Source organism: Diuraphis noxia, unplaced genomic scaffold (assembly GCF_037042655.1).
Source record: "Diuraphis noxia isolate RWA-SAM2 unplaced genomic scaffold, SU_Dnox_SAM2 contig0002, whole genome shotgun sequence".
Taxonomy (NCBI): domain Eukaryota; kingdom Metazoa; phylum Arthropoda; class Insecta; order Hemiptera; family Aphididae; genus Diuraphis; species Diuraphis noxia.
The window spans coordinates 72,632,834-72,704,922 of record NW_028301712.1 but is presented as its reverse complement, the minus strand read 5'-3'; positions in this window follow the sequence as shown (position 1 = coordinate 72,704,922).

The window sequence follows — 72,089 nt, the reverse complement described above, 5'->3', positions numbered from 1 at the left end:
TGTTTTAATTTTTGCTGCATCAATTTCATTTTGATTCGATATAAATGAATTATGTTCATGATCAATTTGAATTAAATGTTTTTTATCTAGGGAAGTTGACGTTTTGTCATTTATTTTACGCTATGACATATAATACCAATATTTAGATTAATTTACAAATTGGGGTTATTTTTTCGGGGTCTAAAATTCCGGAGTTATTTATTAGGCAAATCATTATAATATATTATTACGACGATGTGAAATCTCCGAATATACTGATGGTGTGGTTTCGTTGAGGTTTTTGAAGACTATCATATACAGGAAATATGATGGAACTGCAGTTGTAGGTACCTATATATTACTAGAGCGCCGGAAGTAAGTTTTAATGGGTAAAATATATTATTATGTGGTCTTTGGATTTTCTCATGTGCGTTTGAGATTATACTTTGTAGCACATCTGGAAGCCATAATATAATAGAATACAACGACTATACCTATATGGCTAAATGGATATATAGTTACTACCGCTGCATACAATAGTTGTTCTCGTATGACTCGTATATTATGAGATTCCAGAAGGATCGTAAAAAAAATGATTACCTATACCAATAATTACCACGATTAATGACGCCCATATGAATATTATATTATAATATTTATATTTCACGTGGTGATGAATATAGGTGCGTTGCGATATTGACTTGAGAGAGAAAAAGTCCAAACAGGTGTATATGCGGCTAATGTGAAAATGCGGTAACGACAGGATAAGACTACATGGACGAACGATCGAGTAAGGGTTATACCTAAATGAGTACCTACTGATTAGTTATTATTAATTAAGTGATATTTAAACTGCGCAGCCGCGTGTGCGATATATGCTAGCTGCAGTACACAGTTTGTATAATAAATTTATATGTACAATAATATCATGAGGCGTATGTAAAAAGCATTTTTTATTCGGCGACAACCAAAAAATGAAAAATAGTTTTATAGTTATAACAGTCAGAGATATATTAGTGTATGACCGTTTAAACAAGTTTTCGACAAAATAAATAATATTTAATTATTACATAATATTATCATAATACATTTTAATAATATTTTGTAGGTTAATACTAGGGTTAGGTTAGTTAATACTTAGGTTAACCTATATAATCATATTATATATAATATTATAAAAGTAAAAAATATAATAGCTAAGTACGCAAATGTGGTTGAGACCCCCTCCTTTAAGTAAGACATCGATCTTTGTATTATAAAAATCATAATATTAACGTATATTATTATGCCTAATGTTATTGTTTTTAAAATTGAACACGTAAGAATATCACTGCAAATAAGTACAGCTGCAGGTTCATATAATATATTAAATAAACTGCGCGGCTGTAATAATTATAAGGGCTAAGTTTTGAGCTTTATTACCAGCGGAGTACCTATTATCATGACACAGTAATACATAGTACATCATGCACATCATTATTTACTTTCATATACCTACATTAAACTTTTTTAAGTCCCCATAATATTAATATAATTTCAATTATACGTCATAGATGTTTGCACATTTAAAAAAATTATATTTGCCTAACTAATTATTGTATTACGCAAAAATAAAATGTCGTATTTAAATAACAATATATTAGTAATAAAAATTAAATAAATAACAATCATGAGTTTCTGACTTTAGTAATTGCCCGGCGGCCTATATATGCTAATATATTATCTCGTTTATATAGTATGCAGTAATAATATAATATGTTTGTCTGTGCGGTGAGGCGCGTTGTAGGTATACCCACGCTCAACAATAATTTACAATCATTAATATAAAACACCGTTCAAACGAAATCGGACCAAAAAATGACGCGACGCTCATAATATATTATATTACGGCACGTTTGACGATTTATCAATTCGTCAATGATAATGCGATACGAACACTGTAGTAAATAAACAAATTCTTGCCAAAAAGTTTCGTCATCGTCACATACAACATTTACATTGCGATTTATCACTACTGCTAGTTTATTCGATCGCGATAGAATAATTATATTATAATATAAAATATAGGTATAGTATATTCTATTAGAGCTTATGTGTACTTCTAGGTTACCTGAAGGTTACAGTCGAGACGATCGATGACTATATTCGTCCAAACATACAAAATTAATTTTTCTGCTGGATACGCCTAGACGGCTGGTCTAACTTGAACAACGACATGTTTCTGCACGTTTTAGGTCCAAACCGAATCCACACCCACTCATGATAAACGCACAACTAATTTTGGTCACATTTATCATAATATATTAAGTAAAACGATATGACAGTGGGTGTAACGATAGGACTATAGCTGGGATCGGACAATGTTATAACTTGTAACCTTACATAATAATATCAAACCCTTGGAATGAGGGTGCAGGTGTCGGTGGGTGATGGTGACACATAGACCTGTAGGTATATCGCGACCAGTGGCCCGGAGTCGGTGTCAATTAATAGTGTTACACTCAACTAAACTTTGATCGCATATGTGTATGAAATTGACAATTTTATTATGGTGATCTGAGATCAGCTGGAAAATAGGTTATTTGTGAGTTTTTCGGGAACGCGCGACGAATATTCCCGCTGGACCGTTTCGTCGTCTATTTTCGGACGACGTCGTCGTGGCGTACACGTAATAGGTATAGTACGCCGTATGCAGCGCATATAGTATAGGTATATACACATAATATATACGTATTATTTATAATATCTATTTTAAATATATTATATTGTGTACGAGGGAAACCGCCGAAACGCTGCACACACGTGTTTCGTTCGGTTTTTTTGGTCCCCCCCGCGTTCCTTCCCCGTTCGTCTGTCCATAGCCGTCGTCGCCGCTACCGCCGACGAAGTGTACGCACACATAATATTAAGAACGCCGACAAAATTACGTAAAAAAAAAAGATACCACGTTAAAAAACCTGGAAAAAAACACTCGGGGAGGTGAAGTTCGTTTTCTCATCGTGCGCGACGGACTTTACACGAAGGTTTTCTGGTAGATTTTTTTTTCATTCCGTTCCTATATGTAGAATATAATATGCGCGCAGCTCTGTAATAATATGTATATAACATTAAACATGTACATTACATACGTGTCCGTCCGAAACGCGAGACGCGCACGGAAACGAGAGATCCACCGCCGTCACATGTGGTTCAACATGTGCGACCAACTAAAATCTATTTTTTTATGCACTTCCAACTTACACACACACACACACAGAGCTCAGAGCTCAACGTTTCAACGACTCGAACTGGTCGCTAATGATATTGTTGTTGTCATGTACGCTATAATATATTATATTGTACTAGTTCAATAATATTTGGTTGTGTGCATACCGGCGTATAAGCTACAATAATCCCTATATAGCCTATAGGTACTATATAAGTATTGTTTCTTGATGTGCCTCACAAAACGGAGTAATAATCATTAAAAATTTAACGATGTATGATACGAGCCCGTGATTTTTGTAAAATTGTAATTTTGTATCCTTTAATGTTTTACAGTTATAATATAGTATGTATTATATGTTATGAGATGGAATATGAAAATGTTGGACCAGAAGGACATAATATATGTATATATTATATATATAGGTACTGGACAAGTCACAATTATTAATAATATGGCATTCATGAATGCAGTTTCAAAGTTCAGAGAACTTAGATATCTGACTTTAATAAAAATGTCTACAATATAGCTTCAAAGTGGAATTAAACATACACATTTATAAATTAAATTAACAAAGATGATTTTCTATTTTCTATTTTAAAGGTTAATTTTTTTTTTTTAAGAGCGTTTTTACGATATATTAAGGACGACGCGTTAAAGGCATCAGATCAACTAAAAATTATTGATTTATTACTCGTACATCCGTCTTGATACTGTACCTTATTTATAATTAAATAGTTGATAGTTGATACGCGTAGTATCAATCGGTAGTACAACCTACGCGTGATTTATTAGGATACCTGTTATATTTACTTTTTTTTGCATGATTTACAATAGTTAGGTACATTAGATTACTACGTTAGATTACGTTCCAATTAATACGAGGAAAAAATTTCTCTTACGTCGATGACACCACATGTTTAATTTTCTACTCTACTTGGCCAATCAATTTGGCACAAAGTAGAAAAGATTAGAAATGCATTTATTGGATGAATAGTTTTTCTAGTAATAACATAAGAGAATTCATTAAAGTTAATAAAAATTGATAGCGTTTTCAAATGTTTTAAGAACTCAATTATAAAAAAATGAAATTACTATACATTATGGCACTTTAGCTAACTCGGTACGGTAAAATAATTTCTTAGGTATGTTATAGTAGATAGGTCTAATAAAATTAACTATTCAAATTATCATGACTACTTTATATTACTAAATAAGTGATATAAAAATAGCTTTATGTTGTACCTTAAAATCAAATTCAATTAACAATATTAATTAATATTTAACCCTAAATACAATACTTGGACATAATTGATTGAAATATCATTCATTAATAATAAATAATAATACAAACAACTTTAAACATGTACAGTGTACATCATGTGGATTTGAAATATTTTGATATTATTCCCCAATCATACATTAGGTTATGCTATAGTTGTTAATTTGTTATACTCTTATTATATTATATCAGGTAGTTAAAATTTAGTTTTACAGTAATTTTTAAGAAGACAAATTAAAGAAAAAAAGTATATTAATATATCCTAATGTTCAATTTATCAAAAAAAAATGCAATTTAAAATGTTTATCCATATATTATATTATTTTTAACCTACCCAAACAAATGTCTTATTTTTATATTTTCTTTTTAAGTTTTATTATTAATTTCTGTAATTACTATACGTTTTAGATGAGTACTCTTGCTTTCTGATGAGATGTATTTTACTTGAGTGGAGTGCAATGTAGATTTGCCTATATTTTGTATTAATATCTTACCTGGAATATGCAACATTTCAAAAAATAAATTTCAATTATTTCAGCAATAAAGAAATTAATCGTTATTATTAATTATTATTGTATTATTATGAGTATTGTGGCAGTACCTATTTATTGTGATTATTGTATAATTATTATAGTATAGTAAAATATTATATTTAATATTAATGTTAAACGGTAAAAATAATTATTTATCGTAGGGTGTATTTTGTATCATTATAATAATAAATAATATTATATTATATAATTGTAAAACCGATTGTGTTCATAATTCCATATTACCGTGTCATAATAATTTTAGTGCTGCTGATTAGTCGGCGTCATCGAAAATGTTTGTTTTATAGGAAAAATAGTATTATTTTATTATTTCCGGTTTTCACCGATAGGGACGTTTATAGTTGCATGTAGGTATTTTAAATTTACATATTGGCATATTGGCTCTATAATTGTTGTTCACAATTAATTACTCCGAACGTGTTTACGGTAACACGATTATTCGTATAACAATCGCATTGTATATATTACTGCCTTAACTTAGACATTATTCGATTGTTAATCATTCATACATAAACAATAATGGATTGAATAATATTGTGATAAGTTTAAATCGTGTTTATTGTGTAAATATAAAAAACAAAAATTGAAAATGTATAGTTGAAAATGTTATTTTTGATTTGCTTCGTATAGTCTATACTAATGTATAAAATATTTTATACTGTTATAATAATTATATTGTATTTTATATACTGTTTTCTGTGAATGGAGTTATTTTTACCAATTAAAGATTATTATTATATCATAGTTCAGTGGTTCTTAACCTGTGTGAAAGCTTAAAATCGCAAGAGAGAGAGACCGCTGGCGGCTGGTACTCAAAAGATAATTTTCAAAGGGATTCCGCATGAAAAAAAATGTTCCGTGGTATCAAAAAGGTTGAGAAACACTGTCATTGTTAATATACCTACTACTTATACTAATAGTTATTACTTTTCATAAAATATGGTTATAGGTACTATAAGATATAAAAAGACTTAACCGAAAGACTAAAAGCCAAATAACATTGTGCATACAGATAGGTGCACGAAAATTTGGCAATCATATTGATGAATGTTTGTATAAGAAAACCCACGAGCAGACTGCACGCAAAATATATTATTAGGTATGCGTCTGAACAAGACCTATAAAGGGATATATAAATATATTATATTATTAATATTATAGCACGGTTATATACACCATGTGTATAAATAAAACAACAATGTGCAATATGATGCGATTAGTTAACCGTTATTTTCCCATTATAATTTACAAAATTTACAAAATACAATATATTATAATTTCAATGCAGTCATCCCGTTATGGTGCGTATATTACGAGTTACAATCAACTCAAAGTATATTAACTCAATAATTGTACGCATATTATATACCTATTACCAGTTATACCGTGACCGTATGCTATATAGTTGGTTATACTATACGGGCATACCTGCAGCATAATTATATTATATACCTACCTGTGTATCGTGATTTTTGAACATGTGTACATTAATCCGATATAATATAATATGAGTGTTAAAAAATAATAATAATAATAAAAACGTGGGACCATGGCAGTATTTCCTGGGCAAAACAAATATTAATCAGCGACAAAGAAATGAATGGAAGGTTCGTTTATAAGAAGAATAGAGGCAAATTTCGAAAATAAAAAGTAATTTAACCTGCTCCACAGATCGGACAATGAAATCGCGATTGCTTCGGACAAATTACACCTGTTGTGGGTGTTGTGATGTATATTTCTATATCCTTTTCGTCGCTACGCGTCTTTCACCACCCCCGCACATCGTCGTCCCCGCGCTGTCCTTTCTTTTCAATTTTTCTCCAGAGCCGTTATTTTTTCCCCAACGCGAGCAATCGAATCGTCCGCCGCCGGGATAATGACGTTGACAACGTGCGGGGCGCAAAACACAAAGGATTGATCCGACACCGGCGCATTGTTCTCCGACGTCTATAATGGAAGTGAAGAAAAGAAATGGAGTGGAGGGGGAAGAGAACGAGAGAGAAACATATTTTGGTGAGCGGTTTTTTTCCCCATTTTTTTATTTCTACATGGAGAGTAAATGAATAAAAAGAAAAGAAAAAAAATCTCTCCGATGGGATGATAAAAAAAAAATAATAATAATAAAATATGAAATACAAGAAGAAGAAACGGTATACCTATCTTCTCCACCGCGTGTATATATAATATGTGTATTATTATACTTATATTTATATATAGTACTGCGCAGAAAGAAATTAATCCGCAGGTAAAGGTCTCCGTCGGCTACAGGTACCTGAGCAGTATATACACCCGTGGGGAGACTATGAGTGTGTGTGTGTGTGTGTGTGTGTGTGTGCGTGTGTGCGTGTGTAAAATACCGCGGGTCGGGGGCCAGACACGCAAGTAGACGTATAGTAGTATTATATACATACACATCACATGGGTATGGATATAAATATACACACACTGCAGGCACCGGCTATAACGCTCGACGGACGGATGACCGGTCGCGTAGGGGTTGTGCGCGAGGGGTGAAAGCGGTCGGGCCGACAGGTTTTTACAGTTATACGTCTCCTGCACGCACGCACGCAGACATCTTCTGCGGGTGTTGGGGTTGAAAATGACCTGCGCGCGCGGGGGTTATTGGGCCGGGCGAAACAACCTGTCTGCGCGGTGCGGCTGCTGGCTCGGTGCTTGGTGTGCTGCGGGTCAGTCTAGACATCACGCACTTGTGGTCTCTCCTCCTCCTCGCCAAACAACCCCTCCTCGTCCGGTCAACCACATTTTATATATGTATGTATACCTATACGGTCTTTGTGCGTGAAGGGTGCGTTTTTGACCTTGAGCATTCCAACGCCCGGCGGACCGCGTCGGACCGTCCGTCCGCTCGCAATGTCCGCCGCCGCCAGACGGTTATACGATTATTATTATTAAATATTTTGCGTTCCCCGCCGACGCCGAGACTTGCGAGACAGGTTCTACGCGCTACACGCACACCCTTATATGATCGTCTGTTGCGCTTTTTTTTTTCTCTCTTTTTTTTTTTTATGATTATTGTGTTTTTTTTCTTCTCTTATATATTATACTTTATGTATACGCGCGGCACTTTCTCCCTCTGATCTTTATAAACGTCCACAACTATATATTATTATTGTACGATGATATTATTATACATTGCCAGACCTTTTTCGGTCTATAGTCCATACACACGTATTATTATATACAATCGAAATAATATATTTTAGCCAGTTATAGAGATATCGTTGTAATATACTGTAATATTTGTATTCAATGGGGGTGGCTAAACTTTTTTTAAATTACTGAAAACATATTTTCCTCTGAGGATCAACTCTTTTTAATATCAATAATAAACATTTAAATAATACATTTAAAGGGTAATGTTATCTAAAAATGTTTCTCATTACATTTTTAAGTGATTTCAAAATAAATTAACACTATACTGTTGGCATAGAAGCGTGGCATTGCATGTCGTTGGTCTGATTATAATAACATGCTTCAGGGGAATGGTTTTTAAACGAAGACGTTCAATCTAAATGAATTCTAATAAAGGGAGGTTGACATTGAAACCTTCTAAAACCGACCGTTTGGCACCAGTTGAATTTTTTAGTATTATATTTATGGCTGATTTCGACTACTTGTTTTTATCCCTCAAAATTTCATTATAGGTACCTAACCTAACCTGTATGTAATGCTACATACGCGATAAAATAGATATATATTGTAGGTTGTCTTCACGTTTCGTTTTCCAACGTCGTTGATATTATAAAACGAGTTCATAAATATAATACAAAATATTTATGAATTAGACGACTTAATTTTTACTGCTTCAAGCATTATATCAGTAACTACGAGTGTTTTTGATTTCAACAATATCACTACATAATATATAAAATTGTTTAATTATTCAAACGATCAAACGTCACAGTTTTCAGTTATGTATATAGTAATTGAAATATTGCATATTGATTTCCAGATTGTGTGTATACCTATAAGACCTAACTCATGTGAGTATAATAATATTAAATTATCGTTATGAGATAGGTATTATACAGGAATTAGTCGCATATTGAAATAAAAAAAATATAAATTTTTAACAACAACATCAATATACCGGTACGTTTTTATTAGCGTATATGTAGGTACCTGCAACTATATAAAGGAATACGGTGAGCTATTACATTTTTACTAGTCTTGGTTAGTTCTTGAGCTAATAATAATTCATTATATTATGCATTTTATAGTACGCGTACCTAGGTACCTATACTACAACATAATATTTTAACTACTTCAATATTTACGATAATATACGCTGGCGTTTTGTGATTGCAATAATTTTATATTTTTATCACGTGGTATCGTGTGCTCAAACTCGTGGACGTCATAAATTAAATAGAAATTATTTTAATGACACACGTTCTCCCCATAATAATACGTTCGTAAAATGAAATATGTGGTTATTATGTTATTTAATTATGTTGTAATCTATATTATATTATGTTGAACGAATTGAATTTACTAGAACTATTTTTGCTAGAAAGTTTTAAAAATAAAGGTTTATAAAGGATCCGTTAAAAATTAAAATGAACTGTTAAGTTTGTATGTTAAGATCATAAGTATTATAGTACGTGCTATATTCGTATTTGGTATGTATATGTTCGTATTTAAGTACAACAATTGATTTAGTGATGTTAAACTGTGAAAAATATCACACTGTCATTATATTATTATTGTGACAAAAAAAAAAATCAAAGTAAAAAAAATAGTAGATAATGTTGTTATCATATAATTGCTAATTTTATTTTTCACTTGCTATAATATACATGTTCTATCCAAATTATCACACTATCAGAATAATCAAATAATAATTGAAAAATCCATGTATGAACTAATAATATATAATTTATTATACGTCATAAACATTTATGCTTAATTTTCTAATATATTATGAAATAGTGAAATACGAATGGAGATAATTAAAATAAATATCATAATATTTATCAGTTATTATCGGTTGTGCATCAATTATATTTTGTGTGTCCAGCTGGAGTAATGACTTCTTCTGCCACTCTCAACGTATTACCCGCAGGAGGGGTTTCGAACGAAAGAATTTCGTTGTCTGCAAATGGATAATTATATTATTAATACTATAGAATTCTGAGTTACCTCAATATTTGACAGTGACGATATGAGATATGATTTGCAGAATCGTCTTCTAACAATAAATTCCCTCGGGTGACATCAACCTGATGTGTATCTTGTACAATGAAAATATACATCTATATCACTATTATGACATTAATGTTATGGCTATAAATACATATTTTGTTGAAGACTTTGACAACGTCTTTATTTATAATTTAGATATACATATTTAGTATTTACATTAACATATTAATATTAACATGTTCAGGCCTTGATTAGAGATTATAATGCTCACTGTTAATATTCAAACAGCGACCTATCATTGATTGAATGTAGAATAATGAGGGAGTAAGCTTGTGAGTTTTTTTATTCAATAAATCGTGATTCGACATTATAGATATTTCATAATGTGTAGTCCATAATTATTGTAAGTTGTAACTACAGAGGGTGCTACAATAATTCTTATTATATATTATGTAAGTATGTGTATTGTCTGGGATACATAAACGGTAAGTATCTATTAATTACCAATTGTCTTCTGAATATTGTTAAATAGTTAAATGGTTACCGCCGTTACCGGTTAGATTCAAACTGTGCGTCGAGGCTCTTAGCTATTAGGGACGTCTCGAGAGTTGGCGAAAGGAGCCGTTTCAAAGCACCGAAGATCAACATTAATGTAGCTTTTGTAAATATTATTTATAATCACTATGGAAACGATGCGAAACACATCATGCGACCATTTGAAGTTTCATTACTTATACTTAAATCACTGTAGTTATTGTCGCACACATATTGGCCATATTGTATCGGTATATCGTTTTCGTAAATAATTTTGGGAGCCGTTCAATCATTGTGAACACTCATCGGAGCCGTTGGATGAAACATTTTGAATGTCATCTCTGCGTTGGATCCCTTAAATCACTTAAAACGTTTATCTTGTTCATTACTAGCTGTGGATTGTAGGTACATAAATATTGTATGTATTGTATGTGTGCTGTATTTTCGCTTCTGATGATATAATTTGATACACGATTCTTTGTGTAACAAATAAAGCTTTAATAATAAAGAGCTTAAGTATAAAGCGTATTATAGTATATTATATTATAACAGATAATGCTCTTATTCTATATACACTTATATTTTAAATAAAACATAAATAATTATATCGTATATCGTATCAAATATTGTATTTTTATCGAAAACATTCTCATTGAGCTGGTAGCCGCACATTGCTATTGAACCAATAAGTATCTTGCATATAATTACAAAACCTTAGAAAAATTATTATTGCTGTTATTATTCTGTTGGCATTTAACATTGCATAAAAACAAACAAATTAATAAAATCGATAGAATTGTTGTGTACATCTATAATTTTTTTTTTATTGGTACATCACAGTTAAAAATAATGCAATTCTTAACTCATGGTCTTTTTTTATTATCATTAACCTTAGTCGATTTTATCTTGATTGAATAATGAATGTTGTACTAAAATATTAATTTTTTTTAAATTAAAGCGTTCAGAAAACCAACCCAACTCTTATTCGAATTTTTACGGTGCGTTCGTGTCATCCGGTCTTGTGCTACCGTACCTACGATGAAAGTCAAACACACAATGGTAAGAAAAAAAAACTTAACATAATGCGCCTTTGGGTCGCGACCTAGCAATATTTTAATTTTTGGTAGCACATAATTTGCGTAGGAGCGTAGGAGTTTACGCTGTCTACGCCGACAGAGGCTGAACGTACATTAAATTATATTATTTAGTTTATATAGGTATACGACTCCACCCCCGTATACCACAGTAGATGCATTACGGTCGTAGGAAACACACTAAGTTCTAACGTTATTATTATTGTCGTCGAAACGGAAGACGACCGTTCGATTTCAGGCGAAACCGTGTGTCCGGTGTAGGCCCAATTATTATAAACCGAAGACCGCCCGAAAACCTCAAGTGTCACCACACACACACACACACACACACACACACACGTATGCACACGTTACACACACGTTACACACACAAAAACACACACACACACACACTGAACATGTATACGACACACGGACATCTGTTGCCTGGGCGGTGTATTTTGGCATACCGTGTGAACTGCAGTTAGGCCGTCTGCGGAGATCGTAAAACGTTTCGCGACCGAGGGCGCCGTTTACACTGCTGCTGCCGTCATCGCAGCCGTCTCGAACAGTAATAATATTATAGCATTATCCCGTCGGAGGAAACACACGGACACGGACGGACGGACAGAGACGTAAAAATTGCATATTTCGTCAATAACCATTGTAAATATTATTGAATTTAATATGTAGGTAATCCGTGAACAACTGATAAACGACAGTAGTAATGGTATTTCAATGTTTCATACCATAATGTGATGAATAACGAATTGAGATTAATACAAACAATTAATGACATTGGGGACCTGTTATTATTCGCAGGATACAAATCTATGGAGTAAATAATAGGTATTTTATTTTATTTTGAAAACATACTGTAACTGTCGGGCATTCTCTCTAAACAAATTTTAATATTAAACATTGACTCGAAAAAATATTTATTCTTTTACTAACAAAATATAACCAAATTTTTTGTCTGTCTGATGGGTATCTAAATTGTATTCATCGGTGAATGTATTATTCCGTTATTTTTACAATATGTATCCACGAATAATAATACACGCGGGTAAATGTAAAAAAAAAATAATAAAAATAAACACGATTTAGTATTGAAAAATGTCACAATAATTATTAAATCCGCTATTCCACAATACAGATATTTATTAAAATAAATTCAATAATATTTAAACAACGTTGTTATTTTTTATAAGTTACTGCGGAGTTTGTAAAAGTATATTTAGGTATATTCTAGTATAACAACGATAACAATAATAATAATATTAATAATGGTAATAACTACGAAGGATTCGTGTCGAATACACTATGCTACACTAATTAGTATAATATTATTTATTATGACACAAGAGCACACGTATGTAATACGTTATAACCACCGCTTTTAATTACAATAATAATACGTGTTTACGATTGTAATAACAATAATATATATTGTATGAATAAACAGTTCTTCGAACGGGATGTGCGCACAAGGACACAGGTGCACATCACCAATAATACATATCATATATGGTACATAATATAGGTACGATAAAATTATATAACGACTCAGGTAGCTGTACATCATATACAGCTGAAGCATTATGATAATATAGGTACCTCGATAAGTACCTGTAATGCATACGGGACGCGTCCCCCGGTTCTCGGATGGTTAGTGTAAGTGTACAATTGTTTTTGGTTTTTTGTACTTACTGATTTTTTTCTCTCACTTTTGGTCGTAATTTTTTTATCCGTTCAAAGCGCGCGTGCCAATGTGAAAATTACAATAATAAATACCGTTATTGTAACGCGTAATAATAATATTATGTATGAGCTGCGCAGTACCTACACCGCAGCCGCACGGGGTACGAATTTTTTTCTCCATTCTGCTAACCACGAGCACATATTATTATTATTATCAGATCGTCCGCGGGTGTTGTACAATATTATGAAGGTACGATAATGGTTTATTCTTTTTTTATGCCAAACTTGATACTAGGCAAATATAAACCGGGGCAGCGCCACATACTGTAAAATATATATAATGTCCTCGTACTACTAAGTATAACAGAAGGTTTTAGCCAGCGCGAGACGAGCTAATAAATGTCGTCGACGAGATTTTAGGCTCTGTAGGTACGTCATAATATTATAATTATTAACCAGTAGGTATGACATTGTACGGAAACAAAAAAAAAAATTCAACACCTACAGCGATCCTCGCGAACCGATTGCATATTATATTATGTCGTTTTTTGCGCAGTATAAATATGTAATTATTATTATTTATTAGTATCGTATTAACTATATACATATATTTAATTACTATAATAAATATACACTCATTATAATTATTATTGTTATCGTTATAATTGTCTTCACCGGACTCGTTCATAATACTATATATCATTATTATATATTGTAGTGATCATGTCTCTTGCACGCCTCTATTTTGCAATGTACATGCGTGAGCGTTAAATTGAAATATTGCACCGATGACAGGTCGTTTTTATATCAATGTATGTGTTACTTCGAAATGGAACGATACTTCCGTAATCTTACAATGGTCAAACGAAAATCTGTTCACCGAGTACAATAATTATTATGTATAGGCATCACCAATTATCCGGAAAAATTTAACGTATATGCGTAATCGTAAAAATAAAATGTTGAGATGAAATAAAAGTTATAATTAAGTTTTTAAAAATGTTATTATAAGTTATAAATTATATTTTATTTTATAGTTTAATCATATAATATAAATACCTACCTATCTACCTTAAGGTAGATAGTTCAAAATCTAAATCCACATTCATATTTATATATTATATTCGTTTTTTATTTTTACGTAATTGTTTTTGTCAAAATTTTATATTTTCGAGACCCATAATCTTTTATGATTACGCATAATAATGATAACTCGTCTGCTAAATATCAACTTTTGTACCATATTATTGTACAATTATTAAGCATTTTCTATAATAATAACATTGAGATATTATAATTGTGTAAAAATATCAATGACTATATGACACGCAATTATTTACATAAAACGTTGTACTTAATATTAGTCACTTAAATTCGGGTGGACGGAGAAGATTATAATATAGATAGTCTCGTATTGTATTTTATGATCAGAAATACTTTATAAAAGAAGGAATACAAAAAAGAAACAGCTGTGGGTCCGTGAAATAGTTTTCAAACAATCATAAAAGTGACGTGTATTATACACACATACATATATATAATACATATATGTATATACAAAATAGTGAGAACCATTGTGGAACACGTCATGTACGCCATAGACGATCTTAAAAATTTAAAAATCGAAAACCATAAATAAAGTAAGTATGTAGGTTTTATTATTATTAATAATTATAATTCGTATAAAAATGAAGTATATATATATATATATATATATATATATATATATATAAATTGTAGTGTAATATTAGTATTTAGTTATTAGTTTATTACTATGGATATAAAAAAAAAAAATTAATAAAAACTTTTAATGATATCCTATTCAATTTATTAATCTTCGATATTATTCAAAGCACGACAAATATTGAGGGTTTACAAACTTTCTAGACATGGCGTTGTAATGCTGTACAACACAGTGCGATAACGTATAATTTAAATAGTTAACTGATTCAAGAACGATTCTTTCTGCAAAGTCGAGGTTAAACAATGAAAAAAAAGTTTATTAATTGCCTTGCAGAATAAATTAATATTTTACGTCTATAGATTATAGTGCATTATCGGGTCAATTTAATAATGTAATTTTAAAAGAATGTTCGTAACAAAAACAAGCACCACGTAGGTATAATGTACGAGATAGGTTTGTGCATCGATAACCGTCGCATATGATTAATACAATTTATAATGGATATGTCTAATGTATTTTACATGATGGGGATAAGACGAAATTCTGTCCTAGAAGCATACACTTATTTCACATTTTTTCCTATTAAATAACTATTATACATGTCATAAGTAAATTATGTTTTGTTTCTATTATTACTCGAAAGTATTTCAATAAATAAATACCAACAGTTTTGTGATTGTATATAAGTACATATTTTCATTTCTGTCAGTAGTAAAAATGTGCATGGTAAAGACGCTGTAATAATAATATCGTAATAATCGTTGTCTCGATGTAAAGTTGAGTAAATTAATCGTGACTTATTAATTTTGTTTTTTTTTTTTTTTTAATGCACGTTCTTTCCGATTTGTCGTAGTAATTATGATATAAGTATTGATGATAAATGATAATACAACACGCCGTCTAAATAGAATATTATATCGCAGTGAAGATATATCTAATATTTTGAGTCGCCTAGCCATTCGTGTTTAATCACTCATCGAACATATATAGTTGCATTATATGGAGCTAGGGGGTCGGGGATTTGTGTCTGAGTCTGATATTCGTGTATATGTATGGGTTATGAGTACGTCTCATTCATTATAATGAGTGGGAATGGGAAAACGATTTTTAAGTGGACTACAAAATCGGAATTTGCGTGAACGTAAACATTAACGATGTGGCGTATAAATACTGAGGCGTATTAAATTTCGTGGGTGTGCCGACAAAAGATCTCGTTTTTTTCATTTTACCGGTTCACGGTAGCTCTTCAGAATGCCCATAAAAAAAGGGACCTTGGTGGCTTATAAAATGTATGATGTAGAGTGACCTCATTCGCCGCGAATGGGGACGATTGACGAAGGTGCCCCATAATGCACGCCGCACACATGGGAATCGAGAAACACGTAAAAGACGAAGCATAAAAAAAGAGTTGTCTGGGTCCGATTTTTCGGGCCATTATTATATATAAATCGTGCGCCGTGAGTGCAGACGGATTTTTTTCGTGTGTTTTGTGTCTTCGGGGTGATTAAAAAAAAAAAAAAAAAAATCATAATAATAATAATAATAAATAAAAGGGTAGCACAAAGGGGATGGCTGGCAGATGCCCCGGGAGAAAACCAATACCAGCCGTCGCGTCGTCTTAAAAAATATATATATCATATACGTGCGGTATATATAGGTATGTATAGGTATAATACAAAAAGATGGGTACCGCGTGGTCCTGGCGAATGCGAGTAAAATAATCGTATAGCCTGACCGACCGAGCGACAACAATATTGCTGCACACCCTTAAGGCGATTGTTGTGCGAGCAATAAAAAGAAGAAGAAACGGATTAAAAAAAAAAAAATAATAATAAAAAAATCGACCGAAATTTTTAAACGGGTAAAGGTACACCGGACTCGATTTCAATGTCTCCCATCGCACCGCACAGGATAATAATATAATATTTTATTTATTTATTTTAAATTCCATGATTTCGTTGCATTATGTAGGCCAAAGGGGTTGGTTTTGATTTCATACGTACGTTCGATCGGAATACATCATTTCCTGCTGCTCTGCAGTGTCGTAACTGCAGTAGGGTAATATAGTTGGGGAGGGGGCAATATAATTTATTCACCAAAATCTAAATCAAAACCAAAACCTAAATCTTGCTACTCATTTTATGCCCACATACATTTTATATACAACTTGATGTTGTTAAATAGTATTAAGTAGATTCATATTATTATATAAGAGTGCATTTAAAAAAAGGTTCTTCAACTCGCTTAAAAAATAATAATATGATGATAATCTTACAATCATGATTATTTATGAAATAATATTTTTGGTTATTTTTGTTACTCTGATAATGTGATTGCTTTGACAATATTATGTCAACCAAACCAAGTATACAATAGTCAATAGAATAGTAACGTAAAAAAATGTATCTATAATACCTATTTTATAAATACATGTTCATTGTTCAATCATTATTCATTTTTGAAGTTTTAAATATGACTTAAATTGTTGGCATATTTGGGAGGAAACCTCCCACCACAAAAATGTCAGAAGACATTTCTCCCCTTTTACTCCAATAATGATATGCCACAGGGATAACGTATAATTAGATTATATATATATTTTTTTTTATGTAGATTGTAACACCGTCCTTTGACGACGCATTTTAAACAGTTATTGCGTTACTGTAACAAATTACAACATAATATACTAATATTACGATATAAGGGTGCGCAAGGAATTACAGATAAACGTGAAAAACTTATTTATGCTCGCACCTTATTTATACATAAAAGTGAATGCATTTAATAATAATCATGAATTGTGACAATTTAAATTTGTGTAATGTAAAAAATAAAATATTTTTTCGGCGTAGTCCATTGGAGTTTCCCTTCGGTATTTTAAGTTAAGATGACCAGAGCAGAATGGTACCGGGACACCGCACAAATGTTAATAATGTACTACCTTGATTTAAAAAATAACATTACACAAATGAACCATTCATTCACAAAATACTCAGAAAAGTCTTCTACTTCATAAGGTATTAAAAAAAATACAAACATTTTTTTTTTATGTTGTAATTTGAACAAGTAATAAGTGAAAACAATTCTAGAAATAAAAATATATAGTGGATTATACGTAGTAGTATGGCAAAAAATAAATTAGAGCAAAAACAAAAATACTATTGAGGGTAGGTACCTAAATATTTTTAAAAAAATTAATAAAAAAAATTAATGAAATTATGTTGTAAATATCTATGAATATATTATATTAATCTGAATAATCATTAACAATTTTGTAATATATGAATATATTTTTTAATTTCATTTTTATAGTAATTTTATTTCTATTCAGTTATTTCATTATCGATTAGAATAATTGACTTATGTCGATTTATTATTATGATTGCAGATCACAAAATAACATACCGAGAAGTTGTTAATAAATCGTAAGGAAACGTAAAGATCTCACGCAGATCGCGTCATGCAGCACGTTAAAGCGACCCTATGGGCCCAATCGATTTTTGGCGTATCTGTTTTTTGAAATTTTGTTTGGAATATAGCTAGGTGTATATTATCACAATATAGGTTATATTATTTAAGCAGCATAAGCGGCGGCGGTGGCGGCACGGCGTAGTGACGATAAACGCGGAACTTCCGGTGCGTTAGTTGAACTTATGGGCCCCGCGCTGGAAAACTTATTCGAGGGTCCGGTGGTGGAGTCGTAAAACAGTTGCTGAGGCGAACGGAACTCGAGCACGAACCGATCGCCAAGACCAGATAAAAACCCTTTAAAACTTAAAATATATAATATATAAGTACATGCATATAATCGTAACCCGCGGGCGAACGGACGTTATCTCCGAGCCGTGGAAATCCGTCGTGTTCTGCTGTGGTGTGCGCACGGACGAGCAGCACGTGCTAATTGTTTTGTACATTTAACTCTCGACGAATGAAACCGAAAATCCGGAACGTGACCTCTCGTCGAAATACGTACATCTCCGAAATATATACATAATCATATATCATTATAACTACACTACCACTCCCGGAAGTTATAGCTTTAAGAAATTGCTCATAGCGCATACATATTATGGCCTTAAAATGACGATATAATATTTATACCTAGAATTAAAAATACTTAAGGATTAAAAAAATTCTCAGTAAAGATAAGAAGAAGAAAATATAGAATGAATAGAACATTTTTTTATTTTTAAATTTTTAATAATAATAGTAAAATATATTTAATTTTACTTGTGAATTACATTTTTTACTCCTTTGCCATAATATTTTTAACCTTATATGCCAATAGGCACAGAAGCTTAGAAAAAATATATTTAAAAAAAAAAAACTAAATAAACGTATTGCGAATCAAAACTTATAAAACTCATTCCGTTTAAAAAGACAGTGGAAGACGGTGACTCTTATTATCGTGTTATTTCCCGTATTTAGATTATTAAACAAGGTATAAATAAGCTACCCCTCGGTGCAACCATATGTAAATAGCAAATCCAATTCGAATTCGGACATAATATTTACGAGTTTTTTTTTTTAAATTACGATTGTTATTATATTCATCGTTCGCCGTACAAGTGGTTGGTTTTGTGTCTATATATTAATATTATTTGCGAACAGTGTTTAAAAATATTATACTGTATTATGTATAAAGACTTGTCTCCAGTGGTCGTTTAAAGATTCTCACGAGGTTTTTCGCAAACACCGTTTTTTTCTTCGTTCGCGGACGTAGTGTCGCAACGTGATTTTTTTCCTCCGTCGTTTTTTCGTTGTTCATTTTTTTTTACTTCGACGAAAGCCACACTTATACCAGTCATATGTTTCAAAATTTGGTTAATTTTTTTTTGTGATTTTTATATCCAAAAATTCCATCCCGATTCGGGCATTACGAGTGTTATTGTCTGGACAAACATTTTTTTTTGAAAATCGCAATCGTTATACTTACATCGTATTTTCTCGTTTCGTACCACTGGGGTGTGTCTTGTGACTATATTATTATTATTATTCGCGGACAGTCACTGTTTATAAACATATAAATACATATTATATTATATTTCAAAAAATTGTCCCCCGCGGTCACACAGAGATTCTCACGAGGTTTTTCGCAAACGCCGTTTTTTTCTCCATTCGCGGGCGCAGTACCGCAATGTGATTTTTCCTCCGTCGTGTTTTTTTCATCGTTCATTTCTTTTACTATACGGTGAAAGCCACCCTTACACATTGCAGACAGAACCATTATGCCGGTCAGATGTTTCGAAATTCGGAGGATTTTTTTAGTGATTTATATATTATATATATAAATGTATATATTTTTTACAGGACTACTTTTTTTTTTTAGGTTTTCGGTTGGTTTTTTTTTTTACTAGATCCCGTTGACCCACACGCTGTACGCGCACTATACACAGCTCGCGGAGTTCTCACGGTCGCCGCGGTGGTGGCGGCGGCACATGTGGGGTAAGATTACATTTTATTTTTGTTCTTTTTTTTTTTTAGTAGGTATTTTGTCTAAACAAAAATGCTCTACACACCGGTTTTTTCACGGTAGCTGCCATTATCGAAACTGTTATTATTGATGGACATTCTGAAAACATATATGATGTATACATAAAAAAAAAAAAAATTTCAAAAACGGTAAATATTTATTTATAGTATTGCAGCCTTCGTACGTCGTCTTAAATAACGGCGCGGAGGACGATGTATATTATAGTTTTCGTTTACGAAATGATTGTGTTCATCATAACGCGTATAGAAAAGCTGTAGTGTTGTACGCGTATGGTATACATTGTAAATATACGTTACATTATACACACAGTCGCAATATACTTGTTAATCATCTTCGTCGGTTTCGAGACATTTACTCGAATTTCAACAATAATTATGATTTACTCGCACCGTAAATGCCGAGAAGCGGTGATGGTTTCTCGTTTTTGGTTCCTCGAGAGGTTTATATTTTCAAGTATCCGTCGCGCTGTCGTTAAAATATAATGGTAATTAAAGTACGCGTGTCGGTGTTATTATTATTAAACGAGTATATATATATGCACGCGTATAGTATACATGGCATTTTATTTTAATTCTTTGATTTTCACGTTTTAATTTTAATACACGGTTTAAATGATACCTACGATGTATTATAGTATTATAATGATAATATTTCGAGTAAGACTATGACTTGTTTTTGTTTTTATAAAATACAAAATCTGTACCCAACATAAGTAATATATATACATATATATATATGTATAATGTGCACTACAGATGCTTGACGAAGAAGCCACTATCTCCGTTGGTGGCATGCTGTTAAAGTTTTTTTTTAAATTTTATTCCGGGCTTATAAGTCTATTATACATAACAATTGCAAGCGCTTAGGATTAAATAGTTAGAACATCTTACTAATAGACAAATTAAAAAATTGAAAACAAATCTAATAAATTAATGCTTCGTCTCTTCAATTCACATTATGTGACGTAGTACAAAACTTATTTTGTGTTTCTTAGCAATGTCAAATAATTTAAACATACCACGTACATTTAAAGGGTATCAAACGATTTATTAAAATAGCCTATACGAACGATACGATAAAATCAGAATATTAAATAGTTATACAAAAATTAACAAAATAAGTTCAAATGGTCGTTATTTTGTCAAGAAATCTTAAAAATTCTAATTTTTGTCCAACACAGGCCTCAAATTTTTTTATATTTTTGAATGCTGCAGCCTCAGAGTCCAAAAAGATTGCCGATCACTGATATAGATTATAGACTATAGTATTATCTAAAACAGTAATTTTTTTTTTAACAAGAGGTTTAATAGGATTTTAAGTTGTGGATAGCAGGGAAATGGAATAAATATTTAACAGATCAATATCAAATGCGAGGAAGGTTTTGGTATAGGATAGAACGGCTGGAATATAACATTTGATTTTGATTCGATAAATCGAGGACTTTGGGAATAAATCGAGGACTTTGGGAATAAATCGAGGCAGTATGTGTAAATATTTTCATACTTATAAAATCGTTGTTATTTTAACACCTGTTTTAAATTATTTTAGATTTATTATACAGAACAATGAGTGAAAAATCCAAAACCAATATAAATAAATATACTCGTATTTCACCCATCACGCGTTTCTATTACATGTTACAATAATTATAATTTGTAATAAACCCCGATTCGCCGTCATTGGATCAGTGTATATAATACACGAGTTACCTATATTAATAATAATATATCAGTCGGGTTTCGTCACGACCCGAACCGTCTTGATATTACATGACGGTTTATATACATTGTATATTATATATTATTATTATTTTTTTTTATTATGAATATGATATAGCAGGTATAGGTACCGTCTGCGTGAGCCGGATGATTTTTTACGCGGCGTTTCCTGTCGTTTTATACGCTGCTCGTACACTGCAGATAATGCGAGAAAATATACATAACGATAAAGGGGCGAAAAAAAATCCACCCGAACCAAAAGTTCATTGTGTTAATAATTAGACGCCCTCGTCTAGAAAACGGCCAAGGACGATGATAATAACATTATTGTAATATATTTTATACACCCACTAGCTACCTATTGGTTGTTATATTAATATAATAATATTGTTAAATTGCGTAGGTATTTTATTATTTTTTTATATTACAATAATATGTATAATATACTTTCTCTCCGTTTCACCACCATATATACGTAATATTCGACGACGTCGTTCATCTCGTAGTGATCCGAAGGGGTAGTTTCGCCACACGGCAAGTCGGTCGGGTAGACGGGTGTGCGCCTATACCTATGTGTATAATTTTATATCGTAGGTGCATTGTTTGTGCCTCGCAGATGGCTAACGCGCCGAGTGCGTGTGTGTGAGTGTGCGCTCGCGATGCTGCTGCAGACGAGCCGCGCTCAGGGTCAACCTTTTGCAATTCGAGGTCACCCTCGAAAAAATATACACTCTGCGCGCCGTCTTATTATACGTGAGATTAGTGTATATACCTATAGTGTGTGATAGAGAAAAAAATAGTTTCTCTAGGGCCGATGGGGTCTGAAAAAAAATATAAAAAAAAGCGGAAGAAGGAGGGGTTAAAATTACGTATCGTGTGCGCATAAAAAACGAAATCCCGTCTGTATATAAAAAAATACCCGAGAGAATGGCGTCCTATACTCGAGGGTCCCACGGTTGCGATTTCAGGTATATAATATATAATATGCGCGACGTTGTGGCGAGGACGACGACGACGACGACGACGACGAGGCGGTTTAATCACTCGCCACTCACCCCAAATATTTTTTTTCTCTCATTCGCTTTTTATACCTATATACCTTTACTAACGTGGGCTCTACATATGCACAACATTTATTGTGTTATTTGCCGCCTTCGAGTTGATTGCTGTAGGGACTTTCTCTCTTTTTATACACACAATAATAATATATACAATCATATTACACACACACAAATATACGGTATAAACTATCTTCTCGCAGCGGGAACGTCCAGTATAGAACATAATATAATGTACGTATAATATAATATATGTACCGATGGCCGAGCGAGGGAAAACGAACTGAACGTAATATAAATATGATGTAGTGTGTGAAAAAATAATGATGATCATAAAATATTACGAAGGTAAATACAATAGTATTATGGTGTATACACGACGTTTATGCTACACGATAATAATAATAACGGATCGTAATTTTCATCGTTGCATAACTATTATAGGGATCGATGATAACTATTACGGATCGCAAAAATCAACTAGATACTATTTGCATACGAATGAGTATAAAAGAAAAAACTGACCAAGGAAGGTATTTAAACTGTGTGAGATTACAAAATATATTGAAAATTCTATTCTATTTATGAAGATTTACTGTCGAGATACAGTAAGAAATACCTATGATGTCAGGCTGTTGAAGCAGACAACTTGGAATGTTGGAACTTGAAAAGTATGTAATAACCGTTGCACTTCGAAGGCCTATAATGCGTATTAACGACGTTAGTGTGAGAGAGCAAAAATCACCTTAGGCTGTAAAATATTTCAAATGTCAACTGAAAATAACCCCATAAATTTATTAATTTACTAGTCTACACCTATTACAGCTAAGAGAAAAAGGGCTGCAACTTGTTTGCACACATTCTACAATTTTTACCTGAAAAATCGGAACTCGTTTGCGCACACAGTTATATTAAATGTACAACTGGTTTGCGCACACGAAAATAAGGAGTACGGAGTCAATAGAATCAGTCGAACATCGCATAAACTTATGGACAAGATATAGATCTGGCGAAATAGACCAAATGAAATACATAAAAATAATGGAAAACTATTTTTACGGAAAATAATAGACACGTTTACCAATCATATTATATTAAAATTAAAATTAAAATTTACACATACAAGAATTATATTATATGCATTTTTAACCATACCTATGAATATATTCATAGACAGTCCTAAGTCTGTTAAGTGAGAAGGAAAATGTATGTAAGTACTTTAATAATTTACTTATAAACAAACAAATATTAATATGCTAGGTATTAAACTATAAAGGTCTAAAAGGATAGGCTAAAAGGTAACTGTGCCCAAGCCATGTGCTTGGTTACGGTTCAACTGTTCCCAAACGAGTGGTAGTTTTGTGCCCAAACAAGTTGTCTTTTTGATATTTGTGCGCAAACCAGTACCACCCAGAAAAATATTAGTTCAAGTACCACTACTACCTGCTGTGGTCTAATTTAAATGCAAATGACAAAAGGTTTGTTGTTTCTACTCATTAAACTTTTTACAATAGGTTGTGTAGAGAAACTATTAAACGCGTGTATGCTATTCAATATACAGAAAGAAACAAATAGAATTAAAAAAATATTTTTCATTTATGATACAGAAATGAAGCTAAAAAACGCCCACACGTATTCAAAAAATAAATCGAAAAACGAGTAGTAGGTAGTAGGTACATAAACTTTACTTATTGATCTCTATATTTTATTGCGCGAAATTCAATACGGAACTTTTTAACATTTCCAAAGTGTTAGGAGTAGGGGTGGTGTAAAGTTTCTTAGCCCCGCCCCGTGGATCCATGATGCCTGTTGCTCGTGAATACCGCGGCAGACGATTTTCTCGGCGACCACGTCATATTTTATTATAAAAATATAATAAAACGTAGGATGTAAAAAAAAGTGGCGAATAACATGCCGTCGGCGGCGACGGTTATCCAATTATTAGCGGTTAACCCCGCTGTATGCCCGACACCCTCACACCCCCGCCGACGGGACACAATCCGACACAGGAAGCAGTCGACCGAACAATATTCGTATACACGCCGTAGGTACCTATAATAATAATAGTAATAATAATATGTAATACGTCAGACTAGAACCACTATATACGGCAGCAGCAGCTGCGCGGGTGCTCGCCCGCTGCAATTTATGTTATCCGAACCGCGCGCGATACGTGTTTTTTCTCTCCGCGAAAGCTTTGCACGGTTAACTTACTTACACATCATAATAACACACACACACACATATATATATATATATATATATATATACATTTATAGGCGTATAGTATTATCGTTGTACGCGTACCATAACATTGTACATTATAGCACGCGGGCGGGAGGCCTGCGGCTATTTGCGCAACAACTGTACAAACACACTGCCTGCCAGCGCGCGACCGTTTCTTTTGTGGCCGAGAAATATTCTCCGGGCACCGGTCGGTCACGCGGCGATAAATCCAATAAAAACTGATCGGGCGAAAAAAAGAATGAAAATAATAATAATAATAACAGCACTACACATCAGCAGCAGTAGCTATACAGAATGGGTGTAGTGGTAAAAAGACGGCGGCGGAAGAGAAAAGACATCGGCAAGAGAGGCCACCAACAGACTGGAATAAAATAACGCCTTATTAAACACGTGCCGCGGGCCGCGTCCGTCCGAGGAGAGTATAACGACGACGACGAGAATATAGTATGATATATAATATAATATGTGTGTGTATAATATGGTACCTTATACGCGCCGTACATTTAATAATAATAATGTTATTGTATTATTGTATAGCAGTGAGCGATAAATGATCGATGCGATTCGATTGTTGTGGGCTTGAGAAAAAAATAAATAATAAATATCGAATATAACTTGCCAATAAAACGCAACTAACCGTATTTTATCGTGTAATTATTAATTATTGTAGAATTCGAGTAATGCAACGACTATGTGTGGTTTGGGCTACGAATAATCTCTGCGATAAGTGTTGTATTGTACAGTGGCCTAGCTAGAATTTTGAAAGAGGGTGGGCAATAAAAATACCTCGACAAATTTAATTTATATTTTTTGGCTTTTTGCCATAGAGATTATTTTTTATATATTTTGGATATATTGATAAAATACATCCTATGCTGAAATGAATAACATTTTAAACTCTTTGGTTCTTTTCAACAACTTACATTTTATAAATGAGGCACTTGTAGTTGCAGGTATTACTATTATTGTAACCAAGTTTTTAGTTTAAAAACTTAAATCCTTCTAGATTTTTTTTTTTTAAAAGCGGTCAGTATTTAATTTTTTACATTCTCATACTAGGCGAAACAACGGCCTTTGCCCTTCCTCCCCTCCTGCAAGATGATGCCACAAGGTAAGTCACTGATAATATCATTTCGAAATGTAGTAGTTTCCTAATATAGTCACTCTCATCTATATACTGTTCTATTGAAAACACTGTATAACCTTCCTTTATTTACTGACCACTATATCATCAAGCATATAAAATCAATTTTTTTGATGCACCTAATGAATTCGTCTAAATTTTGAAATATTTCGCAAATATAACAGTGAAAAGCCCAACGTGAATGGTTCAGTGTTTGACGTTTAGGCCGCATTAAAATAATATCGGATTCAAAAAAAGGCAATGAAAATCATAACACGATTTTCCAGTGAATGAAAAACTGATTGATTATTTTCAAAATTAAGTTTAACCTGCGAGTTTGTGACGTCATCATCTGGAGGTCTATAGCTCAAGCATTTAAACGTACACACCTGGAGCCAACATTTAATTACACCATCCTAGTTACTGAATGTAAATATACAAATGTTTGATGCCGCTGTAGACGTGGCAGCTTACAATTTATAATACATCATAAATTTCGCTAAACAAATCATGACAGCCCAGTACTTAAAAAAAAAAAAACCCCAATTTGAAATATTATTCAAATATTTTTGTCGTTTCGTTTATTGCATTGTATGCAATCATTTCGCTTCGAGCAATTTAAATACGCACATCGCCGCCATACCACATCACTTCAAGTATTATAATATAATATACACATGAACCTTAAAGACTTCACAATTTTACACCGAAATTACATTATTTAAATATATATGTCATTATACTACTCATCATACTCTGCTCACTATCTTTTCGTGATGGCATTATTATTACGTGAGGTGCACCGCCAACGTATATGTACGAACGAATCCGTCAAATCGAGTTACACATTATGATATATTATTTTGTATACATAATAATAATATGTTACGATATAGTAATATATGTCTCCGTACATAAAGGCCTTTTTTCCTCTCTTACAGTTTGGGTGGAAGAAAAAAACGACTCTATACGACCCGTCGTGGGAGGAACCCTTTGCCGAAATTATTCTTGTACACCGCGGTCCGGTCAGAGCTGAAGGATTCGCACACACGCATGTACGCATGTGAATTGTAGGCATATACATAATATACAATACCATGTATTATATGCGTGTATATTATGTACTTGCGCGTCGTCCGTCGATAACCAGCTCTGCACAATGCACACATATAATAATAACAACAACAACAACAATAATAATAATGTATGTTCTCTGGGAGATTGATGACCACTATACCGTACAATATGCACACTGATTCGTGACCGTGATTAATCTGGACAATAAATCGTTATTATAGGTATAATGTTATGTGCAGCTCATCTCCGCAGCTCGCCTGCAGCATATATTATAGTCGTAATGTGTCGTTATTATGCGCTACCGGTTACACGTTTTGGAGATCACAATAAAAATGCCCCGACTGCGAATATATCGATTGTGTGAATTCTGTACATATTATATATTATTATATTATTCTATATTAAGGAACGTCTCGCCGCCGTCGTGTTCATCAATGTCAACGGTTCTTGCAGTTTTCTGATGTATCGGCATTGTAATGTTATTTCGAAATACGGTGTCTGTCGATTATTTCGAGATCGTTGAAACGTTATGATAATTGCGCAAAAAAAAAATGATCCGAAAAAAATGCAGTTGACCTGTTAATTATAATATGGAGTTGATGTACTTAGACGTGGGATAAACAATATTTTCATGATTTGAATTTCAATACACTTACCGTAGGATGTGCATACGAACACATTCATGACGAAACCATTATATACCAGCTGCATCTACCATAGACTGGGAACCTCTGATTATTAGTATTAGGACGTAGTATTCTTTGGGGTAACAAATCATTTTTTAAATGTCAAAAATTACGCAAACTAAAATTAAATTTCTAACCATGCTGTTTTGAACTCGATATTATAGTTGAGTGATACCTAAATATCTAAGTTTGATGACCTTGGATGTCAGGAATACTTTATAATAACAAAAATAATAAATAGCTATTTTTTTAAAAAAAAACCAGCAAAATTTCCATTTTGTGATAGATGTTGTCAATTTACCAGTGTAATAGTAAAATCACAAAACTTGATTTCGTGAGTTAAATAATTTCATGCAAATTCTAAACATTTAAGCTTTTAAATCTATGTTAATTGTGTGCTAAACCTGTCAGTCTTGCCCATCTTTTGATTTTTTGGTAAGAAAAATATCATGCAAATTCTAAATTTGGTTTTGTAAAATAAGCATGCTAATTATATGTTGAATTATTGTGCAAATAAAAAAAAATTCGAGGTTATTTTATTTAATGGACCAGCAGCAAGTGCAAAGTGCGTGTCAACCATAGGGTCAGTAAATTACCTGTGCAATTGATGATACCTTAAATTATGTTTTTCTAAATATAAAGTTCTGTTTACTGTGAAACTTCTTTCTCTCTTTGGTATAGATATATACTATATAGAAGTTTTGCCTTAAGTTGCAAGCTATATTTTTCTCATAATTTGCTCTTTCCCCGCCTTGGACATCACTCTCTGATATCAGTCCATTTCTTTATAGACTTATGGTAAGAGGTAGGTAATAATTTAATATTAAATATGTCGACAGGATCCGTGAATTCGATAAAGCCACTGCACGAATGTAGGTAATTTATAGACGTATAAAAATATTAAGTCTACACATTTTTACGATAAGTTATATATAATATGCAAATATTATCTGTCGCTAAATCGAAACTTCCAAGACAATACAGTTTACCGTAATCGCTGCAGTTATTTAGTCATACTCGTTAGTGTATACTCATTAATCATTATTATGTTATAGGTACCTATTTATATTTAAGAAGTCTTAGGACATTTATAATTGTCAAATGACCTAAATTTTGTTTTAATGCATGTTATCATATATATAATTTGTTCGAGGTATAGTAATACTTTTTGAAATCAATTGATGTGCAATTATTTACCGGAAAAAAATGAGAGAATATCATTATAGTATATACTTCGATGTAGGTATTTTATGAACGGGATATAGTTTTACGCATCATTTATGCTGTTATTTAAAATTTCAGTTTTCAATCAGTTGATGACAAACTAATTAAGTTTTTTTTATTTAAAATTACACGGTATTTTTGTAATATTATTGTTATTCATTAAGCTTAAATTAAAATTAATTGTACCAAAGGCATTGAAATTATCCTCATCATTTGAAAACTAGAAAGTTTGTTCTTAAATGATCTATAACGATCTATTGAAGAGGCATGAGGATATTTAATAGTTACAAATTTTAAATTTGCTATATTTTTTTTTGTTATTATTACATATATAGTACTTTTATCTTGGTTTTTTTTTTCATCACAGTTCAATATTTTGTAACTCAGGATAAACGTAAATTTTGTAAAATTGTAGTCATATTAATAAAAAAAAAACGTTTCTTTTGATAATAATGTAGATCGCCATCGTGTTTAGATAAATACTTATAGACAAACAAATAACACTAAAAATTAATTGAAAATTAATTAATTATAAATTAATAAATTAAGATATCCAAGAGGCAACCTAGTATATTAATTGAATTTTCCAGACACTATATGGCATGATATTCCAAATTTTCTACCATAAGATTATTAAAACGATTTGCATCACTTATAATAATTAAGGACAATGTAAATTTAACATAAAAAAAATTAATTTTTATGGATGTTTAATGTAATATAATATAATTATCTTTACATATTTTCATGTAAGTAAACCTAGCCGATACTGTGGCTGACCGTAAAAAAATATTCATTTTTATATGAAAATAAATTATACGTCTCATATAGCAGAACGCAGTGTTAAGTAGGTATAAAAATTAAATAGTTAAGTAAATAAGATGATAGATATTTTGTTATAAAATCAGTTATAAGAAATAGTAAAATAGTGCCTATAATAATATAGTATCGATACAAATAAAATCATCTAGGTAATAGATCAATTTAAACGAAATGATTTTATGATAGATCAATATAAATTAAATAAATCCAAAGAATAGATAGTTTTAGGATAAAAAGAGCTAAATGATACTTAAATGATAATTATAAAAATGATTAGTAGCTTATAAAAATTGAAATTGAAATGATTTATATTTATTTTTATATTTTGTTGCACTGGTATTGCATTTTAACTTTCATGGTAAATTTTATATATATTTTGACAGTTATTTTGATCTTGTTTGACTTTTAATTTAAACTTCAAATTAGTTTTTATTATTCTAAATGTAATGGCTTTTTAATATAAAACTAATCAAATACCATAATGAGGTTAGGTACTCAAGTTCACTTAATGATTGTATCGATAAAATTATATTTATTTATTTGATACCAATACAAGCCAAGATCAAAAAATATGAAATACCTATTATACAATAAGTATATCACGATATTTACAATAATATTTTAAGTAAAATAAGTAATAGTAATATGAGTCCCAATAAAATCTCTGTAGATTAATTTGTTAAAACATTTATAGATAATTAGATGAGGAAAATTGATTTGATCAGAGTGTGAAGGTATATGGATTTAAAATCTATTTGTGAAAAGAGAGTAGGACACAATCAATTATTGAATTTGATAAAAATTTATTGGAAGAATTATATGTATCAAAGCTGGATACGTTTAGGGCCCATCGAAGGAAGGACAAGATAACTTTAGATAATAAAAAGCAAATTATTGACATTTTATTTGAATCGTTTAAACCACTGAGAAATTAAAAAAAAAATCGAGGGTCCTATAAACAACAAGTCCGTTTTTTAATATAGGTGGGAGCCACAGTGAGCATTTAACATACGGTGCGTTTTAAACTCAGATGATATATGTAAGTGGGATGAATTCTGTAAGATTTTTAATGCTTTTCATATTGATTCCAGAATATCGTGTAGTTTGGATGGAAATATTTTAGGAAAAGTGAAAACCTTAGTGATTGACAGAATTATAAGAAGTGATTGGAATATCGTGGATGGTGTTATCGACAGTGATTGGACGGGGCGATACGAGAGTATAAGGCATTTTATATATACATTTAGATATATGTTCTAAATATGTGCATACATTTAAAATAACTTCGTGATCTATGATGAATAATATTAACGATGATCCGTTGGTTACGAGCAAAATTTTCATAGCATAAGACGTGACTATGAAAAAAAAAAATCAACGTTTTATACCGTATATTGCATATAAGCAGCAAAAAAAAAAAAAAAAAATGACATTATACAATTTAATAACATCTAAGAGTTTTGAAAAAAATACTATTATCTAACTTTTTTTGCGATTGGGCTAGACCGAAATAACGTGGTGTAGTACCTATATATGTTTAATAAATATTATAACCATAGTAATGGTACATTAATCGTAAGCGTTTTCATGATATTTCTTAATTCTTTATCATCTAAAAACTATCTCGGCGTGGCCGTATACATCCGATTCGCTATAACGCGCATAATGTTTTTATTATTAAACGAACCCACACGCGAGGGCGCGCGCGAATGGCAAACTATATAATTATCTCATCATCATCGGCATATTATCATGCTGTTTAGGTAGGTACTATTCACTTTATAGTCGCTGTTACTTTCAAAGTTCGTTGCCACCCTGATGATGGTTTAATGTCAAAGTCCATCACTTTATGTTAATAACAGGCGTTAAACAAATGTTACATATTGTAATTATTTCTATACAAAGTTGTACGTCTTGTTCACATAACAATATTATGCGTATTATATATACGTATTTACTGAGGAGTGTCGGGCGACGACCGTTACTTAAGTAAATCGAACCAAAACGTGGTCTATTCGGGCGAACGTTTATTCCATAAAATATGCTGATTGGGCGTACCTATTATATAAGTGTGAATAATTGGTATAAAAGTAAATTAATTTATACATTATTATATAATTATGTAAATTACTGTCAATTGATAAAACAAAAATAATAAAATAGAATCTTATACGGACTAAATATACATAATAAATATTCATTAATATTCAGCTCAAAGTTTAAAATTATATTTATATATGTATAGTATAATATACTGTCTAATGCAGTTGATGTACATTCGATATAGTTTTTAAAATAAAGTCAAAATACAAATAATTCATAGTCGATAGTGGAATCTTGACTTAAAATAACTCTACTAGTAATATTATAACAATAGAAAGTATCGTCTGCAATTGAATCTCATAGGTGATAAATAATTCTTACATGTACTTAGAAATAATTTCACTCACCCAAACAACCATCACCAACAAGAGTGTCTGCAACTGTCTATGTTTTTGAGAGTTACTATTGAATCAGATGTAGTGACGACATTAATAGTATATTAATTACATTTCAAATAATACAGTTTTTTTTTGTTTCGGTTTAGTTGCCTGCTGCTTCATAATAATTTAAAACGATTCAAAATCGAAACGTTCGTTTTCATGATTCTCAGCAAAAGGAAAAGCGAACACAATATTAATATACTATGCGGCCGTCACACACACACACAAACACCCACCTTAATTGAAATAGTTACAAAACTTTTGAACTTTAAACTCCTATGCTGAATGATACGCCGGTGGCACAAACAGCCAGCCTGAAACTTCGAGAGATCCTATATACAATTGCAGGATGATGCGATAAACAGAGACACGTTCGGTCTGTGGTTATAAAATCGACACACATTATAGCACATATTATTGAGACGTTGCTACAGAGGACCGGAGAAAGTCGAACGAATGAAAAAAACTTTACGTCGCTAGTTGCGACACACATAATATTAACAATAAAATAAGTATAATGATGTGTACCCGTCGTGGTAGATCCACCGCAATGTGTGACTCGTGTCATACCGGCGAAAAAATGTGTATGCAAATCATAATAATATGCAGACGATTTCGAAATATTTGTCACCATTATATTTTCCACAGGGATTTCTGATGGTAATATTAATTTTATACTATCTTTTGGCTTTTGCACACGTATGCGTTCACGATCCATTCATAAATTTGTATGTGGATGAGAGAGATGAGGTAGAAAAAAAGCAGATAATTTGCTCTTCTCTCATTACCCCTTATAAAAAATCATATTTTTAATCTCGTCATTTTTTTTATTTGATGATTGGTCGATTAAGTCAATATACCACTCAAACTAATGTAAAGAATTTTTAATGTAACTTACCATCTGCGGTTGGTAGAATGGTATAGGTAATCGGTGAGTGGGTGTTGTGATCCTTAAAACACTAATTTTAAAACGATACTTAAAGTTTATTCCATAGTAACGCTCAATATGTTTTGTGTGTAACCTAGACCACCATTCCCCTATCTTCATACAGGATATGTACAGGATCTTTTATTATCGACTATCGTATACAGTGGACGCCGCTTATGATTGGATCCTATTCTGGATGAACGTATGGCATTTATTCAATAATATGTAAAAATAGCGGAATAAAGTAAATAGGTAATTTATTTCAATTTTCCACTTCGCCTATGAGATTTCAATAGGCCAAAAGACTCACTTTGTGGTGGTCCGAATGTGAGACATAAATGTCGTCTAAATGTATACGCAATATTCAAGCTATGTAAAATTAAATAATAATAATAAACCTACATAATATTATAATCATAGACAAGTAATTTAGTTAAAATTATATTATCTAAAGTTATGTGAACATAAAATCGTTAAGTAAGAAGATAATAGTTAGCGAATACTGCATTTAAATTGCAGAGTTTAAAATCAATACAAAAAAAAATACTTATTTAACTTAGTTTAAAATAAGTTAATCAATCTAGTTTTGTATTTACCTAGTAAGTTAATGGATCATATGAACTTTGAAATTTTTTTGAAGGATTTTTTGATGTTATTGTTGTATTATAAAAAGAACTACAATACTATAACTGAAGTATAAATTATCTATATTAGATTTTTTTTATTTGAAATGAGATACATTGTATACAATAATTAATGTATAAAATCAATAAAACCAAACATTTTTTTAAATTATTTTGAATGTTAATTCAAAAGATTTCGACGGTCATTTAAATTTGTTAAGTTTAAAAAAAGTAAGTGAAAAAAAAATATACTCTTTAGGTAGTAATGTCTAAACTTTGTTACCCATCATATTACCACAATATATCTGTCGGGTTACACATCCGTGGATCTTTGGTGGCGCAATAATTTAAACACTACGCCTAGATAACCGTATAATCGATCTCCCTCGGACGTTGGCAGCCCGGATATATTATTATTAAACTTATATTATTATTATTATTATCTTGTCCGCAACACAAGTACGCGAATATTCGTACGAGGTCGACCGATGAACTGGCGTAGATTGCATTATTATTATTATTATTCATTAATATATATAAATATATGTATATAAAGAGATAGAAGGCTGTTTTCACCGAGTTTCTTTGGACGACTTAAACAATGCGACATATTAAACCAGTCGCGATAAAATATTTTAATAATAATGGGCACACAATCTCCGGGTCCTATCTACGGACTATTTCGGCCACGAAAACAATCTCGACCGGCGCCCACTCGACGTCGTCGTGTTATGAACGGAAAATAAGAACCGCTCTATTATAATTATAATATTTGTACGCACTGCAGCCCGATACGAGCAATAAAAATAATAATATCATAAAAGTGTTGTGTGTTTTTTTTTCCCCCGAAGCCGAAGAAGGGTTTGTAGAACGCGATGATATATTTCAGCGTGGGACTGGGGCCGGGGAGAAGGGTGAAAGCAGTACGAAAAATTAACCCGTACCGCTTACCATCACCACTGCTGCAGACGGACGGGGCGGAGGGAATACGATTACCCCTATCGCTTTATGCACTGGCGGCGGACAGCAGTCGTTTTGTATATATTATTATTATTACTATCAATTTTCCGGTCGAACAAACATCATCAAATGGTCTCTTTCTCTCTCTCACTCTCTCTCCGTGTCCGTCTCTTTTGCGTTGCGTTCCAGTATATAGTGTAATGCGCGGCCCATACTACACACCACCGCTGCAGTCGACCAATTGACCCTATACAGTGGCGTGAGGGACAAAAAAAAAAAATAATACTACTACTACAACAACAACAAAATAAACGAGAGCATCTGGTCAACAAAAAGCCCGATACGATCTTTGAGCGGAGGAGGGAAGCACTCGGATGTCGTCGGCAGGTATAATAATATGATGTTATATATATATATATTTTTTTTCGGTCGGCGTATATCATATTATTATTGTAGTATAATGCCCACACATTCACACACAACGTATTACTATTATATACATACATATAATATGCAACAACGAACGACGTCGTCGAAGGGTTAAAGTGCGCGTGGCACCCAAAAATTATAAAATGCATTATGTATATATTCCTAATGATATAATCGCGATGATGTGATGTTTATCCTTTTTTCGGTGTGCGCCCGTGAGTGTGTGTATGAGTTTTGTTCAACCAAAATCGAACGGAACCAATTATTTCAATATGATAATACAAGAAAAGAAAAAAATGTTAATAATAATACTCGTCAAAAACGGTGTAGGTAAGCCAGGCAAGGTGTATATATTGTATTGTATAAACAGCACAATACGGACGTCTCGAAGCAGCAGTCGGCAGGTCAGACGTAGATAATATAACGATAATAATACACAAGACCCTCAATATTATATAGTAGGCCACTCGGACACTCTGCTTACTGCTCGTCCCGGGTCCGGTATCGTGAATTTTACAATAATAATAATAATAATACGACTACCTTCCAACCGATGCTTTCGCACGGTATGTCATATTTTTACTGGAACATATCATATTATATCAGACAAATCGTCGAGATTTTCCGATAATAATCAAAACTGACGTTTCTTGTCCGATTTTTATGTGGACACCTATACGCAAATTATATAGCAGTCTATGCAGGAAAATATCAACGAACGTTTTCAGTGGAGTACCACTCTGTAGGCATTTATATACGTAAACATGGAAAGTTCTTCTGCCGAAATAATTTGCTGTAGGTAAGTATTTGTTTTCGAAATTAATGTTAACACAGCAATAAACGTTATTGGTATATTACGTTATAATTTATTATATTTTGTAAACATTTAGAAAAAAGCTATTAAAAATATAGAACAGTTGCGTCAATGATTTTGTCATTTTCATTTCTTATTTTTCGGGATTTCTTTGTTAAGAAAAATTAATGTAGTCATGTCACTGTAACCATTATTATTGTCAAATTACTCGCTTAACTTATACTTATTGTACATATAGTATACATTATAAATGATTTTAATAATGAAGAAAATAATATGTTATCGAAATGTAATTATATTATTTCACATTGTTTGATTATTATATCTATAACATAAACAGCCATTCTGTTTTGAACTTAACTCTTTGAACACAAGCTGAACTTACTGTGATTGTTGTTGTTGCTGTACTTATATCTGACATTAATGTTTTTATAATTATTTTTTGTTAGTGCTACAAATTATTATTTATTATTACTAATATTATTATTATTATTTACTCGTCGTTTAAACACATGCTGTTATTCAGCTATATACGCGGTGGCTTTGAATTGTGGGCCGTCGACCGTAGTCGTTTGCAACCGATATTATTGAAGAGAGAAAAAAATGAAACAAAATACGTTTAATGTAATCGGGTGACGGGTATAGCTGACGGATAGTCATCGTAATCATGGCGTGAGCCGTTTTATATTTTTCAATAATTTCCGCACATGAGTAACGACAATATAATATATAACGATATTTATAATAAGACATTATAGGTATCGCAATAGCGTAAAATGTTTCACCACCATAATATCGGTACGAGATTCGCGCAGGTATTAGCTATATATTATGCTAATATAGAAAAAAAAAACTGAGAGAAGAATAGCAAAAAATCTCTCGAACGGACGCTGCATGAACAGTATGGACTGCAGGTTATTATTATATATATACTTATATAGGCACGTAATATCTATACGTGCGGTACCTGTATATGCAATATACATACTAAACGTGTGTGTGTGTGTGTGTGTGGGTGGACGTGGTGATGTAGACGGGAGAGCTCCAAAAGAGAATATATTATATTATAATATTTTTTTCATTATTATTATATTGTATTCTATTATTTCGAGCGCGATCACACGACGAACCGTCGTCGTCGTCGGACGTTATGATGTCTGCGTCGGGTCATTTTAGCGCGCGATTCAATGCAAATCGGACGAGCGTGACCGCGTTGCGCAAACACACACATACACACACGCATACTCACTTAAGTACGCATACACACTTGTTGCCTCAGTGTGTCCTGTGCATGTCGACGACAGACGCGTACCTATATAATAATATATATAATGGGTATATATATGCGCGCGACGACACACATCTTCCGCCCACGGGGCCCACTGATAAATCGTCTCTCGGCCTTTCTCTCTCGCGGGCGAGCACACACACACACACACACACACACACACACACACACACACACACGGTATTATTATATTATTATACAGAAATGCAGTCATCGCCGACGGACGGCGTTGCGTCACGACCCGCGCCGATACGACGCGCAACGCCGCCGCCGCTACGACGAAGACGACGACGACGGATCTGTCACCTCGGCCTCACGACGTTTCATCAAATAAATAATTGGAGCAACCGGTCGGTTGTATATATTATTATTATTATTATTATTATTATACACACACGTACCGATGACGTTGTCGGTTGCCATTGTATTATTAGCGCTTGAGTTAGAACGAACGACTTTAATATAAATTACTTTATACCTATCACCTATATAGGTACACTCTAGTATTTCAGGCTTTCATCGAATTAAAGAATAATAATTAATAGATAGACCAATGGATAATAATTTTGATTTTTCATTTTTTTTATAAAATTGGCTGATAGTATGGTCAAAGATAAAAACCATGACAGCAGACGTATTTTTTTATTTTGGCGTTAACACTGCAAGAGCTTGCACGTGCATTTTTAGTCGAAAGGAGACTGAGTTGACGGAAATCCTTGTAGGGGGAATATTATTATTGATATGCTGTCCGCCTGTCCACTCTTACAATTAACTTTTTAATATTGGCCAATCAAGTTGTTCGGGAAACACGAGAATAATAAATTAGTATTATGTAGTTTTATTATTTTTCATTATTATTTCTGGTACGAAAAGCCAAAAATCGATATAAATTAAAGACGAGGTTGCTTGTGATTTTCACTGTAATAGATTAACCGAAATAATTTGCAATTACGATGGACAAATCACAAAGCATCAAACGTAAAAGCAAAACGTGTTTTACAAAATTTACCACGCTCTCATTTTATAGAAATTACATTAGGTATATCTCCCGCATAATATGAAGTAATTAATCCACATATCGTCATGTGATAATTATCATCTAAGCTATAGAGAAATAACAAGTTAACATTACTAGATTAGTGTTATTCAACGAAATGTGTACATTATAATATGTAATAATTATATGTTTTGTAATAGATATTATCGTAACATTATTATACATGATTATGTCAGAAAATTTTTAAATTTTAAGAGCTTTCCAATAATCTTACATTATTTCACTCACCCAAAAGCCCTGGTTCTAAAATGGTCTGGTTGCTTATAGACATTGGGCTGTAAAATGTATGAAAATATAATATCATTTACTCTACCGGTACTTTATTATAAGCGATACGTCGCATGAATATTGCCATCTTTCTGTTCACGTCTCTATGATAAAATATACGTTGTTGCAGCAGATAATGAAACCTAAAGAGCGCATAATGGTTTGTATCCAACCTACGCGCAATGACAATACATAACTATGTATATATGTTATTTTTGTACAGAAAAACTCTCTTTACTTGAATTGATGTTTCTCTGCATGTAGCAACTCGTCGAACCTTTACCGTACTGTTTATAATGTTGAAAAAAAAAAAACCACACACTTTGAATAAAATACAGGACAACCCGTAAACTTTTAGTGGGTTAAAAGTTTAAATAAGAATATCATAATATTTAAAACAACATGTAGTATCTCAATCCAACCTTTTAGTAAGCTTAGTAAAAGTGTTTGACATTCGAAATCAATCTGGTCTGAAGTTTGAAAATAGTGTACGGTAATTTGCTTTAAAACGTTTTAATGATACAACCGCTAAAAGTCATTGAAATTTTTATAAGATACCTATATTAAAATAAATAATATAGTTTACTACAGTGATGTAAAATGTTTTCCGCAATCGTCCTTTTGGCTTTTTTAGTGATTCTTCCGAGTTAACATGATACGTCCTACGCATATATATATATAATATATATATATATCCATATACATTATATAGGGTGTAATAGAAAGACCTTACTAAAAAAAAAAAAAATTATGCCAATGCACCGTATGACAAATTTTTTTAATATAACCTATATGATAAATAAATAATTTAAGAAATATACTCATATCAGTAAATTCTCAAAAATCATATTTTTTAAAAAGTCATTGCGTTCCAAATTAAATTAAAATTAAAAAATTCTAAAAATTAAGCTACTTGACTTAGATAAATCTTTTTACCATCAAAATTGTTCTTATAATCAGATTCACAAATAGGCTATTTTGAATTTATCCAAAATGTTTTTTATTAAATTCTTTATTCATTACTAAAAAATAAAACATAAAAAAATTATTATATATGTAGTGCTAGGTTTACTTCATGAACAAAAAAAAAATATTAATGTGAAAAAAAGTTAGTCCAAAAGTCAGTTATATCTATTACACTCTGCAGTATAGGCGGTATTATTTATTTATTTTATTAACAGGTTAAGCCCTATACAACAGTTAAAACAATAAAATATCTATATCATTTAGTCATGTGTGGCCCACACAGTGTGGGTGTATAATTATAATATTGTGTTCGTAGATCATTGGTCTTCGATGTAAGAGAAAAATTTAACACAAAATCGTAAAACTGTATGTAAATCATAAATATTGTGATAATAATAATGATAGTAAACTAGTAACTGATAATCGACCAATGTAACTGCACATGCTTATCAATGGTACACATTGCCAATGACTATTAACTATTATACGCGTTTGATATAAAATTATCTATGAAATGTACGCCATTCTTCTATTATAATAGTTGTAAGTCAGTTGAATATAAATAATATTACGTATTATGATCGCGTCGTCTCGTGGCATAGAGTCAGACGTTTTACTAAGTTTTAGGTGTGTGCTGTGCATGGAAGATATAGTTTAAGTGCTATGATGTGCATATTACTCCGTAACACACCTAAACAATACTTAGATATACAATACACATGCAATATTCGTAGGTATTCGGATGTTAAACAGTTTCCTCTACAGACATTTTCTGTCCAAAACAAAATAGCTATACGGATTTCTGTTTCTGCCAAAAAAAGTTTGCCAACCAATGGTTTTAATTTTAAAAAAATGCACCTAATTCTTAGATATATTATTATTATTATTATTATTATATTCATGTAACATGGAATTTTAGTGGTCAACAGTTTTTGAAAATAATCGCCAAGACTGTACAATAATATATTTCATATACTATATATTATTCATAATATTATGCAGTATACAAGCGATAATCGTTGATAACGAAAATATTATCTGCTTCACAGTCTCCAAGATATTATTGTCAAAGACAGAAAAATAATATTAGATGGGATTCAAATGTTAAACTTTTATAGTAATCCTAATTTTTAAAATTCAACTGATGAGCCTGCGACAATTTATGTTTTTCTAAAAAATATAATTTAATTGTAATGTTTGACTAATATGTTATATTATATTATTATTTTTATATAATTTATGATATTTAAAAATATTTATGCGTATAACTGTATAAGATTATAGCACGGTTTCCGATCAATATTTGATGGAGACGTCTCTTCACAAATTAAAATCCACATTTAATGGCGGGAACTGGAATCGTATCTCTTCGGTTTCATTAAAAAAAGTCGATGCCCAGGACCGCAGGTATAATACGTGAGCTGATTCATGTATATTGAATATATTATATTATATCTGTAAGTGAATTTAACGTTCCTTTGTGCGTTCTTTAGCCTTTAGGCCTTTACATAATAATACATTTGCTGTGGTGTGGTCTGGTGTACCAGCATAAATCTGCACTAAACGTTTTGATTGTACTAATATTAAAACTATTTTGAAGATAATAAGAGTATGACGTATAAAGAGGGCTTCGCGTTATCCGAGTAAATTTATGTGTATGCTCGCGGCTGTGGTGAACGACAAACGATCTAACGATGTACTGTTTCCACGGGGAAAAATGTTTCAATAATATTGTGCGTGTAGAGTACACGTAAAAACAAATACGTACATTATGCAGGTACCTTTGTATAGGTATATATAGGATAAAATAAAAATAGTCTTGGAACAAGTTATTGTAATTAACGTAACTTTGAAAATCAATTTTCTGGTTTTCTTTTTGATTCAACAAATCCCGTACATCATGTTTGAAAGTAATTAGAAATAAATATATTTTTTACCCTAACTGTTTCTAAAGTTATTAAAATATTAATACTAAAATATTATGACGATTAATGTACGCGTATAGGTACTTTTACTAAAACACTCAGTAATTATACCCATTATTACGAGTCACGAACGGGCTTTAAATAATTATTAATAACAGACTTAACCCAAATTTTAGTACCGCCGTTTATAGTTATTACGGTCTTGATATAATATGAAGAAGGTATATTATAATGGACTCGAATACGATTATTATAATATATAATGGTGCTCGATATGTTCAAATGATTATTTTGTAGTGGGTTCGAGTAAAATTTTCAATCGTCACATTTTCCTGAGACGTTGAAAAATTGTACACATTTAACAATGTTGTAATAATATCACTGTGACATCAATTTATAAAAACATTTAAATTGAAATCGATATCGTCAATGGTGTACAACTTAAATGCAGCGCACATAAATACATAAATAATAACATTGTAATTATCTTATAATGCCCTGCGATATTATAACAGTTATATCTATACCTCATATATTATAATATCAATCTAATTTATTTGTTTGTTCTTTTATGCAATTTTATTATTTCGCTATTGACGTTTTTTTTTTTTTTTACTCTTGAACCGTATTTATAAAGTAAATAAACGATTTATTACGTGGCATAAAAATCAAGTCCCGTAAATGTTTTTACTTTTTACCGGTATATTTGACTCGTGATAATTTATCGCGTTATACTGCCGTTGTGGCCGCCGCCGCTGACCTTGCACGAATGTTTATTATGGATATTATAAATTGTAATAGAAGCGAGTAACCCACCTTTTGTGCATATAATAATATTAGGTATAAACAGTGACAAGCCGACACGACGATGATCTCCACGCAGTCTTACGCAGAGTTCTGGTATTGATATTATTTTTACTGACTATTAATCACAATATTACGATCGTAATTATGGTCATAACGGTGTATCACCTGCAGCAGCAAGTACGACACTACAATAATTAATAATATAATATATCGACATTAGTTTCCACAATAACTCGTATGTCAATGTCATAAACTAGGAAGTGTTGGCTCGCGAAATACAACTGCAGAAAGCTTGCAACACACATTTTTTTATCGCATTTAACTGGACATAATTATAATATTGTTATTATTAAATGCATATTACGCCCATTTTTTGAAAATAAAAACCTCCCTCGAAACAAAAAAATCCTTTTTAGAATGACCGATCAGTCATTATTCGTTTCAAAAACGCATAACTATATATAATATAGGTAATCTATATAGTATATTATTATAACTATCATACCATGTGCCGATCATTTTTTTTATTTCTCCGCAATTCGCGACATTTTAACAAAACATACAAATATACGATTATATTATAATATTATTATTATAATGATGTACAAAGTGAAAACGTTTTGTACGACGCGTCCGTATTAAGAGAAATTAGATATTTGGACAAGTATATTACAATATTATTATGTATATTGGGTAATAAACATCACTAGCTGTTATGTTTAACTACGTATATAGGTAGGTACATAATATAAATATATACAATACGACGTGTTTTCACGCTCACGCGATTCACTAATCGGTTAATCGTACATTATTATTATTATTATTATATGGTGTGTTAATAATGTAATTATTTCGTATAACGCGTGAATTTCTGGAATTAATAAAAAAAAACAACACGAGCAACTGTTTTTGTTGTTACCTCGACTCGTCTACTAACAAGGTGCCGATAGTAGATATAATAATATACTTCCCGTAATAAAAACGATTATTCCGTGCACACGGATGGTGTATATTATGATGATATTAATATTGTAATATTATATTATGTATTAATTATGTTTCGTTGATTGATCTTGAAAAAAGTTATTTTTTTTTTTCATTGAACGTCATTATTCGACGAGAGGGGGGAGGAGTTGATATAATTTATATTTGATAAACATTTTTTTTTTTACTCACCATTTTTATAGACATATATAATATATAATATACATACCTATATTTTTTTTGTTTTAATTATAATCTTTTTTTCCAACACAATGACTCCCACTCGTCAAGTACAACGTGAAAAACCACGGCGGCTAATGTGTGTACGTTATCTAAAAATAAGATGTTACATTGATTTCAAACATACATTTATAATAGGTTAGGTTTAATATTATATATTATAATGTGTAAAAGTGAAACTGAGAGTGTTGATTTTTCAAATTTAATTAAAACTTTTTTTTCAAATTAACACTTATACTTACTACATTACTATGCGAATCGACACGTTTCGGATTGCTCGTTTCAATTATATCTCAGCATGTGATAAATCTCTTTTTTATAACAATAATAACTATATAAGTACCGATAAATGAAGATAATAATTAATATAAATAATTTTGAACGTATAAACGTATTAAAAATGCACGAGTTCGATGTAAAAACGATAAAATCATGTAGAATTCGTGGAAACATTTTGCAAAAATAATCCTTATACGAGTATTATTATGATGTGATAGGCAGTGTGCATGTGCGATTCGGTCAACTGCAGCACCCGTTGTCTTTGGGCATGGAGAAAATAAAAAATGTGATGCGTACTCGATCCATCGAGATGTCGAAGAATTTTTTACGGTTATTTATTGTTACGTCGGTATTTGGCGTATAAATAGTATTATCTGCAGCGATGATGGATCACGGCGATGACGATGAATATATTATAATGACGTGTACCCATTATTATGTTACATTATTATTATTATTATAGGAGACACGGAATATCGCACGAATCGAACGTGATCGAATTGGCGGCGAGGTGATTGCGTAACGAGTACAATATTATAATATATAATACATCTAATTCCCTATATATAATATTAACCACATTATCTGCATAGAAAACGGTCACGTATTAGACGAATATTTAGAGCGTATTATATCATTGCGTAGACCGAAGGCAGGTTAGGGGAACGCGAAGACCGAGAGCCTTTGAAAAATCTACGGTAACTCTAGTGGTTCATTGACAAATGGCAAATAGGTAACGTACCTAAGCGACGGGAGACAAAACGAAAATTTAAGACGTTGATGCAAAATCATAATAATATAATGTTTACACGTCATCGTTGAGCAACATAAAACGTTTTTGTACAAAAAAAATATCATATGGAAAACCCGTAGGCGTTGAAATATTAATTCTTAGATGGTGAGGTTAGGTTAGATTAAGGTGTCGAGCCCATAGCTGATCGTCGTGGTCGTCTTGATACTGGGCGATTCATCAAGCATGTTCGATAAATTTTTAATCTTCAATAATGCAGTTGTTAAAAATTATATTTAAGTATGAATTTTGGAATTTGTATATAATAATATACAAATTATTACATATTTCGAAATTCTTGACATTTTTTTGTAGAACTTAAGGATTGTCCTTTGAAGGTACCAACATGTAACCCCCTCGAACATTTTTCAATGTTTAATGTATGATTATTGATTATAATATTTAAAAAAAACAGATGTTATGTGTCTTCCCATTTTAATAGTGAAAAATATTTCAAGGATTCGAACATAATGTGATCTTTGAGTATATTCAAAAGTTCCAACAAACATAATTTGTATAAATTCGTATTATTGAAGGAAAAAATAAGAGCGACTATAGTTGGTGAATCACTCTGCAGTATAATATAATGTTATTAAATAGCTGCTGTCGTCGTAGCGGGCTGTTTGTAAATTTCACGGATCCGATTAATCGTATTGGTGCTGCAGTAGCGGACGATTTACAATAATATAATACGCCGCCGAAATGGTCGGGTCCGCGTGTTATGCAGTATAGGCACCGTGCGAATAACTTCGTCGCATGGAATATATTATTATTATTATTATACGTATTATAAGCGCGCGAGGAATCGATGTTATTATACGTAAACGCGCGAAAAACCGTTACGAAAACGATCGATCATCGGAAGACGTTTTGTCGAAATCGGCCCGGTAGCACACCGCCACAATGACAAAAAAGAAAATTGTTATCCACGAAAATAAAAATGTCTCGTCATCGCGCCCGGAGAACGCGGCCCATTGAACGGGCAAACGTCGTTTAAGTCGTCAGCTGCCCGCCCGTCGACCCTTGCAGCACTACCCGCGGCAGTGGACACGCGACGATCATAACAATAATAATAATAAATAATAATTTGAAGTCGCAGGCGTCAGTGGCGATCTAGAGTTGACGAATGTCGCTGTATAATTTATACTGCTCTTACTGTGCAAAAATCAGTTGCGATTATATAAAAGGAATATTCCTAAGGAACTTTGAAACGTGCAATCACCGCATGCCACTGAAGAATATTATATTTCTAAGTCGTATATTCAGTGATCGCATTTATATCTTATCGCATTTATAACTGTTTATGAATAAAAAAAGTAAAATTTGTTTGTATATCGTATAGAGATTATAATTTTCATACTAAACCGATTCTAAAAATTATCTCACTATTATCTAATCCCTGAGTAACATAGCACAGCGTGAAGCTTCCTTGTCACGAAGACTTATAATGGACCAAAAAATAAAAATTAGTTTTATACAGAACTACATTTGATCGAATCTAATTTGGTTTGGTTGCTAAAAATATTTCGTTGAATATCTATTCAAATTCGTGCGATGCAATAAACTACTGAACCAATTTTCATTACAGATAATTTATCGACAGCAAACTATTAGGCATTGTTGTAGTCGTTGATGGAATTGCACACTTTAGAGTGCAATGCCTAATGGGTATACGCATTTCAATATATCTTATAATATTAATTATAATTTATATCGACTAATATGATGATATATTTTATGTTATATATATTGTATACGACTATCTAATATTTGGAATTCGATTTCGATCAGGAAATTATTAAAACCAGCACGTCCATCTCCGATGGTTACGTCGTCGTCCATAATGATGATGCCCATAGTAATATTACCTATACTGCATATTACGATAGTTATAATAAATAATAATAATAATAATAATAGCTGTAGGTATTCGCGACGGCCGGCGGCGTGCGCACGTCTTCGCTTCTGCAGCGGACGGCCCTGCGGGGTTGGGTTAGGTCAGGGAATCGACACATTGCGGCTGTGGGATAGATATCCACGAACACACACACACACACACACACACACATGTATAAAACACGCGCTTTTGCCGCGCTACCGGACTTGATAGTCGTGTCTGGCCTTTGGTCTTCGCGGGGACGATCGTGTGTCACGCCGTCGCCGCAGCCACTGTCACCGCGGAGGTCATCGCGCGCGGAAAACCGTATAATATTATATATAATTTATACACATATTATATACAGTTATGTCTACACAATATCGTCACACCGCCTCCGTCGCTGGTTTGTGTGACTATGTCGGTCTCGAATATATTTTTGTGCATATAAATGAACACGCAGTCACTATTATAATAACGGTATTATAAAGTTTTTGCCTAATGTCCACCTGCAGATGATTACGGTCCGGTAGCGATAATATGCGTATTGGTCTTTGTTGCACGATTGCGAAAGAAGAAGCACTGCATGAAGTCAAATTAAGTGTTCTCAATATAATATTATGCGTATAGCATTATTAGCGTATAATTTAATTTTCTGAACTGGCTAGATTTTACTTCGGCATTTCGCTCGAACTGAACTGTTGTTTTTTACGTTTATCTAGAATATATGCTCATATACACTGGAATACTGGATGTACAATATGTTCGATTGCAGCATATAATATCCATTCCATTTTTGCAGGGAAGAACACTATTGTCATTTATCGGATTCGTTAAATCCATTTTAAATTATTTTTTGTTGGCCAGCGACCGATACTTATTGCGTTAGCTACGATATGCCTAAACGTCCACAACACATACTATATACGAATCGATCCGCGGCGTGTTGTACAATAATTTATATTAAAATGCGAACCTGTCGCTGTAAAATGTAGGTATACCAATCATTTATTCATTATATTTTTCGTCTTTACGGGTCGTGAGGCAAAAGTAAATAGAAGAAAAACACTAAAGATTTTCGTACAAAATGTCTGCTGCAATAGACGCGTGGAGACTGATACAGTCGTAATATGTAAGACGTGAACGGCAGCAGAGGAGGATCCGTTTGCTCGTATAGGTAACCATAAACCGTATATAAATACACAATGATATAAAAAAAATTATGTTATTATATGCCCGTGCGACAAATCAACCGTGAAAAACATACATTTACAACATGCGCGAGATTTACGATTATTTTATATTATTGTTATTGTTATTATTCCATCAATGGGTTTATATTATGTTCCTTTCTTTTTTAATACTTTTTTTTTTCGTTGCGAATTTACGATAGTGCGTATGTATGGGCATACAGAAAATCCGTTTTGAATCGTCGACCGAACAATATTAATTCCATTCCGATTCCGACACACGACGTCGGATTTCGGTTTCACGGTGTTATATAGTATGGTGGTAGCGGCGGCTTGGCAAAAAATCAAATTTGTTAAATAAAAACCTTTTGATTTATTTCCATACAAATGGGATGTATCGTACTGTACAAACAGTGATTACAATGAAAAAAAAACAAAAAACAAAAAGGTTTAACTACGGAAGGGTCTACATTATGATGTGATGATTTCTTGATGGGCGATTACTAAATGTGTATACTATAATAAAGTGTCGCACGTGTTGACGGCTGTTGTAGATTGCATATATTATTAAATGTAATATATTAAGCAGCTTGCAAGTAGGGCTTAAACTAAGTTTTTTTTTCGATTCGTTGATTTTATATTTATGGACAAGACATAAGCTTTTTATTCGTTATACCGAAATATCGAAAATGTTCAATACATTTTCCCTCTATTGGTACTTAAACACATAATTGATTATTATTACTGATCGATTTTTGAAAATATAATGGTATATATGCCTGTGATGTGATTTAAAACTGAAACTCATTAATATTCCTAATATTTGATATTTTATAATCTCAAATGGATGTCGTGGAATCATAATTATTTTATGAAAATTCGTAGTTATTGTAAATCGAACGAATAGGTTTGAGTAAAAAATTATATATCATATACACTTTTTTTTAAGTTTAAGTAATAGGGATCGTTTGGAGATTTAATATTTATTTTAATATTAGCCAAGTGAAGGAATGTGAACACAGTCGATTATGAGTTATACACATGGGAGAGAGCATATCTATATATTCGTAAATCGTTTACAATAAAAGACAGATTTCCTAACGACGGCGTCGGGCGTGCCTGTTTTGTTATCATGCATTCATGCACAGACCACCTAAAAATTAATTAACTAAAACGCAAGCCCTGTAGACGTCTCTTATTATAAATTATAAAATATAATATAATAAATGATTATAAGTGATATAATATTCAGTAAAAAACTACGCGACATGAAATGTTGGAACCAAGCCATACATTTCAAGTAAAACGGCTGGAGTATAGCCGTTCCTCCAGTTATAATGACATTATTAAGAATTATATCGTTCTGAACCCATCATGTGGATGGCTTGAAACAAGTGTCCGAATGCGCATATATATATATATATATATCATTAAGTACAACTAGTACAAGAATTAGAAAAGATCTGATAAAATCACGATATTATTATGTCGATCGAATTTCGAAACACCCGCAATTCTCTATGCAGCATGTATGCATAAATCGTTCATTCTAGATCTCAATATTTTCAAATACATCACGTTCACTGTCTCTCCATAAACGCAGATGACATTCTATAATTTCTTCAATATTGATCTTTATCATCCAACATTTGGATTTTGAAAATAACAAATTTTAATCAGATTTATTTCACAAGATCTATCATACTCGTATTTTTTATTGAGTTAGCCCGAATCGTCCAATAACGGTCATTCGTTTACCTATATAAGATAAACTATGCTTTATGGAGACAAAAACCAATTTTGGCCACTTTTAAGTACCTATATTAAAATGATCATAACTTGTTTTAAAACAAAAATATCGTGAAAACCTATTCACAAGATAATGCTCTAACTTCAAAATTTGATAGTTATAATATGTCAATTATTATTGAATTAAACGTAACAGAGTTAAACGGATATCATTCAGAGCGTATAATTTACTGTTAGGTGGAAGCGTGCGGCGTCTACTTCATGTTTTCCTCTCTTCGTTCCTCTTTCGGTCAGCACCACGAAACTCTGAGAAGAAAATACTCATATTCATAATTATTATTATAATATATCATACAGTATAATATTATAATATACGTCTCGTCTCGACTCGCGTCCATTCAAATGTTCGTCGTTTCGTGTCCGTACTTTGTTTGTGGACCGGTCACACACACACACACACACACACACACACACACACACACACACACACACACACACACACACACACACACACACACACACACACACACACACACACACACACACACACACACACACACACACACACACACACACACACACACACACACACACACACACACACACACACACACACACACACACACACACACACACACACACACACACACACACACACACACACACACACACACACACACACACACACACACCCGTGAGTGTGTACACGCATTGAATTGTCTATACATGGAACACAAGGCGTGCGCAACGCTGTGGTCAATTGAGGATAATTGCGCGTTAACCCACGTACCGAGGTATCATCAATCACTCGTGTCCGAGCATCGTTAATGACCACAGTCAGCAACGGTCATCGCTCACACACTCGCCGATCGCGTATACACGAGTACACGTTGCCCTCGGATGACGGCACAGACAGATAGATATATAAAGAGCGAGTGAGAGATTCACAGTGAGAGGATGGAAGAGCTTTTGTACAACTCTTGTTATTAATACTTACACTTACTTATGTGTTGTGTTTCGCCGTAGGTACCTGTATATGTAATATAGAAACACGCACGTGCGAGAGACATACCAGCCAAGTTATCGTCCTCTGACTATTTAGATAATTTGGAACAACTTTGGTTCGTAGTTGTGGTGGACAGATACCTAATACCGTTATAGAAGAGCTAATAGTTACATCGACCACAAATAGTCCGTTTTTAGATGGAATAATTAAAGAAAAAACATAATTATTTACATTTAAATATATAATACTGATCTGCAGATAGACAAGCATAATATTTAACTGATCAAGTTCTAAATTTAAAAACAACAAGGAGATTATGACTTTAAAATCTGCCGCGGTCGACTGTCCTGCAGTTGCTACCATATGGTGTTTGCGTTTAGATAATACCGAGTGCACTATTATCGAAATTCAATTCTAAAGGTATAATGTACTATGTATATAATTACAAAATATAAGCTAATTTAATTTGAACTATAATAATATGGTACGTGAAAAAACAGAACATTTTATCATCTGCTATACCTATACTTGTTATTTTAACATGTTGGGTAACGAATGAGGAATGAAGATGCTATACGCGCTCCGAATCGACGTTTCGCAATCATAACAACTAGCATGATCGTGAACACGCCAATAATATAAATAAGTACGTATTTATTTGTAATAATATAATATCCATACAATATTAGTGTGGTGTAGGCAGAAAATATTCCGTTTGCAACCGAAAAACTATATTTGTTGTTAGTTTTTATACATATGATTTTTGTATGTTATATATACCGTAGGATTATAATGTCAAATTTAAGAATCGAAGATTTATATTCCTATATTATAAATATGTTATTACACAGAAATTCAGATTAGATATAAATTAGAATCTACCTAATAATGTATAATATATAGTAATATATAGTTTGTTTTTAATTATATAAATATTTTTATGATTTGCTATAGTAACGAGAAATTGATTAAAAAAATTATTTTCTAGTCATTTTTCTGTATTAACGCCAAACACACAAACTAACACTATAATAAATAGCTAACGAGGTATGTTTTTATTAGCACACATTTTGATTGTTAAATGTCTGTAGACTTACAGAGTGAATTATAAATAAATGGAAATATTGTACATTCGTACTTATAAAAGTATCTATGGTATTTACATCGTAGTTTTATTCCATATAATATTCTAATAGTATAATACTATACTGAATAGAACGTACCAATAATTTGCGATTAAATAGGTTACGGTCGTAACGATGATGAAAACTTGTTATCGTCTATCAGTCAAATACAAACTTTATTTGTTCATTGATGATAATGAAATAATTATATCTCACAAGTTTCGATATAGTTATGGAATATTGACCAAAAATCAATAACGATTTTTTGTGTTTTTCGCAAATCGATTTACTAAACATTATGTTAGAAGCCTAAAATATAAGCGACGCAATTGGTATACTGACCATAAAATACTATTTTTTTTTTTAGCTGAAATCGACCCATTCCGATATCAATCATATACACATACAGAACGTGTTGGAACAAAATTTAGTACACAAAGTGGAACCTACGTATATTCTGAGGAGAAATGTTTTCTAATAGAACCGTACACAATGCCTACACCTAGCTGACTTTTCGTAATCTCGTTGCATTGTTCATAAAACACTATTTGACAAATTTGAGCTTGTTGTACACATACCCATTACATTGAGCGTTTATAATTCTAGAGCACTGCATCGTATATATAGATACACGATTAGGACACTTAGCCACCGTTTATATATTATTATGTTCTTGTTTACAAAGCAATAGAATAAAATACTAAAATCATTCTCGTCAATGTTAACTGTTTTAAAATAATTATGCCAATTGTGGGCTATAAATTTATTGTATATTTTTTTTATAATTAAGTCTTAGAAAATTTAGTGATAATATATACAAAAAGATTTTTGTTTAACCATCATGTCTTAACATTTTTTAAAGTTTTCTAATATTATTAGTGAAAAATACCGTATTTAAAAAAAAGATATTTTCTTTATTCTTATGACATTAAAATCTGTACAATGTATTTCAGTATATTGTTGATGATATATCTTACATAATATATTTGTAGACCATGTGGTGAGGTGCACTTATAAGTTAATCAAGTTAATGCAATAAAATTGTGTAATTATAATATATATTACTGTTGTGTCTAACCATATTTTTAAGATGGCCCTTAGAAAAAAGCGTGAAGAGTATAATAATATTACGTAATAGCACAGTATACATATTACATATTATATAATATATAAATAGGATAATGCGATGTATTATATTTTCCGAGAGATTATTACTATAATATACGAATCATGAGCAAATGAGCATGAAAAAAGTTTAACGATGAACATACGCTGAATTAAACGATAAATAGACATACACACCACACACAAAACACGTGATAATAGTTAATATACGCATCATTTGGTCGCGGTGACGAGGGGGTGGTATAATAGGTAGGTACACGGCGAAAATATTTATTATAACAATAATAATTAACTGTAATAAGTATTATAATTATTATAGTCTCGTGCGAATGTATAGTTGTGTGCATTTTCTAAATAAACGTTAACTTCTAATTAAAACCTCTACGCGCCGCGCGGTCTACCTACCTATACGTATTATACGTATAATGTACCTTCCTGTATAATATAATATAATATTCATCATATCATTAGGTATAATAATATTACTACACGTAAAAGAGTCAATCAGTGCGCGGTACACGCGTGCATTATATCATAATAATATTCATTAAAAGACTCGTGTCTAGGACTGGCTAAAAAAAAATCGCAGTGCACTATTTCTAACGACATTGACAGGTGTCTCATGAATAACCTCTTCGTGCGGCGAGCGGCATTCTCCCGTTATTATGCAACCGTGGAGGCCCCGGTGAAACCGAGTACCATTTTCAATTACTATTTCGTTCGAACGAATGCAGATAGCCGATAGGTAGGCAAGCAGGCTGGCAGACATGTAGGCAGGTAGGTATATAGGTATATTATAATATGTTATGTATATACACATAAAGGCGCGTATATAACATTGTGTGTACGTACGGCACACATACTTGTATAGATACATATATATATATATATATATATATATACACTGTACACTCATTACTTGATCACAATATTCGCTGTGCTTTTGTTTTAGGACTCAAGGGGGTTGGAAACCGGGTTGTAATGAATAAATGGTATATTTACGCTGTAATTCAGCAAATAGATTGCGTGGCGCCCCCGCCTTTGTGCAGAGTGATCATAATAATACACGTATGTGATACATATTATTATACTATACACTATAATGTGTTCTGCATAATATATAGAAAGTATACATACATAACGATGAGAATGCGTTTCTGAAAACATAATTTCCGACGCGTTTCACATGATATTCTTAATATTCTTATACGAAAACGCAGTATATAATATATTAAATGCATTATATATTACACATGATACCACTTCCGTAATATGATACGCCGTTCGTTATTAATACTCGTGTCTTGTGAAAAATATTAAAATATACCGAAAATTCGTTCATATATAGCAATTAAGAATAATTATGAACGCACGCACGACGGACGATTAGAATATTAATATTGATTCTAAGCCGCCAAGTCTCCTGCGGCGGCCGTAGTATAATATTATTATTATTATACAATATAAATTATAATAAAACCATAAGACGTAGGTATAGCCAGGTGTAGATAGGCAGGTACGTGTTTGGTATATTATTATTACCGCCGTCGTTGATTCAGACCGTCCGCGATCGAGACGAATCCGAATTATTCGTAATCACGTTTCGCATCCCGTGGAATACGTAGATACCTCTATATGATACAATAATTGTATGGGGGTAGGGGTGGTCAACTGAAGTAATGTGCCTTGCAATATCCGTTGGACGTTACAACGTTTATTTAGCACGTCAAAGCATGTTTGGGTGTACACAACAATAGTATTCTTATTAAATAAAATCATTATGTGTCAACACGGTTCAAATCGATCAAAAATATTAATTTAAACAAAATAAATAATAATGTATTATTATACAAACGTCCAACTAAAACTTAATATTAAAAAAAAAAAATGGTTTATTTTTATAAATTTGAATGCTAACCTTTTACCAGAGAACTGTAATTGATTTAGTAATCGTGAGTTGACTTTACAGATGTGATGTGTAGAAATATTTCTATAACACAACATGGTTTTAAATCTTACATCATTTTGGGATGTGATGGTGGATGCCAGATCCAATCTCATCAGTGTATACAAAACCCTAATTCTCTGATCACATCACTTCATAATACGCAGATATTCATCTAATATATAAATATGTATTTCATTATTTTTATATGATAAATAAAGGTACCTATACATATTTAGCTTTATTTATATTTTAACGATTTGACAGGATTTTTTAAAAATATATTACAATCACAATAGATGTACACTTTTGTAAAAACGATGTATTACGAACGCAAGCGAAAATCCCTTGGAAAACTAATGCAAGTATATATGAATAGCAGAATAGCTAGTTGAATGGATAATCGCCACGAAAAAATAAAAGGAGAAGAAATGCGAAGATACGGTGGCGGTGAAGAAGAAATCGCACGGTCAGCTCACACACGCATACACATACACACACACACACACCTGCTCGTACTCGGCAGTGGCTCCCACGCGATCATGTGCAACACGGAAGACCCCGGACGACGACGACGATAATCTCTGAACTCAGTCACGAATTCAGCCCGTGTCGTAACCGCGTATATGGTCACCTTTGTTCTGTTGCTAATGTTGCTGCTGCTGTTGCCGCTTTAGACCGCGCGATTGATGACGCGGTAGTTTTTCATTCCGTTAATATTATTACTATTATTATGGTCGCAGTAGTATTTTAACACTTTTTTTTTTGCGTATGGTGAAAACTTTACTACACGTCGAGGCCCCTTGACTTATTATTAATAATTTAAACCAATCAAGTCCACCCGCCCGCAACGGTAGAAAAGCGTCTCGAAGAGATTTTGCAGTCATAATCCGCCGCCGCCATACTAATACAGTAATATTATAATATAATACGTCATAACGTCATAATATAATACAATCGCAATAGGTGCTGCATAATGCACATAAGTGCATTTCATATAGAAAATTATTAATATAAACTTGAGAACGGGGAAAAAAAAATTGCAATCGCTGCAATCATTTTTCAGCGTGCAAACTCCGTCAATTTATAATCGTAACTATACTTTATAATAATAGCCAACTCTACTGGTATCAATAAAGTTGTCGTTTTATAATTTTTATTTTCACGTGCATGTATTTTGCCTAACAGAACCTATAAGGTAGGTAGTTAAATATTGTTGATAACACGTACCAGTCGTACCTATATACTATTATTTACTCAATGCTGTAATATATTAATAGTCTTGCCTCAAAAGCTCGGTCACAGGTGACACAGGTGACACTGTTGCAACCTGTAACTCACTGTGCCATTGTGGTAATATATAATACATAATACTATAGTATTATGGTCGGTTGTTAAGCATCTTTTTTTCACAATATTACGTAATGTTGCGTATATTATATTATTATAATAATTTTACACACATTCGTTCTGTCCAAAATGTGTTTAAGTAGTACCCGAATATTATTATAAGTCGCGTAACTTTCAAAACGAGAACCCTAACGATAAAAAAATCCAACAACGATTATTATATTCACAGGCTGAACGTTTGCGAATTTGCACAAATATCCCATTTTCGGGTTGACCCAGTTGTGTATGACATTAAGACGGTGGCAATATATATAGGTACCATATAGACACGGCGAGTTTTGCGGTGGCAGACCTCGGCGGCCAAACGTTCCAGTAACTCGAGATTGAACTATTTATAGTAAAAGCCGTTTATTAGGAACACTTTGGGATCAAGGTGAAATTTGTCAGTTAGCCGATTGTTTCTAATAAGCGATTGGTTTATACATGCGTTTATATATATGATATAAAAGGCCGGTCCGTCCCGTGACAATTTGTTTCAATAACGCGATTGCATCAATTATCCGTGTTTCTAATAAACGGCTTCTACGTGTATTTTAAACATTAAAAAATCGTCCAAATCTTCTAATAAACTAATATGTTTCATATCTTACTGATATGATTTTCAGGACATCTAATTCCCGTCTCCACCTCTCACGTTATCCGCACATTGAGATCAATTGGCGTCGAGACTGTGAAGTAATTAGTTCCACACCGGACCTCCGGTCGACGAGAACTACATCCAGGGCGCGAATCGTCTAGCGTGTAATATGTAAACAGCAGTCTTCGTGGCGTCGGTGGGGTTAAGGAACCCTGTTACAGTCGCTTGGACCGGAGGAAGAGAAAAAAATCTCGCGACATTTTTTCCATGTATATATATTTTTATTTTATCTGATTCGCAGTAGGATACCACGGTCGTATACAGGCACACACACAGCAGTGTACAGGAGGCAGTCGTCGGGGATAGTAGTAGTAATAATAATAATTATTATTTTTATCATTGTACATTTGTGAAACTTCGACTTCACGACGAGCAATGCTGCACTGACTACCCAATAGTAACAATAATAATGATAATCTACGAGTTATCCACAGACTAGCATTATACATGTATATATATTTAAGAACTATATACTATATTAGGTATACGGTTGTATCTATATATAATAATAATAATAATAATAATATATTGGTTGGGAGGTACGACGATGACTCGAGTGCCCGGAGACACTCGTAACCGGAGAGAATTGTTTTTATTATTATTATTACTTTTATCTGCGCGTGTGTACATGTTTACACGTGTTTCGTGATAACTTTCAATAAACAGAATACTTTTGAATAATAATTACGTGCGCGCTCCAACGTGCACACGACTACACGGCAGCCGCCTCGCGACCACGGTATTCGCGTATATATACACTTATATTATTATAGTGTTGGTATATCGTATATGCATAATAATATATAGGTACCTACTTATCGTATTGTATTATTGTTATTATTGTCGTTGTTTTTGTTGTTGTTGTTATGATTGTTGTAGTGGAAACACACGTCGCATTATCAACGAGCGCGACACGATAATTTCGGCGCTAAAAACATAATATAGGTCGTTCGTCTTTCAGACCTAAAGGGATCCACGATTTTGGTTAGAAATTATGATATTTTATCATTTTTCTACATACCAGATACACAAAAACTGAGTCTCCTGAGTGCTTGCGATATTGGATTTCAGATGTGATGTACCTAATAGTTCATAAAACTTCAACACGGTTCGCTAAATTTTTGTTTGTGCACATGACGTAACGTGTGTTGTCTCTGTTGTAATGGTCACCGGTCGTTTAAGTCGTCCAACTGATTGTTTAGTTTGTCGTGACTGATGTCCATGTACACAAGTGCAGTGGCTTAGTTATATTATTGTAATAAGAAATAATCTGCGAGTGGGAGTATAACATCATTACAGGAAAATGAAAAATAATTATTATTATTGTGATATTCGTAAAATCAAAATGTATTAAAATTCGATTTTTTTGATAGTAGTTACTTATCAAATAATGATCTCTAAAACTATATTTTATAATACTTATTATATTTTTCTTACCTATCTTTTATAGCGTTTCCAAGACCACTATAAGTACTACCGGCAGTGATGGGTTCAAGAATTTCAGGGGGAGGAAATGTGGTTTATTATAGTTTGTTACGAGTATGTGTGAGAGAACCAATGAAAGGGCACAGAATTTGAGTTTTCTGGAAACGTGTGTAACAATTAATTAATCAACCGTTTAGAAAAATATTATACGTAGGTACCTACAACTGCCAGTATAAACGGTTTATTAATATTATACGATTAGTGCCAACTACTGAAATACTTTTATAGTTTAACAACTGACCTGATATTAGTTTAAATGGTGTCTGTCTGTGGTTATTAATTAGTATACAGTACTCGTCTAGTATAATGAAAGTTGATTAAGCAGAGTCATCGACATGTCTTGACTTCTTGAGTTACAAAATCAATAAATATCACGTGAAATATCTATGAACTATAAAATTTGTTGTTTCCAATCAGGAGAAAAAAATATGGTTAAGACTCATCTTTCTCTCGGTTCTTCAAATTGAATAGCTAACCAGATATCCATCTATAGATTTCTTTATACATTATATTCGTGAATCTTTTAGATTTAATGTTTTTCTTATACTAAAATCTATAGTGGGTCACCAACTGTAAATAAAGTTAACGGCCAAGACTTCGTTCGTCGACCCATTGTACACTTGTATAAATATACGTAAAATCGTGTCAAAGGTCGTCGGTACCGGGGGACTTTTGGAAAAGGAAAAAGAAAAACCATAAACACGCGACACACAACAGCGCGCGTAATATCAGTATAATATATTAATATGGTTTATTATTATCACCGTCCGCGCGGGTTTGTGGGTGGCGTGGTTTACAAATATATATATATATGTGTGTGTGTGTGTGTGTGTGTGCGCTTGTGATACCTAACCTGTATGTGAATGTATATAATAATATATAGGATTTTATCAGCGGCCGGCGATCGCGTTTTCGATATTGTAGTAATAAAATATAAGGCGCGCGGGAGCGTATTTTATAATATTATAAACTATTATTATTATTATTATTATAATACTTATGTACAGACAACTATTATTGACGATTGAATTTATCTATTCATTGTTTTAACGACCGTATGATATATAATAATGTATTGTGTACCAATAACCAGGTATAACGTACGCGCGACCATAATTGTGCCATTGAAGGGTATATAAAATAATATATTAGGTAAGTATTGCGAATATACTATATTATTATGTATTATATAGAAGGTATAAACACTTAGTTTTAGATTCACGCCATATGATCGTATATAATGATGACCAGCGCTGAACGATCAAAGAATTTGGGCAATCCAACTAGTTTGTGCGTCACCCAATTACGAAGACAAAACTAATTGATCATGCACGACGTTACATAGGTAGTTGTCACAGTTGTTCCACTGCTTAGATCAGATATAAAATACATGCGTAGAAACATGTCCAATCATAATAATTATTTTTTTATCTACCAATTATTACTAACCTAGGTAACCTGTGAAAATTTCGTCAAAATAGGATCATCCGTTTTTCGAAATGCTGTAGCCCTCCTTGTTGGCTATCTTGCACTATTGTAAAACTTAATTTACCTTAACAAAGTGAAATTAATATACTTTGTAATTATTTAGTAGGCAATAACTAAAATTGATTTCTGGTTATTTAAATATATATATATATATATAATATACATTTGAAGATCCTTATATCTATATTTTACTCTCCCTAATCAGCGTTATATATATCACTGCGTAAATCTGCATGATTTAGAGATAACATTTAGACATTTCTTACACTGTTATTGTATAGTTCACATAACAAGACAAATTTTGCAGTGAATCACTATAATGTGTAGTTATTCAAGTGTAAATATTATGATTACACGGTGCAGAATGTTTTTACAACGAATGCAACAGGTTCGTGTCACATATCATTTCACACTCGTAATTTCTACAGAAGAATACCATCGCGGTTATGTAGTTTAAAGTACAGATTTTTCTATTAACTAGATAAGTAACTCCGGGTATTAGTTGAAGCCGGGTTTCGCAATTTTCTTGGTTGGCAAATAGTATAATATATCATTATATCATATATTATGTATTTATTGGAAATATTAATTAATGTTGTATTGTATTTTATTATTTCTAGAATTGTTGTTTGTAACAAAAAAGAATTATTTTATATTTATAATTGTTTCAGTTCATTTATTTCTTATACATTTTGCGTATGCCAACCAATTTTTGCCAACCAAAAAAACCCCGCGCGAGCTTCACTGATAATAATGTAAATAATATAAGAGTATCTCACCAAGTTAGTATAAAAATCTCTGTTCAAGAGTAATAATTTATTGTATTTTTAAATACATGTACGAAAAACTGTTTTTACACAGAATAAAATGATGGAACAAAAATCTAACGAAATACGCACAGGAAAAAATAAACACCATTTTGCTCATGAGAGACATATCACGTCGACGAAACGGTACCAAAGCGACAAAATATATGTGTGATTCGTCTATCATGGTTACGTCAACGGTTTGTCAGTTTGAATTCGTCGGACAAACACAATCGGCGTGTAACGACTCTAATGACTGGTACGCATATAATAATAATAACGATATGTATTATTGCCACGAACGGGTCGCCGGATATTTTCGCCTGCAACACGAGAGTGAGAGAGAGAGTGGGTGACAAAACACACTAAAAAGAAAACCATCCAAATCGTATATTATGTTTTTATTATCGCCTTTCGCGCAGTGTGCGTGTGACGTCTTCTAGGCCATATAATAGGTATATGACGTACCTATACCGCATATTATAATGTGTACATAGGCAGTGAAATGTGTGTTGTTCGATTGTCGTCGGCGTGGGTGAGGCGAAACGGAAAATAATGTATGATAATAATATAACGACGTGACAATGTAACCGAGCCACGAGCCACCTGGGCGGCCGCCGGGCACAGGTATATTACGCTGCATTTACACACTATACGTCCCATTATAGGACACGTTAGGACTCGCACTATATAATATATTATATTTGACACACACAATTTATACGAACTTATGCGGATGGTGTGTGTGTACTTATACCTTCGGACGCGAACAAGAACAAAAACGGGCCAACACGCGACAAAACACTAATTGTCCTTTGTGAGGATGAGTCGCGTCCTAGCTGCGGCGGCGGTAGAGCGCGCGCGCGCGTTCGCGTATGGTATTTATTACCGTGCATTGTTTTAGGGTTTCCGGGCGGCGAAAAAAAAGTGAAATATTACAAACACATAAATCTAATAATAAAAGTAAAAAGGAAAATTCGAAAAAAAACACACACGCGCCAGTGGTTTTTTTTAAATATTTATATCGTTTGTTTGTTTATACAATATGATATTGTCTCCGTGTCGTACTCCTGCCGGCGTAGTAATTGGGTCTCGGTCGAGAGACATCACTACCGGTAAAGGTGCTGACGTGACGTGCCCACAAAATATATGTATGCGTATATTTCATGGTGTAAGTACCTATAATGTGTATACCATTATGGTATTGTTTCGCAGGGACTTGCACACGAGTGTCTCTACACGCTCCGAAAAAAAAAAAAAACGGTTACTCAGGTCTTATTTGTACGACGTTGGCTGAGGATAAACTCTGAAAAAGAACTACTGAAAAATATGAGATTATTCTATGAGCATGAGCTTTTTTTTATATATCTTTAACGATTTTCAATCATTTTAAGGTCAAATAATTAAGCTGAAAATAATAAATCATTATAAAATCAATAGAAACCCGGTGTATTATTTTATTTTGAAAATAAAAATAAGGTTTAGCGTCTAAAAAATTTTGGGGAGTCCGTGGTTCCGATATAGGTATATTATCAATTTGATCAATTAAAATTAGTGTTAATTTAGTTTAAGCATTTTTAAATTTGTGAAAAATGTACGTAAGTATGTACAGGATTAAATAAAAATGTGTTTTTATATTTTTTTAAAGCAGTTTTAAAGGGTTATAGTTCATTCAATTGAATTGATACTACTCTTTAGAAGTAGATACTCCTCATTCATTAATATTTTTAACAAATCATCTGCTTAATAAATGGCATTACTGTAAAAAATAATGGTTTATGGCCATTTGAATAAAAATAATTTGCGTCGCCACATGACACTTCTTAAATGTTAAATAAAATTTTATTATTTGAAAGAATTGTGAATATACACTAAAACTAAAAAATCTGAATTTTAATAAATAAAATAAATAGGGTGAGCAATAACCAAGTTTAGTGAATCTTTCTGAATAGTTTTATTTATGATAATAGACGTATAGTATGTATAACATTACGATCACCGTGTTTTTCATACAAAATTTTGAAAAAACGCAATAGATCGGAAAATCTTTTTAAAACAACAACCACACACGCAGTCGTTTTTTATGGGTGTAACATTTTCGAGTTAGTTTTTCTTAAACTATAATGCAATAAATTAAATTTTGAGCAAATATACAATTTACAGTAATTATATATTATACTCGACAATGTTCGTTCACGTTACGTTATACATATTATAGGTATTATAAAATCAAATAAGTGTGTACATTTTTCCTTCGAACCGCATTGATACTCATAAAAGATAAATATTATAACGTTTTACAAAACACGCATATTATAATGGATCGAGCATATAATATATAATATATATACATATAATTTTGCAGTTACAGTGAGTTACCTATTTTGCATACATACATTATATATATATATATATTCGTTCTAATCTTGATGAGAGTTCACATGTACGTGAACAACTATAAATTGATAAAAAAATAAACCATGTTCGCTGTAAATAGTTGCCCGTTAAATCTTGCATCGCAGAACGACGTTTACAAAAACATAAAACCAAGAAAAAAATAAACCTTTGGTGTAATTTGTTTCGTCTGTTTAAAACGTATATCATAGAATCTATATATAAACACATATTAACCCGTAAAACAATTAAACCAGTTCAATTAAAAACAATTTTATTCCCGTCCAATTATTGTTGTTGTATTTAAACAGTTTATATGCCTAAAGCTAATACATACATACAAAATACCTTTAACCTAGTGCTTCATAATAAAATTTTAATATTATCATATTTTAATATTCGTCAAAATCGAATTTTTGGTGTTTATCGATAGAGATTTTTATTCTCTTTCGATTCCTGTGATATAGTTTAAAGTTTTCTCATAAAAAATCCATTATTATAAGAAAATAAAAAAAAGGTGGTATGTCCATGACATCATTAAGATAGGAAGCAAAAAAGTAATATGTCTATATACTATAACGAAAAGCAGTAAGCACTAAGCATAGACAGTTTATTTTTTATTATTATTTTTTTTTTTTTTTAATACATCTACAATCTTTACACATTTTTGTACAATAATTAGATTTGATAAAAAAAGAAGAGAATATAAAATGACGGCGAATATTAAGATTGGGAAGTTATCCATTGATAACATCCCAGCAAGCATAGACAGTTTAGTGAATGAAACACTTTGATTAGACATATTAATAAAATATCGAAATTCATTCTTTCAAAATGTTTTAATATTTTATTTTGAGTTCTATGCTGAAATTTAATGGCACACTTATACAATGAACTGATATGATATAATAATATGTTTGCAAACACGATAGGACGTTGTAATTATTAAATAAATAAATAAAATAATATTATGAATAATTAATTATTAACAATAACAAAATATACTTTACCTAACTTTTGAATTGTTTAACATTTTTACTGATATTATCTATAGTATAGTTATTTCCATAATTGACCCTGTGAAATACACGAACGATTAGTGATAAACTAAATACGACTAGCGAAACTCTAAAGCTAATTGTGCTCAACTACTGTTGCATGAGTGTCAATATGACACGGGAAAATAATTTGGACGGAAAGTGTCTAGACTCTAATGACTCTATACAGATGCGCCACCGTTCTGAATTTAAGGTTCAGGTGTCAACCCTATAAACGAACCGACAAAAAATGGTAACGAACACGCCCATGTCTTATATAATTATATCTTACGTAATTTAGATAAAGGCTACGAAATTGGAAATCTCAAACTACACGAGCTCAGATGCTTAGAAGACTGCTGAATTGTAACGATTTACCGACGTCGTATACAAGATAAAAAAAAAAAAAAACTACTCGATGACAAATTTCCATATCATACTAAATTATTATTGTAGATAAAAACTAAACACATTGTTCGTTGTAATACATACTATATAATCTTAGTATTAGATTTAATATTTATGAAGTATCATATAACAAATTATTCAATATCGAGTGTTACAAAATTTTTCCACAAGTTTTTTTTTTTAATACTGATTTCTAACACAGTTTTCGTATTATTTAAATTATTATAGATTTCTTCTTTTTTTTTACTTTCTTTACAAACAACTTAAATTCAAGCATACATTTTATAAAAAATATTTATATTATTAAAGTACCTAAATTTGAAGATATGTGATGATTAGGTCCTATCAACAATAATTTATACATTTCGTAAAATATATATATATATATATAATATAAATATGTACCTATAATTCGAGATCAAAAAAAAAAAAATCAGATGTACAATAAAGAATTTTAACTTTTAAAGATGAAAAGATTTTTATAGTAATTGTTTATCTGATGCATGTCTTATAACTAATTTTATTATACCACTGAAAGCGAAATAGAAGGTATATATGACGTGTCAATTTTATAGCATAAATATTATATAACGTACTCTGATTAATGTGCTCGTTTGACGACGACTTCCATAATATACACGACACGTAATATTACCTATATATTATTCTCTTTGATACCAACATTTTGAAACGTATATTATAGTTATGTGCGTGGTGTGTATTTGTACAACTTTAATCAATGCGTCTGTATTCCTATCAATTATAATTCGTCTTATATATTTCACCCGTGTTGTTTTAGTGTCACGCGAGCATCGGTAGTGCCGATTGACTTCTGCGATATAAAACGATATTAAATATTGAAAACAAGCAAAAGAATTTCGCATGAATATAATATTTTATAATTTTGGTATTTTGTTTAAAGTTAAACCTTGTTTTATAACATACAATAGTCATGTGAAAATAATTATCGCGACGGTCTAAATTTAGTTATCTGAAAATGTTTTTTATGGTCACGGATCCCAGATATATACACGTATCCTCATCGAGTCATAATATCTTATTGTGCTTTTTTTTTTTTTTAAACAAAAACGTTTTTCAATTGTTATTAAAAAAAAAAAACCACCGTTCAAAATTGTACGTAGTGCGGTGTCTTATAATATTGAAAAAAACAACTGCCGATGGGCTGCTGAAAGTTATTAATTTGAAACTTCCCTCTTTCAAATTGTCGCAGATAAATGCACAGGTACGACCATCAACAAAGCCCTATGTTTATATATATTTTTAATTTTGCACATCGCAGAACGCGAAAGTGGAGTCAAGTGGGATGGTCGTTTATCAACTATATATAGTGTATATATTATACTTAAGACTTATTAAGATTAAAGACTTAAGTACATAATACATTAGGTATAGTCTTAGTTTCCAAAAAAATTCGGAGTTTCAAACGTAATAGAATATAATATTAATTGTTTATTAACGGTGTATAATTTTATAATTATATACAAAAAGTGTATGTCAAATGTGACGATTAAACTAATAAAACATTTATATTTGAAGCCTTTAATTAATAAAAAAAAAAAAAAAAAAACTAATAAAATAATATATTAAGTTTAGTCAATCGATCAAATATTTTTATCTCTCCGACGGTTATAGATGATACGCATCATATTATATATGATACATACATATTACATATTATAGTATATAAATGTATAGTGTACAAGTAGATACACATTATTTCGAACAAAGTTCAAAATTAAACATTATGTAGCTGTACTACACATGCAGGATATGCGTATAAATACGTTTTTTTTTACGTGGTGTGGGTTTTACTTTATACTTCATTAAATACATTTCATTTTTTGTAACTCAAAAAATCATTATAAATATTGTATATTCAATTATAAAAATAAATTGATAATGTAACTTTGATGGTATATGTAATTAAGTACATAATATGAATAAAAAAAGCAAAATAAAATTTCGATATTTTAAAATAAAGTCCGCTTTTTATATAATAATTAATTCATCAAGGACTTTTTTCGGATGATTTTTGAATGTTCAATGAGTCAAAGAAAGCGTAACGTAGATTTATATTAATTACTTAAGAATTAACAATATGTACACATGTAAAGCCTGAACTACTATAATAATATAATACTGTCAGAATTATAGGGCTTATTGATTTTCGTACATCATGCAAATTGTACGGTAATTGTAGTAATTTAATATTTACTCTACAGTTATAAATTATATGAATATATGTTTTTTTTTTTTTAATTTAATAAACGTGACTTTATTTTGCGGTTGGTTGGGGAGTATGAATCACGGGTGTTTACACCGCTAGTTGTATATAATATATACAGATCACACCGGAGAGACCCGTTGTAAGTATGGACGTGTGGTTTACATAATGTCAGCGAAGACAATGTCGAAGATTCAACAACTTTATATAATATTCCACGAAGCAGTTATGCATGCAAGCGAAAACTTTGTCTTTGACGTGGTATTTTTCCCTCGAGAAATTATTACCTTACATACGCGGATTCGTCTGATATCATGATATTTTATATACGTGTGAACGCAGCATATCGTAGCTAATAAACGGGGGATGATCAACTTTTATCCGCAGGTATATACGATAATATAATAATAATATTGAATAACATTTTCTAATAATGTATTCCAACAGTAATCACTCCAATGGATTGTCACGGTAATAAGTAATGTTGTTGTTCATTATTATATTAGTGCTATACCTTACTTTTATAATAATATGTATCGACGTTCGAGTAATTACGCATTTTGGTAACGAAAATCTAAAATAATAATAAACTACCTCATTGGAGGTATTTAATTTTGATATCAAATTTAGATACTCACCTTTGGTGACGAGCAATATCAGAAAATATAAAATATATTAATTATGCTAGTATATTCAATTACAATATTATATTTATGTATAATATTATAATATACCACGTAGTTCTTGAGATTTTAACATTGTATTAAATGTTGATTTTTTTTTTAAATTTATCTATATAAGTGGATTTTGTAGATTATATCCATTAACTAATACTTTAATACTCAATTTGTATGATGCTATGGTTTAATATTTTTGTTTTGTATTTTAATATCATATAGAACGTATATAATATTATAACAATATTTTTGGTCACGTTATCATCTGGAAAATTATCGATATCGTGTATAAAATCTACCTAATATTATAAGGTAATGTTATTTTATAATATTTTCAGAAGAATAATATATATTATATTACATATTTACGTCTCAATTAGCATACGGAACATGCGTAAGGGTATTAATGATATTATAATAATATTGTGTCATCGAATCGTGCGATATAAATTGTTAAAAACATTAAATGTCATAACTATTACAATCGGACTTGGTATACTCAAACTTTCATCGATGCTTTAAACTTTTCCCCGTCTTCTAGAATATATTATAGTCCCACAGCTATGTACAAATTGTGTTTAAATCTAATACCAACTTCATGGATCGATATAACTAGCTGATATATGGGTTCTCTCATGCGCGTAGTAATTGTATTATCGACTGTTAATATGATTATTTCTAATATAATCGATTTATCTACCAGGTATACCGCTCGCTAATGACTCGTTTTACACTCCTCAGTGGCGAGATGCACTTAACATTTTAAAGAGGTTAGTCTAGTATTTGATATTCCACCCATCTTGAAGCACATCGATAGTAGCATTTACTGTCAAATTTATAACTACCTGTCATAATCATTACTAAAACAATATAGTTAATACTAAATGATTATCCACCCATCCTTTAAGACTTAAAACTCAGAGGTGTCCGCCTTTCGATTATCTCCTTCACCACGTCACTAAAATAAAATTTATGATGGGCATACATGCACGCGTGTGAAGTTGGCCCCTCCACATTGTCCAATTTACTCCAAACCTCCGCCATTATTTTGAAAATAATTTGAAAATATTTGAAAACCATGTTTCAGAATTTGAAAACTATTATTTTCACCGCAAAAAGCTTCTTTGAGTTGGGGGGGCCAAGTTCACGCAGCCCCCCCATGTTTTTCGATCAACTCCAAACCTTCACCAATATTTTGAAAATAATTTGAAAACATTTGAAAACTTTGTTTCAGAATTTGAAAACCTTTATTTTATCTATAAACATTTTTTTTACTTGGGGGGGCCAAATTCACGCAGCCCCCCCATGTCGTTCGATCGACTCCAAACCTTCACCAATATTTTGAAAATAATTTGAAAACATTTGAAAACTTTGTTTCAGAATTTGAAAACCTTTATTTTATCTATAAACATTTTTTTTACTTGGGGGGGCCAAATTCACGCAGCCCCCCCATGTCGTTCGATCGACTCCAAACCTTCACCAATATTTTGAAAATATTTTGAAAACATTTGAAAACGAGGTTTCAGAATTTGAAAACCTTTATTTTAGCTATAAACATTTTTTTTACTTGGGGGGGCCAAATTCACGCAGCCCCTCCCCAAAGTTGTCCGATCAACTCTACACCTTTATCAATATTTTAAAAACAATATGAAAACTAGGTTTTAGAATAAGAAAACTTATTTTAACCTATAAACATTGTTTTTAATTTCGGTGGGGGTCAACATCACACAGCACCCCCTAGCGACTATGTAGTTGCTTCCACCCCCAGCCATATGTATAGTCCGTATGGTAGACTTCAAAAAAATATATCGCAAACTTCCTTCACTCCCATGGCATATTTAATTGCTTCTATTAGTTTTTTTTTGTTTTTTTATTATTTTTTTATAACTATAGTGTGTAAGACATTTTTATTATTATTGAAATGAGACATTTATATTAATTGTATTTATTAATTATCTTCATCAATTTATTTAACACGAAGCTTTTTTATATAAAATAAATAGTTTAAAATCTGAAAAAAGATACTGCGGAATGTGAAAAAAAAAACTGAAAAAATACTGGTTAATTAAATTCTAAAACAAAACATATTGACACATTATTACTGTTTTGTGTATAAAACTAAATGAGGTTTGATTTTTGTTGATTCGGGAGAAAAATTATTTTAACCTATAAACATTGTTTTTAATTTCGGTGGGGGTCAACATCACGCAGCACTCCTTTCTTTTAGCAAATTGGATCTAGTTGGTACTTTTGAGAGGTCACACATTAAAATTTATAAATGCAATATTTTTGAAAAACCCGTCAACGCATTTGAATTTTCCTACGGTTGGGTATGTGTTTATTTGTCGCGAGCTTATCGGCATTATTTTTAATTTTTATAATTATTGATTGTCAAGACTGTTTGTCAACTGTCTGTCGATGGTTGACGGTCGTTTTATATCGGCTCGGCGAGATCTGGTAGAAAATTCTTATTCGAAGTATTTTTAAAATAGCGACCATAATAATATGTGTATGCTGCAATTCATGTTAATAAGATGGCCGTCCAGCTAAATGTAACTTAAATTTTAGCCCGCTTCCAAAATAAATTGGGTAGCCTTGCATTATAGTAATATAGAGTCTCGACCATCTTCATTCATAATCGTTTTTCTTATAAGTACACTATAAAATATTTTTATATCTTTGAAATCAAATTTAAGAATTTATCACATTCATTAAGGTGACATACTCAATAACGAGATACATTCGATACCTACTATACGTCTATACTGCAGAGCAACTTTTTAAGGTTTTAAACTTGCCCTTTTACAAGCAAGGATGATGTTTCAATTACCAATATTATTGTAAAAATATATTCATGTGACCGCATGTGGCAGTAACGCATTGTGTGTCCCGATCCCTAAACAAAATTATTATAGTGGTTAAACTGTACCTATTGTTATTTCTTATCGATTGGTGTTGACGTTAATCGCATGCATTAGATATATACTATATATATATATATATATATATAATGCACAGAAAGGAGTCTCTAGCGAGACTCTTCGATATAGGTTTTCTTATTTTGTATAATATAGTGGCATCGTCTTCTTATGCCATTGACGGTTTCTATAATAATAGTTTCTAGATAATAATAGTCTATTTACAATATTATGTGCTAAATTTAACCGAATAATAACAATAGTTATTGTAATTCAATTAAAATTAAAATCATTCTGTTCTCATTTGCAGTCCAGACGTCCAGTTGCCTGCTCGTGAATTTTATCCACAAACTTAATTGTTTGTACCTTTATTACTTTATAATACCTTGTGTGTTTTTGTTTTTTTATTGTATTGAAATACATCGTATTATTTTATAATGGTAAGTTAAGAAATAATTTAAATTATAAATAGTATGTGCCTGTTATTATTAAAATTAATTTATTAAAAGATACAGCCATGAAGGTAGCCCACACTAATTTTATATAATATGTTGATTTGATTTTTGAATAACGTAAAGAAGTTATAGTTATAGTTACCAAGACATACTATGCCGGTTGTGTTTATTATTTAGATATTAAGAACAATTATACCTTCAGAATTAACTTAAGCTAATTGACATTGAAGGCATATGGTTTAAAAAAATTAGAACCTTTTTATTCTGAGACGACGAAATAGTGTGGTAATACGACTTTCATCACTACTTATTAGTTTGCTATATTGCCTATATTCGAGTAATCTCGCCACGCTATTTTTTTCAATCAGTTTCAAACCCTGCTTTTCACACCGAGCTCGAACGCAACTCATCTTTTATACCGACGTTTAGAAGTTTGCGATTCGTCCAACAGGGAACGATATCCAAGCGCCTTTGTTCACCATTAAATTATTCACTGTTTTATTGTTTTTAATACATTATTTAATATTCATAGACGCATACGCGTCAGACTTGAATTTATTATGTGTTCATATTTTTTAAAAACCAAAAACTCATGTTCCCTTCTAACGATAAGTCAGAATCACATTTACGTAAGTGTAGTCGTGCCA